The sequence below is a fragment of the Phoca vitulina genome, unplaced genomic scaffold, assembly GCF_004348235.1.
Source record: "Phoca vitulina isolate PV1807 unplaced genomic scaffold, GSC_HSeal_1.0 scaffold2, whole genome shotgun sequence".
NCBI lineage: Eukaryota > Metazoa > Chordata > Mammalia > Carnivora > Phocidae > Phoca > Phoca vitulina.
This window is the reverse complement of record NW_022589705.1, coordinates 78,110,870-78,180,656: the sequence shown is the minus strand read 5'-3', so window position 1 is coordinate 78,180,656 and position 69,787 is coordinate 78,110,870. Positions and strand designations below refer to the sequence as shown.

Here is a 69,787-nt window from a genome sequence, read left to right as displayed (position 1 = left end):
CTTCATCAAGGAAGTAATGACAGCCCTCGGGCTCTGAGTGACACCGTGCGTCCCTCGGGAGATTCTCCTCGTTGACTGCTCATTTCTGGATCATCTCTCCATTCAACAGATGAAGAACTAAGGCCCACAGGGAGAAGGGATGGCTTGTCCAGGCTCACACAGCAAGAAACACACCGAGGCTGGGACGTCAGCCCCGGAGCGCAGGGGCTTGTGCCATTTCTGGGCTCGTTCTACTCCTGGTGTCTGGACGAGGGCCTGGCACGGGTGCTGGACAATCCCTGGCCGCAGGACGAAGTGGTGGAGGTGGCTGGCTGTCCCCGGAAGCTCGCAGGCTCACGCCGCCCTCCGCGCCTCACCTCCCTGAGCCGCGGCGCACCCATGTGCTGGCACCGCTCCAAGCAGAGGCAGGGCTGTCCTTGTCTTTGCCTCCTGGTGGAGCTGGGGGGTCGGTACCAGCCAACGTGACGCAGGTGGGCCAGAGCCACGGTGCACACTCTGGTCTCCCAGCGGGTAACAGGTGCCCCAGGTGGTACAGCCGCTGGAGACCAGGTGGCCGCAGTGTCCCGAGGGACACTGGCCCCGGATGGGAACAAGGGAGGTGCTCAGTCACTGACAGGCTTGGATGTGTCCCTGAGTCTGGGAAACCACCCCCTAGAAGGCAGCAATGATGCCAACCCCACTCTGGGTGTCAAGTGTGGGCGGGCCCGGTGCTGGGTGCCCCCCACCCACCTCATTGACACCCCGCAGTGCCTGAGAGGTGGTGCCAGAATCCTTTGCCTTGGATGTAGGTGGGGGACCCAGAGGGGTGAAGGGCCCCCACCAAGTTACCAGACAGCTGAGGCATGGTGCTGGAACCCAGGATGGCCCCAGAACTGAGGAGCAAGAACGAGGACACCAAGGCCACCACGTGGGTCGGAGACAGAGGTGAAAGATCGGCTGAGTCAGGGCTCTCACACTGCATGGAACAGAAATGGGCTCAGCCACGTACATCTCACTTCGGCGCGAGGGTTTCCTGGGTATCACGAACGGTCAAGGCAGGGAGTGTAGCCAGAATGGGACACGAGAGAGTGACCCCCTGCGGCAGGTGAAAAGTGGCCGCCAATTCTTCGTTGCTCTCTCCCCATGGAGAAGTGGAGTGTACCTCCCCACCCCTTGCGTTTGGGCTGGCCTGAAACTGCTTTCATCAAGAAAATGCAGCAAAAGTCATGCCATGCCAATGTGGGGCCCCAGACCTAAAAAGCTTTCAGAAGCCCTGGGCTGCCAGGTAAGAAGTCTGGCTCCCCCGCCGGAGAGCCCCTGGGGACATACGTGGAGAGAGAAGTAAAGAGAGGCCGGGCCTTGCAGCCCCGTCTCCCCCCGCAACGGTCACATCAGGGGGCTCTGACGCAGGTGAGTGGGCCATGCTGGAGGCTCCAGCCTAGTCGAGACCCACACGAGTGTGACCCCAGCCGACTCCACATGGAGCAGAAGAACCACCCCACAGAGCCCAGCCAACGCACAGAACCATGCCAGTAACAGGTGGTTGTTTTGAGCCACTGAGTTTCGGTGGGTGCAGGGGTTAAACTGCCTCTAAGGAAGACCTCTCAGGATGGTCTGAGTCTCTCGTAAAAGCCTTTTACGGGCTCTCAAGTGTGACTCTAGTAGTAACACTAAAAATGCCCCATAATGCAGGAATGAGTTCAGCAAATCACCCAAGCTCCCACTCTGGGAGACGAGGGATTGAGATTGCAGGGGGCACTGCTCCAGAGGGGCCTGGGTGAGGCCGGCAGACCCCAGGTAGGCCTGAGGGGACATGGGGGTCAGGACACTTTCTCATGTGCCATCCTTGAGGTGGGGGGCTGCTGCCATCTGGGCTGGGATGGAGGCGAAGCTGCTGACGCCCAAGGAGGGAACAGAGAGGACTCCAACATGAGGACTCCAACATGGGTTTGGGGCTGGGGGGGGGGCACCTGGGGCCAGGGCCGGTGCAGCTGGGACCCTCCCAGCATCTCTAACTCACACACATACACTCAGCCCATAGACTCCTGTTACAACTTAAACCCACTCTTTTTCCCCAGCTGGGGTGAGGGTGACAGGGCACTCTACTCGACTGTAAGTCTCTTAAGGGCAGGGACTGTGTCTGTCTCGTAGGCGACCATCTTCCCACTGCCTGCCATGGGCCTGTGCTCTGTGTTTGTCATCTGCATGCATGCATGCTTGAATGAATGAATGCATGAATCGGCTTATCTGCTGTCATGGCTCTTCTTTTTCTTTGATGTCTTGCAGTCCTAGATACAAGTCCTATCTCTCCAGCTGATGCTTTGCTGAGCAAGTCATCTGAACACCCAGACACAGCTTCCCCGTGTGTATAATGAGGGCGACTCCAGTCCACTGTGGGCAGGGCTGCTGGAGAAGGAAGGGAGAGCCTGTAAGGGCGGAATGACCGCACACTGGCTTCAGGGTAGCGGCCTTCACCACTGTTCCCACCACTGTTGCCACCCTGCAGGGGCCCCCTGCACCCGCCGCCCTCACCAGGCCTTCGTCCGGCTCCCCAAATGACCACACTGCCTCTGGCCCCATTCAGGGCTTAAGTTAAATCATATTTAATTGTTTTTCAGAAGGGAATAGAAAAATCAGGAAAGAGATTCACAGCACTCGCAGTCAAGAAAGGGTTAACTAAAAAAAAAATAGGAATATATTAAGCTTTCGATTGAAAAAATGCAAACGCAGTCCCTCTCACACTCACCCCTGTGTTCTCACTCACACACACGCATCCCTGCTCCAGATACACGCCCGCCCTCAGGCATGCACACACGCACACGCATGCTCCCAAACACGGCCACGCTCCTAACACACGTGCACATGCCCATGCACGCGCACGCACACTCGCGCTCCCAGACACTGCCAGGCGCCTAGCACACTCACACACACACCCAGCAGGGCTGGCAGGATGGTGGGGGAGACCTGGTGCCCTCAGGGCCTGCCTCTACCCCCCTCACTGAAATGGCAAAGCTAGACTACACTCGGGGCTCTAGGGGACACACGCAGGACTCGGCGGGCTGTGCTTGTGGTGGGGAGAGAGAGAGGTCGTGGCGGGGACAGGCAGCCTCAGACGACTCTGTTCTCCAGGACGGCCAGCCGCTTACTCACAGCTTCCAGTGGACTCACAGTTAAGGATAGGCGCAGGCTGACCAGAGCAGGGGGGTGATGGCTGTCCCACCTGCACTCGGGACCCCACTTCCTGTGTCCCCCACCTCCCAAGAGCCTCTCTTCCAGTGGGTTCTCTCACCCCATCTACAGCTTGCGTCCTCCCCAGTGTCACTGCCCTCAGAATGGTGCCTTCCCCAAAACGCGCTAGTTACAGTGTGCCCTGAAGGCCCAGCCCTGCCCAGTGGCAGCTTCAGGCCTGCTGGGTCCCCCACCTGGGCCCCCACCCCGTCCTGACAGAGCCAGGGGAGGTGTTCCAGGCCCAGCTTCATCTGAGTAGAGACTGGTATTCTTCGTCTCACTGAGAGCCTGAGAAAAGGGGAGGCCACAGGCTCCATGTTTTCCTGAGCATGGCTAGGACTCTGGATGTGTGTCCAGTCTCTAGATCTTGGCTTCTGCCTCAGTTTCTCTGTTTACCCTCTAGGAGCCTCTGCTTTTGACAGGATCAGTACCAAAGCCGGTGCCAGCCCATCTGTCCGGAGTCCAGCCTGTCTCCAGCAGGAGGCAGAGTCCCCACCTGGGACCCCACACACAAGGGGCGTGGCTCCCTCTCCTGCCCTGCAGTGCCCTGCCCCCCCCCAATCCCCGCCCCTCAATGGCCTCTGGGAAAGGATATGCTTCCTGGTCAGGGCCTGCAGCAGCCCCTCCACTTTGGTCTGGAATTTCACAATGGACTCGCAGGCACACGGGTCTTCCTCTGGAGTGGGCAGGAAGTAGGGAAAGAGAAAGGGAAGGTGAGTGGTGGTGTGGCAGGGGGAGCGAGGAGCGGTCACAACCCAGGGCCAGGACTAGGGAGTCTTGGGGGAGTGCGGGGGGCCTGGGAGAGCTGAGAAGACAGAGACACGTGTAGGGTTCTGAGGCAGAACTCCCAGGAGTGACGGACGGGGAGACTCCGACTGTTCTCCAACCCCACAGAGCCCTGATAAAACCTCCAATACCAGCATCTCCGTGCTGGTCCCCACTGCATGCAGGGCACTGCTGCTAGGGGCCTCGAGGTCATCTTGGCGGCTTCATCCAACACTCTGGGTTGGAAGTCGTTAATCATCCCATTTTACAAATAAAGAACCCGAGCAGTGAAACAACGGGATCCTGGCCCACAGCCAGTTCCTGCCAGAGCAAACGCACAAACTCAGGCATGTCTGACTCTGGAATCCATCCTCTCTACCACCGGGAGGATCGGGGGAGGCAGCAAGGTTCAAATCCTGGCGCCTCCGGTTATTAACGATTGTTCCACCCCTCTGGGCTTGGTTTTCCTGTCTGTAAAATGGGAATAATAATATTTCTACCAATTAGGATTGAATGATTTAATATTTGGAGAGTACTAACAACAGTGCCATTCATGTAATAAGCATTCAGCCTATGTTTGCTGGTTGCAAAAGTGAGACTGGCCAGCCCTCCTCCTGCTTCTGCCAACTCTTGTTGCCACCCCAGCTCCTGCTTCTCCCCACCCACATCCAGTTCCAGAATGGCTCCCCAGTCTCCCCTCGGAGCCCCACCCGCCCCTCCCATCGATGCCATCCCTGGCCTCACTAACCCACGCAGATCTTATTCTGCAACCTCTTGCCAATCTGGTTGATGGTCTTGAAGTCAGCCGTGTAGAAGTAATGCTCTGCCACGGGCTCTGAGGCGATTTCCCTCAGCTCGTCCTCCACGGCATTGCCCACACCCACAGCAAACATCTTAAAGCCTGCCAAGAGGAACAAGATGAGTGACAGTGGCCATGGGGACAGGCAGCCGCAGCTGAGCTTCCTGGGCAATGCCCAGGCGATCAACACCAGACACCTCCTGGTGGCAGCTTCTGGAATTACAGGCACAGTGCCTAGGACAAAGACCTTGAGGAAACCAACATTCACTGAGGTTCTACCCTATGTCAGACCTGTACTGATTCTCTGGACCGGGAGCTTCGTAACCTCATACACCCCATGATCATCCATCTGGTGGCTATTATTATCCTCATTAAATAGGTGTTAAAAACGGAGATTCTGGCTTGTCCCAAAGTGGGGTTGCCTTCCAACAGTTGGTGTGTTCTGGGGAACATTCAACTGGAAAATCTCCAAACCCCACCTACAAAAGGACCATTGAAACAAGCTGCTTACTTTTCTGGGGCCTCCATTTTCTCATCCCCGATAAGAAAGAGTTGGACAAACCCATCCCTCCTCATTCACATTGAACTTGGGTTTAGGGCACTAGTAACAGACAACCTATAGTCGAGCTCTTCCCTAGGTACTCCTGGCCATCAGTGGCGTTCAGGATCCAGGCATCACCTACCAAGTTCCTTGGCTTTCTTGGCGGCATCGTTAATGTAGTCCTGGCTCCGGCCATCAGTGAAGACAATGCCCACCTTCTGGGCCCCAGGCCTAGCCCCGCTGGACACAGTGAAGGAATTGTCAATGAGGTACTTGAGGGCAGCCCCAGTCATGGTGCCCTTCTCCATATATGACATGTTCCGCACAGCTGCCTTAATGTCCTTCTTCGTGTGGAAGCGGCCCAGCGGGAACTCCTGGCGCACAGAGCTCGAGTACTGCACTAGCCCCACCTGCGCCAGTTTGTCGGACACGTCCAGCGTGTCCACGATCTGATTGATGAACTTCTTCACCAGCTCAAAGTTCTCCGGCCGCACGCTTTTGGATCCATCAATGAGGAAGACCAAGTCAGTGGCCGAACTGCCGCTGCTGCCGCTGCAGGCTAGGAAGGGTAGCAAGGAGAGGAGGTGAAGCTTAGGGACCAGTCATTCACCCTGACCACTAGTCAGGAACCCATCACACACCAAGCTCTGTACTGAGGATTATCCCAGCCCGTTTTGTCCTCAGAACTCCCTCTAGAAAGCCAAGGTTCCTGGCCTTGTTCTTTAGCGTTGGAAACTGAAGCTCCAAAAGCCATTAAATCATACAACTCAGAAGGAGTGGCACCAAGAGTTGAACTCAAGACTGTGTAACTCCTTCCACCATACCAAACCCACCACCCACCGTGACAAAGAGGGACAGAAGTCAGAAGGTAACTTTCTGCAGACACCAAGTTCTAGGAGGCATCTATCACCTTTGCAGATTGGTCCAGAAGCAAAGTGCAGAGAGGCTTGAATGGGCTTCCTAGAGAGTGGCCAAGCCGCCCCCCTCCCCACCCTCCCCAGGGCTTGCCTGTGTCCAGCCCACTGACCATTGCAGGTCTTGCCATCACTGTTCAAGGTGAAGCCCTCCCGACAGGCGCAGGTGTAGGAGCCCGGGGAGCTGAGGCACACCTGCTCACAGTCATGGTCTCCCGTGGCACACAGGTCTGACACCACTGTGGGGACAAGAAGACAACTCAGAATCTCACTGTCACAGGGCCTTGGACATCTCAGCCAGGGTGGCCCTTCAAACATTCAGGGAGACTGAGGCCGCCAACTGGGTGAGGTCTGAGCCCCAGACCCTCAGCCTAGGGCCGGAATCACTGGCCCGCCCCATGCTGACTCTCAGCCCTATTCAGCCCCGCCCCGTCGCTAACTCAGCCCCGGACCTGTCCATCCCCGTCCGGCCCCGCCCTGGCCCGCCCCCGATGCAGACTCAGTCCCGCCCCGTCCACCCCCCCCCCCTCCCCCCCCCCCCCCCCACCGCCCCCGCCCCCCCCCTCCCCCCCCCTCCCTGCCCCTGCCCCACCCCGACGCTCAGTCGGCCCTGTCCATCTCCGTCCGGTCCCGCCCTGGCCCGCTCTCCATGCAGACTCAGTCCCGCCCTGTCCAGCCCTCCGGTCCAGCCCCGCCCCGATAGACTCTCTAGCCACGCCCCCATCCCGCCCTGCCCCTGCCCTGGCCCCGCCCCGTGGCCCTATCCATCCCTGTCCGCCCCGCCCCGGTCCCACCCCCGATGCGGACTCAGTCCCGCCCCGATGCTCTCAGTCACGCCACGCCCCGTCCAGCCACGCCCCCCGCTGCGGCCCCGCCCGGACACCAGCACCCCCCACGCTCCCTCGAAGCGCCCCAGCCTTGTCCACCCCCTGCCCCTCCCGGCGCACCGCAGAAGGCCTCCTGGAACTTCTTGGACAGCTTCTCGATGACGCTGTAGCTCTCCACGTAGTCGACGTGCTCTTCCTGCGGCTCACTGGCGATCTGCCGCAGCGTGGCCTTGTCCACGCGGCCCACGCCGATGGCAAACAGCTCGATGCCGCTGGCCCGGGCCCGTGCAGACACGTCCCGCACGCTGTCCTGGGGCCTCCCGTCCGTCACCACGATGGCCACCTAAGACACGCGGGGCGCGTGTGAGGACCAGGTCTCCCTCCCGCGCTGGGCTGGGCCGCTCAGCCCTCCAGTAAGCCCCCGGGGCCACTGGCAGAAGAGGACCCTGAGGCCCGGGAGGCAGAGTGGCTTGCGCAGGTCACACAGCTAGTCCACGGCAGGTGGATCTGATTCCCCGCCAGGGTTTTGCCCCAGGGAGGAGAACCTGACTAGCAGAAGAGGAGACAGGTTTCCTCTGACTGAAAGACATGGCTGAGGTGTTCTCCCATCTGACTAGCGCCTGTGGGTGTCTCCCCCCTCGGGGAGGCAGCTCTGTGATGATCTGAGGGCAGGACCATGTCTCCCTCCTCAGACTGGGGCCTCTGAGGACAGGTCCCAGCGTGCCCGACACCGTGCAGCCCTGCCCTTTGGCCAGCAGAGGGCGGGCGAGGCTAAAGAACGGCGGTTCTGCCTCCAGTCTGGCCATCCTTCCCCTCCAGGCCCTGGACTGGGAGCGGCTTTCCCACTTAGATGGCTCCCTCTTCTCCCTCCGTTCCCCAGGATGCTACATGCCCTTTCCGTAGGGGAGAACACTGTCTGCTCCCCTCCCCACAAGGCTCCCCTGTTTGTGCCCTGGGAAGGGAGACAGAGGGGACCCTGGCACTAGGCCTAGCCCTCACCACCCCGACCTGAGCTGAGCCTGCCCTGAAGCCAGGGTCCTCACAGCGCCTCTCTGCTTCCGACCTGGGTCTGCTTTTGATTCCTGGGTCCCCACCCTCGGACCCCGGTCCCCAAACCCCTGTCTTAGTGACCTGTAGTATGGTGGTTGGAAATGCGGTTCACCCTCCTGAGTCATCTAATGAGATGATTCATGGTCCGAGGCCAGGAAGCGGAAAGATTATTTTTCATATCACTGCCGGGGACCCCCTGGGGAGTGATCTTGCACCATCCCTTCCCCACCAGAGGCCGAGGCTCACCTAGCTGAGACTGTCCACAGCCACAGGCTGCCACATTCCCCCGAGACCCACTGCCTTCTGCAGCCCCGACTGTGCCCCTTTAATCCAGCCTTGGGACTTTGAACTCACCTTGTAGGGGCCTCCCACAGGTGGATTCCAGGCTGGACACCCTAGGTCTGGGGGAGTTGGCACTCTCTGTCCTCACATGCCCACCCCAGGCCACTGGCCTGATGTGGACTGACACAAGTAACTGGGGGTGTGACAGCTACGGACATCACCACCATCCCCTTCACCACCTCTCTCTATTAGGATCACCCCAGGTCACCACAGCCTCTCAAGGACCTCACGTCAGAGCTTGTAAAGGGCCCCCACAAAGGACAACCAACAGGCTGCCTCACAGGCCATTTCTTCGAGGGCTATAGTGGCTGGGATTGTGTGCTATTATCTCTAGACATCCCTACCACTTACTAACTGGGCAAGACACTTAAGCCTCCCATGCCTCAGTTTCCTCATCTGTAAAATGAGGATACCACCTCCAAGCAAGTTTGCATTCCTTCGGCGCTCATGTGTCAGGCATGTCCTGCATGGGGGTAAGAAAATACGTCCCCGGGGCCGAGGCCCTGGGCAGGTAAAGGGTGACTCCTTGGGGCCGTTGAGGGCTATGAAGGGGAGATGTGGGCGTCTGTGGGCAGACCACCGCAGAAGAGAACACCTGACCGGCCTCGCAGGCCCTGGGCTGAGTCCTGGGAAATTCCGCTGTGGGGACCAGGTCTGTGAAGTCCTCGGCACCCGGCCTGGAGCCCGTACTGACGTTGGCTTGCGGCGCATCATCTCATTTTTCTGAACCCCTGCCCTCAGAGGCTGATTAAATAAAATCTGAGCTAACCCTTCCATGGGGCTTGGTAGTGCCCGCGCTGTTCTGAACACTCTATGTTACGGACTCACAGAGTCCTCCCGACAGCCCCTCGAGAAAGTTGAGTTACTGTGGTTTTATGGGTGAAGGGACTGAGACAAGGAGCTGCACGTGCTGCTCAGGGTGACACAGCCAGTCCGGGGAGTGGGGGGCGTCTGGACTGCCTCACTCGGCCTCGGGGAGCCAAGGTCCACCAAACTGAAATAATCGAGCTCTCACCAGACTGAGGTCCTGCGGTCAGAGGGTGGATAAAGATGGGTTCACATCCCAGCTCTGCCACTTGGCTTCATTGGGTCTAAGACACAACTGTGAGCCGGTTTGGAGAATCCTGCAGGCGGTTCACAGCAGGACGCCGGCGGGGAAGGGCGGGACACGTACCTTGCTGATGTCGGGGGACCTGACACGACTCCCCTCGGTGTCGCTGAAGGCTTTGGTGATGGCGAACTGGATGGCCAGGCCGGTCATGGTCCCCGTGGACAGCGGCTGGATGCGGCGCACGGCCCGGAGCAGCGAGGCCTTGGAGCCGTGGGCCCACAGCGGGAACTCCTGCTTCACAGCGCTGGCATAGTTGACCACGCCCACCTGGGTGGCATTGGGCCCCACATCCAGCGACTCAATGACCTGGGACAAGAACACCTTCACCTTCTCGAACTCCACAGGCCGCACGCTGCGCGAGCTGTCCACCACAAACACCAGGTCCGTGGGCCGGGTCCGGCAGAGCTGCCCTGCAAGGGGACGGGAGGGAGAGGGCCAAGAGCAAGGGCAAAGGTCAGGGGCTACTTAGACCGAGACTGGAGGCCTCCGGCAGTGTAGACTGAGCCAGGCCGGGTAGGCCGGGTAGGTCCTTCTGTCAGCATGTGGACACCCGGGCAACCCACTTGCCAAAGGCCCCCACAGCTCAGCCCCGTGGGAAAGACAGAGGCTCAAATCTCAGCCTCGGCTAAAATTAACAAGTCAGGAAACGACAGATGTTGGTGGGGATGCGGAGAAAGGGGAACCCTCCTACACTGTTGGTGGGAATGCAAGCTGGTGCAGCCACTCTGGAAAACAGTATGGAGGTTCCTCAAAAAGTTGAAAATAGAGCTACCATACAACCCAGCAATTGCACTACTGGGTATTTACCCCAAAGATACAAATGTAGGGATCTGAAGGGGTACGTGCACCCCAATGTTTATAGCAGCAATGTCCACAATAGCCAAACTGTGGAAAGAGCCCAGATGTCCATCGACAGATGAATGGATAAAGAAGATGTGGTATATATATACAATGGAATATTATGCAGCCATCAAAAAGAATGAGATCTTGCCATTTGCAATGACGTGGATGGAACTGGAAGGTATTATGCTGAGTGAAATAAGTCAATCAGAGAAAGACATGTATCATATGACCTCACTGATATGAGGAATTCTTAATCTCAGGAAACAAACTGAGGGTTGCTGGAGTGGTGGGGGGTGGGAGGGATGGGGTGGCTGGGTGATGGACATTGGGGAGGGTATGTGCTATGGTGAGCGCTGTGAAGTGCGCAAGACTGTTGAATCACAGATCTGTACCTCTGAAGCAAATAATACATTATATGTTAAAAAAAAAAAAAGAAGAAGAAGAAGAAGATAGCAGGAGGGGAAGAATGAAGGGGGGAAATCGGAGGGGGAGATGAACCATGAGAGACTCTGGACTCTGAAAAACGAACTGAGGGCTCTAGAGGGGAGGGGGTGGGAGGATGGGTTAGCCTGGTGATGGGTATTGGGGAGGGCATGTTCTGCATGGAGCACTGGGTGTTATGCACAAACAATGAATCGTGGAACACTACATCAAAAACTAGTGATGTAATGTATGGTGATTAACATAACATAATAAAAAAAAAATCTCAGCCTCGGGCAACTCACTGCCCCTCTCTGAGCTTAGTTTCAGGGAGCTGACAATCCCCTCTTTACAGGATCCATCGGGGCCGAGCAGCAGTGCATGCAGGGTGCCAGGACAGGGCTGGGCACCAGCTGGTGTCCAGGGGATGGCAAAGGAGACGGCAGCCTTTACAACACATTTCTCAGGCTTTGGCCCAGAGTGGCTGCCATAGGAACGGCAGCATTTCTCCTGGGGGGGCAGAGCGTACAGCCCCGGTCACCGAAGGGGACCCAGTTTCCCTCAGCCACAAGGAGCCTGCTGGTTAGTGTCCATGGGCAGGGGAAAGGGGCAGGGATTCCTCATGGCCACTGGGGCAGCCCGACCCGGTCGGTTCCTAAGACACATCCCTACAGAGGCACGTCTTTCCAGACACCCCGGGCAGGCAGCACCATGTGCTGGAAAGTGCATGGAGCTGGAATGAAGCAGAGTGGTGTTTGAATCCCGGCTCAGCCCCGCTGTGGCCCTGGGCAGCTCACTGCACCTTTAGGAGCCTCAGTTTCTCATCTGTCCTGTGGGGAGAATAAAGCTCACTGCTTGGTACTGTCACTGTCCTGGCCCTGCAGCCAGGCGGGGCTCAGTACAAAGGCCCTTCCCTCTGCGTCCCGGAACTGAGCAGAGCTGCTCCTAAGTGAGGATGCAGGAAGGCTCAGGAAAGGGAAGGGGTCCTGGGCCGTCCCAGCCCCCCAGCCACAGTGCCCTAGGTACCAGAGTTCCTCAAGGGACCTGAGAAATGACCTTGCAGCCGCACTCTGGTCCCTACTAGTTAAGCTACAAATGGGTAAACTGAGGTCCACAGAGGGTGAGGGAATTAGCCACACCATGGAGCAGTGGATCGGGAACCAAGAGAACTCCCTTCTCCAGCCTCAGTTTCCCCATCTGTACAGGATGAGCTGGGCATTCTGGGATTCAGTGCCCAAGACTGAAGCTCTGGGAGTGGTACAGCAGGTAGGAGCCTACACCCAGGTATGCTGGAAGGGCTGGGGAAAGGGGGGTGGAGTCCTGGCCACCCCAGAGCTGCACTCAGCAGAGCGTGGGCTCAGCCCTGGGCTTGGTGCAGCTCCATCTTCTGTCCTCAGCGACCCACAAGACTGGCCCTGGCAGCATGCGTGGTCCCCAAGGGTGGCCTGGGAGCTGGGGAGCCCCAGGGAAGGCTCTGAGACTGCAGAGACAGGCCCACCCCTGCCCCTCAACGGAACAGACTGAGCGTCACCCCTGCTCTGGCCCTTATGCACGTCACCATTGCTGTCGGCCCCCGTGCCAGCCTGCTGCCACCCCTGCCTCCCTTACCCCCCCCCCCGGCCCACCCCAGGATCCCACCTAACCTCTGCTCATCTCGGGGCCCAGCCCCCTGTCCCCCACCTCCCGTGGACCCCCTCACCTCTGGCGTGGGGGGCGAGGCCCAGCGTGCACAGGGCCTGGAGCTGCAGCAGCAGGCCACACGGCACGAGGCTGGCGCCGGAGAGGAGCCTCATGGTTCCGGCAGCGCGGGCAGGAGCCGGCACAGTGCTGGGGGCCAGTGGGGTCCCGGGTTTATCAACCTCGCTGCCCAGCCTCCCAGCCAGGCGGCCCCCACTGACGTGGGGGCGGCTGCCCAGGCCCCTAGCCCCCTTGGGGGGCGTGGCCCGGGCTGAATGGAGGTGTGTGTGCCCAGAGAGGGAGGGAGCCGCCTGGCCTGGGCTCAAGAGGCCCCTCCGACCACAAGGGTTCCTTTGCCTGCAGAAGCAGCCCGGGCTGCAGCCGGAACTCAGGAAATCTCAGGTGGGTGGAGGGTGGCTCCTCCAGGGGTTGGAGCGGGCCCTGACCCAAAGCTGCCACTCCGAGCCCAGGGAAAGCCCTGCCCAGGGGCCTCAAGCCCCAGCCCAGCCCTGCACCCTCACCCCACACCCCGCCGCTTCGCTCACCTGCATCCATTTCCTCATCCAGCCCTGCCCTTGCTCCACCTCGGCTGTCCCCTACCTCTCCACCTTCTCCCTGCCGGGCACCTTCACCTGGGGTCTCCGAGGTGCCCTCCAGACCTTTGTACAGGCCGGGTCACCCACCCCCAACGCCCTTCCCTCCCATTCACTCTCTGGCTAACAGAATCTTTCAAGATCATCGTTGGAAATGACCTGTGTGCTCAGGGCGGTAGAGAGGACAGTCAGGAGCAAAGACTTGAAGCCAGATTACCTGGGTTTGCTAGATGCTACCTGTGTGACCGTGGGCCAGTCGCTTCACCTCTCTGAGCCTACCTTCTAAGGTGGATGAGAGGAGCAGGGTTCTATGAATCTTCTCATTTAATTCCCTTGACAACCCCGTGATGCAGCTACTATTATTATCCCCATTTTCCAGAAGAAGAACTGAAAAACAGAGAGATGAAGTAACTTGTCGGAAGTCACACCGCTAAGAAGTACCATTGCCGGGGCACCTAGGTGGCTCAGTCCATTAAGTGTCCGACACTCGGTTTCGGCTCAGGTCATGATCTCAGGGTCGTGGGATCGAGCCCTGAGATGGGCTCCGTGCTCAGTGGGGAGTCTGCTTGAGATTCTCTCTGTCGCTCTCACCCTGCCCCTCCTCCCCATGCCCCCTCACACGTGTGCACGTATGCTATTTCTCTCTCTAAAATAAATAAATAAATCTTTTTTTAAAAAAAGTATCATTGCCAGAACGGGGCCCCAGGTCAGTGCTGTCAGTCACCCTGCTTGCTTGGGTGGAGCTTGGTGGAGCTGCCTCTCTCCCCTGCTCCTCCAGGATTAGGACCCCCTTCCCATGCTTCCATCCCTGTGTGTCTCACCCAGGAGCTGGTAAGAGTCTGACTGATTCATCCCTGCATCTGGGCCCAGCCCAAGGTCTGCACTGGAAGGCAAAAATAAAGGCTTATAAGTAAAGGAACATCACCAGGAATGGCCCCTGCTGCTGCAAGGAGGTCCAGTAATATGGAAAGAGCATGGGCTTGGCCAACTGAGAGACCCGGGTTCAGATCTCCATCTGTGGCTGAACAGCTGTGTGACCTAGAGCTGCTAACTTAACCTCTCTAAGCCTCGGCTTGTTATCATGCAGTGGGAATGGTAGTTCTTGCCTTGCCTGCCTCACTGGGACCGTGTGAGGAGGCAGTGAGAAGACAGAAGGGGAGATGGGGGTCAAAGGATTATCATCTTTCCAGCAGACAGGATCGTTAACGTTTAAGACCTGTGTGCTTCACCCTGTATGAGTTATGCCTTAAAAAGAAATGTACAGACTTTTTTTTTTAAGTGACCCAACCAATAGTCTCACAATCTCTAGCGACAATGGCAACCACGCTCTATTACTGTGTCTCCTTGTTCTCCAAACAAATCTGTGAGGTCAGCAGCTCCAAGGGCATCAGCCCATTTGTCAGATGAGACAACTGAGGCCCAGAGAAGTCCATGACTTGCCTGAAGCCACCAGCCAGTTAGGGGCGGAGCCCAGCCTGGAACTCAGGCCTCATCCCTCTTTGCCCCCGGTTTAGAGAATGAGGAAGCAAACAGCATTTCCCTCTGACGTCTCCCACGTAGATTTCATTTATTCGTATCATTCATAGCCGTCCCCAGCTCCAAACGCTAGTCAAGGCTGCCGGTCCCTTATCCCTCTACAACTTTTAAGCATAATTCTTTTCTCCAAAGACACTGCAGGGCATAACAACTGCAGTGCCTCTCACTTCCCAAAATTGGGTCATAAATGTGTTAGCTGCCCCCCACTGGCCATCAGCTCCCTCCAAGCGGGGGTGCGGGGGGGGGGGCATCTGGCCCGACTCAGCCGCCACTGACCCTCAGGACCCGGCACGACGTGGGAACAGGGTATCTGGTCAGCAAATGAAGAAATACATTGAAAGAAGCAACAGGTAACAAACGGGTTCCATTTCCTGGGGAACCGACCAGGGTCAGGCTGGGGTCTGCAGTGGTGGCCGCGGCCCACGGGAGCTGCCTGAGGAGAACGTGATCCGCACCCTCCTGGCCCTGCGTCCCCTCCCCGATGCACGGGGCCGCGGCCGGAGCTCAGGGTACATGGCTCTCTTGGCCGGGCCAGCAGCTGGGCCCATGAAACAGCTCTTTCAGCCCCGAGTCTGAATGGCCGTTCTATGGGCTCCTCCAAGGAACACAGGCGCCTTTTCTGTGTCACCCGTCCGCTCATTAGCAGGGCCACAGAAATGGGCCACAGGTAAGTTTTCAGGAGCAGAGATAGGTTCCCCCCCAAAAGGGGGCAGCTTTCACATTCCACAGCGGGAGCAAGGGCTTAGGGGGAGGAAGTTCAGCCTATACATTGAGGAAAGAAAATAAATATTTGTGTTTAAGCATTTTTCCCCCCAGGAATGAAAATCGGGAACAGTGTGTCCGGTATGAACCAGAGAAAAAAAAGGCTCACAAGTCAGACGGGCAGCCGTGAAGGGCTCCCGCTGTTCCCTCTCCTTGTTTTCACACACCTTGGGTTTCCAGAAACTTAAAGCCTTTAGTGTTTTGTCCGAGAGAGCGCCTTGGCGCTAAAGCGAGGGGCCCCGGGCAGGCGGCTCCGTGGCAAGGGGCGCAGGGCTCCCCTCCCGCGCCCCCAGGACTCCACTCCTTTCCTGAAGAGCAAACCTGGTTAACGCGCACTCCTCCTCCCTCCTTCCCCCGCCAACCTCGCAGTTTGGCTGGATCCACACATACCTTTACTCTTATTTATTTACTCTTTCTCTTAAATTAACTCTAAACCAACCGACTCACTTGGTGAAAAACACTCTCCTCCTCCTCCTAAGAAGTAACAGCCGTGAAATCTCTGGGTTGCTGTACCATTTATAAAGGTATTCCAATGTGCCTTCAGATACATTCGAAACTAATTAAATTTGACCTCTGCATCCGCACATCACCAAAAATTACCTCGTGTTTTTCCAGTGGCACGCATGGCAGACTTTGAGGAATCCTGTGAAGGGCAAAGCTCCGGAATCAGACACAGCCCGGGTGGGAGTCCCTGTTGCTTCACCCTCCGGCTGCGCGTGACTTCGGGTGAACCCCCTCACCGTTCTCTCTTCTGCTTCAGGTCTGCAAAGTTGGGACCTCAGCGCCCACGTCACAGGACAGTTGAGAATGACATGGATGAACGCCGCATCCACGTCTCTTGTTTCTGCCTTGCCTTCTTGTATCGGTCAGAAGAGAACAGACTAAGCTGCGGTAACAAGTAAGCCCTCAGATGGCAGTGGCTTAGCACAAGGGCGTGTTTCTCTCTCATGACACAGCCCAGTGCTAGACAGGCACTTCCCAAAGCCCCCCTGCACAGGCACTTCCCAAAGCCACCTCCATCTGACTAGCCCACCATTTCCAAGTCCTCTGTCTCTGGCCGCATGAACGTGACAGAGACAGCAAGCGTCCCTCTTCATGCCCTCTGATAAGGAGTACACATCATCTGGCTCTGCCTAGAAGCCCAGGGGCAGGACATGGGTATTTAGTGTCACCCTTCCCAAGTGAAAAAAAAAAAAATCTTCTGTTGGCCCCACCTCACTTCTAGATGAAAATTCAAACTCAACCGGGCATTCAAGCCTTCTCACAATCTGTTTCTTGCCACCTTTTCCAGGCCATTCCAGTCTCCCTTCCGTCCCCTCTCTGCCTCCCCGGCTCTGTCCCCTCTTTTCTGTGGCACTGAGCAAAGCATACTTTTTCCTTCACTGCAGCAAATTCCACTTCAGGTTTTACTGACTGGTGTTCATGGTTCTTGCCCCGTGAGCCCGTGGGGGCCTCCCAGGTAGAACCTCTGCCTTTTGCACTAGCACATTATCCCAGTCTGTGCTCAATAAATGGCGACTCGTTTTGCTATGGGGGAAACCTAAAACCTTGACTCCCGGGCTCTGAAGGAAACCCAGAGGTCATCTAGAGCAGTAGATCCAGCCTGGCCACTGCCAGACTCACCTGGAGACGCCTGTCAAAAATAGAGTCCCCCCCATATTGGTGCCTTCTTGGGGCCAGAGGGTCCGCCCCCACCCCTAGGGGCAGCTGTGGAGCTTTCCATGGGGAATGGCTCCCACTGTCCAGCACGCCGGCAAGAGGAATGAGCGTTTGGAGGGGAGGCTTAGGTTTAGCGCTGGGAACCACGGCAGAGCCAGTTGGTACCTGTCCCACGCCCCTCAGCCCACCTGCGTGTGCACCTCCAGCTGCTGCAGGCAACCTGGGGAGTGCACGTCCCCGGGGCAGCCCTCAGCCAGTGATGGAGAGGAGCCGGGGACACACAGCTTCCCCGTTCCCCGCTGGACAATTCTAGCATGGACTCCATGCGGTTCCTTGGAGGGTCCCCGGCAGGAGGCAACCCGTTTATCAATGCACTTCTTACTGGCTTGTATCCCCTCCTGGTCTCGCTTCCCCTCTCATTATATTTCCTGGGGCCACCGCCCAAATAAACTACTCGCTCCCAAGTTCTTGTCTCAGGAGCTGCTTTGGGGAGCATTTTAAACGAAGCTAAGGCAAAGCTTTCCCAGGTGTGGGAGACCAAGACAAGGATGTGTTTGGGGCCCTTCTGGGGGTGGGGGAGAATAGGCCTCTGACAGGTAGGGCAGGCGAGGGGAGGGAAGAGAGATGCCCGTTTCGGACCCTGAGGCCAGCCAGGATCTGCGGCCTCTGAGCAGAATCCTCACCTACCTGCATTTATGGGCTTTTCTCTGTTTTATCCTTCCTTTAGTTACCCACAAACTATCAGTAGAGATCGGTTAAGATTTTTCAAAAGAAAAATAGATTCCCAGGGTCCATCCCAGACCCAGTGAATCTGCATTTCGGAGCTCTCTAGGCAGTCCTGATGTAACTAAACCACAGTCTCATAACATAAACCTAAACTCTCTCTGTCTCGGAAAGCTGTTGTCCAGCCGACAGAGGGACACCTGTTGGAAGGGAGCTTGCTATCCCCCAGGGCGTTCCATCCAGCTCCGAGAGCAAGCAGATCTCCTGTGTCCCAAGTTCGCTGACCTGAAAGATCATGGTCGGGGCCCCACTGAGCTGATTCTTCCCCGAGGAAAACATCCTCATTTCCTACCACATCTTTAACAGCACGTGGATTTTGGTTCCTTAACCCGCCTGTTGCCAGCTCCCAGGGCATTTTGATTTGTCTCCCTCCCTCCTAAAGATTTGAGCTCTGAATTTAATATAATCCTCCAGCTCACAGAACAGAATATATTTTCTCCTCCATTTTCCAGGCTACCTCACCTCTCTTCATGCTGCCTGAAGTCCCTGCTGTTTTCCCCTCGACTTGAAAACGGAGCCACTGGAGACCGAAGATGTGCGACCGGTGGTCGACTCACCTATTTCATCCTTCAGCGTCAAAACTCTGGATCTACACTGACCGTGACCTCAGACCTTCAAGACTGTTGGCTCTGTGGCCACTTAGCAGTTTAAGGAAGGAAAAATAAACTTCCTCCAAGTTGGGCAAGAGTGGTACCTTCATTTTCTATCGCTATATAATGAGTTAGCACAAATGTATGACCTCAGAGTTCCTGTAGGTCAGAAATCTGGGCACCACTAAAGTGGATTCTCTGCTTAGTGCCTCACGAGGCTGAAGTCATGACGTTGGCTGGGCCTCGTTTTTCGGGAACTCGGGATCCTCTTTCTAGCTCACACAGCATTTGGCAGAATTCAGTTCCTTGCAGTAGTCAGACTGGACCCCCTCCTCCACCCCCATCCTCTGCTGGCTGTTAACCAGGGGCCACTCTCAGCAGCTTGTCATGTGGTCTCCTCCCAGGCCTACTCCGGCTTCAAATCTCCCCCATGCAGAGCACCGTCTTCAGGAGGAGCCCAGTCCCCTTTAGGGATCACCTGATTAGGCCAGGCTCACCCAAGGTAATCTCCCTTTCTTAAAGTCTACTGTGCCCCGAAACATAACCTAATCACAGGAGTGACTCTCCCATCAATTTCACGGGCTCCACCCAGACTCAGGGAGAAAGAGAGACACGAGGTCATTGGAGGCCATCTTAGAGTTCTGCCTAGCTCAGGTGGTCTAGACCAGTGTAGAATGAGGGAGGGTGGGAAGGAGGGAGGAGGGCAGGACACAGAGAAGGAAATAAGGCACTCTTCAGTTTGGGGAAAGTTGCTTCGGGGTCAGTACAGGAAGCACTAGGTGTTAACTAACTTACTCAAGTGACAGCCTAGTGGTTAGTCTCATAATTTGGTCTCCAGGCCCTTCCCTCCGTGGTGCCTTCGGTGATGAAGGAAGGTGGGAAAAGTGCCCCATGGAGTTTGATGACCGGGGAGCAAGGTCTGGCGCTGTTCTTGCTCGCGCAGTGACTACAGGCACCGAGGAGTATTTTAGTGTTGAAGCTGTTCCCCCTACAGCCTTCCTAAGGATGTCCAATGCCAGAGACATTTAAACCTTTCCTTCCCCACCCCCTCCCCGAGATACCCGATGTCACCTCCCCGGGAAGAGGGGCCGGGAAGGTGAGGAGTAAGATTCCTGGCATGTTCTTTTTTCTTCCTATGGCCCACCCAAAGTGCTTGAGAATACCTTGGCTTTTCCCAAAGCCCTCAGTTAGGAATTCAGTTCCACCGACTATAAAATTTCAGCAAGTTGGTCAAGGTCAAGGCTGACTGTATTCGTGATGTTGTAAGCTCAGAATGGTCATCACAGATGAGACTCCGGGCTGGAGTCACCCCCTGACGTGCAGTCCCATCTCCAGGTCTTCGCCCAGGGTGTCTCTCTGCCTGGGTTGTTCCCCCAGCACGTGGAACAGAGGAAGCTGAAAGCCAGCGTCCTGCCTGACCAGCTGGACCACTGAGGTTGACCAGATGGACTCTGTTTATTTAGGGCCATGGCTCCCCTGTGCCGGCCACTCCCTGCCGAGCCCACTGCCTATCAGGGCGCTCTTGGTGGCTAATTAGGCAGGCTTCCTCCTGGAGCACCAGGAAACTGGAATGTGAGCACGGGCTCCCAGAGAGCCCATCCAGGCAGGTAGTGGACAGAGACCCGCAGCAGATGCTGCTTCTACCCACAAGAGAGGCTCCAGCACCACCCGGAAAAATTCAAGGTGGGCCCAAGGGTGGATCGTCCTCTCCCTTTAACCTGGGAACTGCTTTCCTCAACATTTTTCATTGCAAACTGGGGACATTCTCAGGGTGCCTAAGTGAACATGAATCTGGTCTCCCCAAAAGTCTGAAGGGACCCCACAAAGTGGAGAACTTGCTGTAAGCACAGGGCAAGGGTTCTTCATCAGCAAAGTGGGCATACTCATCCCCACACCCCCGGCTGCTGAGGGGTAGCTGTGTGCCCATCCTGTCCATGGTCCCTTCGGGACACACCACTGCATATGAGGCCCCTCATGTGTCCATCAGGCCTCGAACATGCTGCCTTGGTCCTGGGCCCTACAAGCAGTCAGACCAGGTGGGAAGCCAGAGGCTAGACAGGGCAAGGAGGCAAGGGCCCTCATCCGAGGGTACATCTAGGGTGGCCAGAGGTCATCATTATGTCCCACGATGGGTTAACACCTCCATGAACCTTGGTGACACCCCACCCACATGACATCCCCCCAACACATCCACAGATGACACTCACATCCCAATCTCCCTCCTTCCTCTATCTCCTGACCTCCAGACCTATAGACATAGCTGTCCCTGAGCTCCTGCCCCATGTGTCCCCCAAGGTAGCACAAATGCAAACAAAACTCAAGGCATCCTCTTTTGCTCCCTGTCCTGTGTCCTCAGCTCAAAGCTGGGCACCACCTTCTCATATGTTCTCCAAACATAAGCACCAGCCTTGACCCTCCCTTTTCCTCACTTCTATGTCCAGGCCCTTTGGATCCTGCTTCCCAAATGCCTCTTGAATCTACCCAGCCCCATGGCCACTGCCTGAGTTCATGCCCCCAGCCTCCCTCCCCTGGACCATGCCCCCATCCGCCTTCTGTCTGGGTCCTGCATCCTCGATGCACCCCTGTCCTCCACCACAAGCGGCATCAGGGCTCTTGACCCAGGCCTGTCCTCAGCATCAAGTGCACAACGATGGTTGTACATCAGTCCCTATCTTCAAGGGGCTTTCCAAGCTTCTAAAATCATGCCCTTGTCAGGTGGATGCAGTAGGCTGGAAAGGACCAGGGGGACAAGCTCAGACTCCGGTCAGGCCTGTTGGAGTCAAATTCAGCTTTGCCCTCCAACTGATCATGACTTTGGGCAAGTGATTTGCCAGCTCTGAGCCTCAGGATTAATCATCACACAGCACCTGCCACATGGGGCCCCGGGGGGAGAGTCCCAGAGATGACACTGAAGTCTACTCAGTAACAGGGGAATGTTCCAGCTACCATCACAGTCCTGAGAAACCGACGCTCCTGCTCCAGGACCCGAATTTGATTTTGCTGACCCTCCTGCCCTGGGAGAGACATCCGTGCACGGGCGCCCCTCACCTGCCCAGCCTGTGCGCAGCCCACTCCTTCCTGGGGCTGGCTCCTTTCCGGGCCCTCCAGCTCAGACAGGCCCTCTCAGTGGGTCCCAATTCAGCCCTGTCAAAGGACCCCTGTGTGAGCCTCAAATGGGGCATTGATAGGGCCGTAGTGAGGGCTGCCCAGCCGACAGCGGGCTGGCTTGGCTTGGCCAGGCCACACAACTTCCCCAAACCCAGCTATTTCCTGTTTCTCGGGCCAGCCTCTCCGGGCCGCCTGGCCACAGGGCACAATCCCGCTATACATCTCTGCCTGAGCCTTGGCTTCCGGCCAGGAGGGATGGGGTGGGGGGAGGTGTCACTTCAACTGGTCCTCAGGACACACAGCCAATGCCGTCCATCTCTATCAGAGCCTCACTTGATCAGTTCCTTGGGGATCTGACAAAGAGTGATAAAAGCCATAAAGAAATCTGCTCCCCCGAGAAAAGCTGACAACCCCAGAAGGTTGGTAACTCCTTCCTCAGCCCTCTTGTGGCTCCCTGCCTCTGATCTCATCCTTTCTAGAGCCTGACCCTGTACTCCCCTGCCCAAACCCTTCAGGGACTCCCCCATCCCAAGATAAGTCCCTGCTCCTGGGTGCAACATTCAAGGCCCCGTTAATACTGGGGACCAAGCCCAGCTCACACTTCCCCCGGCTCTTTGCTGACTTCATTCAGGCAGGTCCTTAGCAGCTCAGCCTTGGAGGACAAAGGCCAGAGGTGGAGACCCCAGAGAGAAAGAGATTATTGAAGAATTTGATTCCTAGGTCCAACCATGCCTAAAGCCAGAAATCTCTGGACTTGTCATTTATGGGAGCCAAGAAATACCACAACCACCTTTCTTTTTTTTTTTTTTTTAATTAATTTGGCTCATGAAGATTTCTGTTACTTGCAACCATCCCCTTCCTGCAAATGCCCTTCTTGGCTGAAGTGAGCCAGGGTGGGCTTGCGGCCAAAGGACAGTAATGAATGCAGAGGCCCCACCACCTCGCCAGGCTCCCCATCCCCACGTGCAGCCACACCGACCTACCTACCCCAGCTCCTCTCCCCATCTCTGCAGGGGCCCCCTGCATCCTTCCCCCCTTTGCTTACCGCTGCCCGCTCATCCTTCCAACTCAGCTTGGTGAAAGGTCCTCCAAGAAGCCTTTGCTGACTGTAGGGGTCTCTGGGACTTTCCTTATCGTGGTGTTGGCCACGGGCTATCATAATCACTTATGGATCAGTCTTCCCCCTCTCCAGACTGTGGGTAACTGGAGGCAAGTCTGACCCATTACAGTCACCCCCCATACCCAGCACAGGACCTGACTCCAGGTTGGCACTCTCCAGGTGAGTGGGCTTCACACCTTCTCTGGGGAGACATCTGGGTACTTAAGTGGTCCATGACTTATGATCAGAAACAGTGCTGGGTCACCCCCCGTGAGTTTCTGGACTGAATAAATGCTGTGTGTGGGTGTGGGTGTGTGTGTGTGTGCGGGTGTGTGTTCACGTTTTTCGGGAAATGGATGCAGAGCTCCCAGCCCTGCCTACACATTTTAAGAACCACATCAGCCAAAGTGAAGCGTGGTGCTGCTTTATTGAAACTTCTTCCCCGTCACACACAAAGCAATTAAACAAGGGGGTGCTGGCGGGGAGCCTCTTACACAGCCCTCTGCCTCTGAACCCCCCTCTCAGACCCCAGAGAACCTGCCTCCATAGCCCTATTATCTCCACCTCGGGATCAGCTCCCTCAGGAACCCCAGCCTACAGGGAAACAGGCGAAAGAGGGGGTGTTGGGACCCAAACCTTCCCTTCTGCCACCACCGCCACGAGCGCCCACAAAGAGTTTGCCGGCTTTGTGATTGAACTAACACGTGGATTTAGCCCAGCCAGCGGACCTGCCTGATGTCAGGGCTAAATTGCTGCTTAAGCACAAGCATTGGGCAGGACGCAGGTGCCTCTGCTTGAATTGGCGACAGATGGGGCCACCGCTGCAGGATGGTAGCAGCTCGCTGCCGGACACGACCACGCCGGAGGCCGCCCTTGTCGCGGACCCCACCGCTGTGCGACTACGCTGACCATGTGTGGCCGACCGTTGCTGATGATTGTCTGTCTTCAGCAAAAACAACTGTGTGTTTGTCAGGACAGCTGGATGATGGAGACAACTGTTATTTCCTGGAAGTAGCTGCTGGATGACGTTTGGCAACTGCCCGAATTTTCGTTTGAACTAACAGTCACTCAGCCCCTCGGAAGTACCAGATTGACCAGAGTGGGCAGCCAGGTATTGGATTCAAATGAAGGGAATGGTTTGGGGCTAATTTGATTTTTATTGTTATTATTAAATTTTATCCCTGCTTTGAATCGACTGGTAGTTGGCTGTCCATAATTGTTGAACCCAGTAATTTGAAGAAATCAGACGTATGTATTTGGTGGGGAGGACCCAGGGACGATGACTTGGCCGCATTGCCCTGGGAAGGGACAACTGTCTAAAACCAATGCAACGGACTGTGGCGGTCTGACTGAACTGGTTCTCTGCACTGAGAAGTGTGCTTTTCATTTGTTGGCCACATGGTCACACGGGTCAAGCTGCAAGTTGTTTAACCAAACCCACTGAATTGGGAATGACGAATGGTTTAAACAAATGTTGGGGCTGATCACAATAAGCCGAGGGCTGTTGGACCGAATGTCCAAGGGACTCAAGAAGTCTTTCGGCCTTAAGTTGACCCAGTTGTGAGCATCTCCCAGGCCCCATGGGAAAAGCAGGCCAGCGAGGGGGACACAAGCGGGTTGTCCTGAGGTCAGCCAGGTGCTTCACCCCCGCTGCAGGGGCCACCAAAGCAGAGAAGCGGATTGCGAGACAGCTCCGCCCCTCCCAGCACAGGGCTGGGGCCTGGCGGGCGTCACACCTCTGAGTATGGGGGTGGTGCTGGGCCCCCATCTGGACTCTTGTACGGTAGAGAAAGGGCTTCCTCGTAGGATGGCAGGACCACCTGGGAACAAGAGAGATGGGGACTGAGGACCGGCCGGAAGGAACCAGATTCCAACCTGGAGTCAAGGAGCTCCAGCCCCCACCTCTGGCAAAACGGATGATGGTGATGACCAGCACACCTTGGGTACTTCCTACGCTAGACTGCATGCCCGAGACAGGTGCAGTGTCTATTGCTATAGGGGACAGACTTGCCTCTGCCTGTCCAGTTTCAAGCCCCCTTATGGTGTTAATGATGCACCATTTTCCCTGGGAAAACATTCTCCATCCACATGCTTTCAGAAGAATTGGTCCCACCCCTCAGATCTGGGGTGGGACATGCAATCTGAGTGTGGCCACTGGAAGTAGAACTTCATCCTCCCTGGCTAATATCATTGGTCTGGGGATAAGCTTGTGACCCAAGCTGGTCCCTCAGACATGCTCCTGGGCCTTTCTGCTGGGGTTGCTGAGAGGATGTGATGTCAATCTAGGGGTTTTGGCAGCTATTTTTCCACCATGAGGAAAGGGTGGCCTGAAAATGGAGCCCATACTGAGGAAAGCAGAGTCAAGAGAGGATGAGATCACATCCAGGTGTCACAACTCAGCCAGCCTCCGTGAGCCAGACCTACATTGGACCTTCAGGTTCTGGGAGTTAATAAATTCCCTTTTTTCACATAAGTCAGATTGAGTTGGATTTCTGCCACTTGCAACTGAAAGTGTCTTGACTAATACAATCCCCATTTTACAGATGAGGAAAGTCACACCAGAAATTTAAGCCAGCTGCACTTTTCCCATCATGTGTCCAATGAGCTGCTTCTAAGTGCACCTCATCTCTCTACCTAGAAGGCCCCTTCCCCTTTCCCAGCTAACTTGTATCAACTGGCAGTCTAAGACTTGATCAAGTGTCACCCGTTCCAGGAAGCCTTCCCTGATACCCCAGATGAGGCCAGGTACCTCCTCTATGCTCCCATTTCCCCCATGCTTCATGCTTCATTGCAATCAGATCTCTGTGTCTGGATTCTCTGTGGGCTCTACACTCCCCTAGGAAGGGGTAGCATCTCAGTTTTCTTTGCACCCCCAGGGTTGGATACAAAGCCAACAAAGAGTAAGAGGCAGAAAATGGTGAATGCATGAATGAAGGAATAGAATCCTAGACTATCAGAGCCGAAAGAGATCTTCACATTTCTTCCAGTCCAATCATCTCACAAAGGGGAGAAACCACAACCCAGGGAGGGAGAGAGACCTTCCCCCAATGACCCAGGGAGTGGCAGGGCTGGGACTTGACCCCCCACGGGGCTCACCTTCTGCAGCATCTTGGAGCAGTTCCTCTCCTCGGCTGAGTTCATGTACTTCATGAATTTGTAGCATCTCCACACGCACTTGAACATGTAGACCTGAGAAACAGCCAGATCAGACCATGCTTTGCTGACTGTTCTCACTGCCCCAGCAGGCCTGGGACAGATGCTGGGCACTTCCTGGGCAGCCCCAGCTCAGCCCAGAAGGCAGCATCTGGCTGGTCCTGGTGGAGGGGCACCTCACCTGCCAGTCCCAGGTGTTCTGAAGATTGCTCTTTCCACTAACTTGCGTGGAAGGGGGCTCTGGGGAGCTTCTGCAACCCCCTTCCACCAGCCTCCCTGGCAATGGTCCTGCAAATCGTTCTTCTCCACCCCCTGGGGCTGGAAGCTCACTACCTCCTGAGATGGCCGGTGATGTTTCTCTTAACAGTGGATAAGCACTGGGGGGATTTTCAGGGTGGGGAGTGAAGCCCCCAGGGGCCTGTTCAAGGAATAATAGCCAATAGGTCTCTCTCTGCCCCCAAACTGCCTCCTAAGGAAGGAGAGTGGGTCCTGTCTTCGGGAAGTTCTCTTGTTTTATGGAACCCCCATGATGGGGACGCAGGTGGCAGAAATAAATAAAATGAATTATAAAAGAATGAAGTAGGAGGCAGGTGGAGGAGGGTGGCCAATGATGCAGAGTGAGGAACAGAGAGAGAACTCCCCCCAAGGGGGATAAAGAACTGGAGGGGTGGGGGAGACAGCTATGCAGTGGGCCTTGGGGAGTCGCTGTCCAGGAGGGTGTATGACATCAACCCCTCCCCCCCCCCGCACTGGCTCCCCTAAGCCTTCAGGAAAGTTCTCACTGCACTTCATGGAAGCCCCTGTGCTAGGCCCGTCCTTTGAGGGAAGGCTCAGAGGAGGGAAGTTCCATTTGCAGGCTGACATTAGGTGATGGCATGAAGCTGCCCAGGGCCGCCAGTAAAAGGAGGCAGTGACGTCCGGTTACACCCACACACAGAAAGACTGGGAGGAAATGGGCCCAGGTATCAGGAGCACTGGTCTCTGAGTGGTGGTGGGTGGTGAGCTGATTGCCTTATTTCTGCTCATATGTAGTTTCCAAATTTCTACAATGATTCTATGTTACTTTCACAATCAGAAAAGAACACTCTTGAAAGCCCTTCCTTCTGCTGAGTCGACATCAGCCTCCCCAGGGCTTTGGGACACAGGTTCCAGTGCTGGCCTCTAGAATCCCCATGAGCATCCTTTGGGTATTTGGAGACCCCTTGAGTCACCTCTTTCCAAGCCGAATTGCCCTGGTTTCCTTGACTCCCTCAGATGGCAGAGGGTTAACACTCTCCAGTCTGTCATAGCTCTCTAAGAATGGGGACCTGACATGGGACTCTATCTTCTGGGCCTGACCACCTCAGAGAAGAATAAAACCATTCCCCTCCCTCCTTCACATCACCATACCTCTAGTAATATGACCTCAGGACCCATCTACATTTTGGTGCTTGAATCATATAAAGCTGTGACAGGGGCAAAGCAATATTGAATCTGTCGCTTTCACAGATGAGACCCAAGGCCCAGAGAGAAGTGACTCGAAAGACAACCACACAAAGCTGGCAAGGGGAGAGCTGGGACTCACATCCAAGACTTTCTGAATCTGATTTCAGACAGAACAGCTCCTCCTGCCCTGAATCAGGGTCTCTCTGGGTTGCACATTAAGTCCCTGACACCTGAACGCAAGTGGTCCTCACAGATCCCCTCCCTCTCAATGGGGTGTCCCCAAGGATCCCAAGTGGGGTCTAAGGAGCTGGTGTGGGAGGGCTGGAGGAAGGAGCCAAGAGCAGGGAGGGCAGCAGCAGAAGACAGTGGAAGACTTCCCTGCCTCCTAACAGTCTGATATGGAAGGGCCTGGCGAGCGCGGGCTCCCCACCCTCCCCGGAGCCATGCTAGGGGGACTCTCACCTTCAGGATGAGGACAGCAATGAAGGCGATGGAGAAAATGATCATCATCTTGATGAACTGGCTGTGAGCCACACCCTCCCGGCTGGGGAGGTAATTCTGCAACAGATTTGGAGGCTGCATCAGTGCCTCTGTCCACAAGAAACTCTTCCAGCATCCACACGTGGAAGGATGACACAGCCACTGTCCTGGCTGACCCCTGCCAGGGCCCTAGGAGGCCGGCACTACCTACCATCAGCCCCCTGTGACAGGCGAGCAAACCAAGGGAAGCAGGTGCAGCGGATATCCACCCAGTTGGCTCTTACCTGGCTGGAGCCCCCGGCCCCCAGCCCCCAGCTGCGGTGGGCCCTTCTCTAGAGGCTAGGCTCACTGACAGAAGCGCCAGGTCCTGACACACGTGGGAGGCACGCCCCAGCCGTGCCAGCAAGCCATCTTGGGAGTGGGCCCTCCAGACGTAGTCAAGCCCTTGGTGTCCACAGCCCCATCCCCATCTCTGGGGCGACCTCATGAGAGACGCTGAGTGTGAACGACCCAGCTGAGCCACTCCCAAATTCCTGGTCCTCAGAAACAGTGTGAGATAACAACTGTGTATTGTTCCAAGTCACTACGTTTGGGGGTAACTCTGATTTTCATTGATTCAAGAATCTCATCATGCCTTAAGAGTATATAGAGAATTGAAACATGAACTTCACAGAATCATTTACTATATGGCCACAATAATTTCTAATGTTGAGAATGAGATTGTGGGTTGTGTTTCATTTCTGTTGTGCTTATGCACACTTTGGAGTGAAATACTAAATCCAACATTAAACCAAAACATGGGATTATATAAAAGGCGATGCAAAAGGCTCTTCCTGAACAGTTACATTATTTTGCAAGGTTGATGTGTGGGAACAAGTTATATAGGTAACAAGTGAGCCTGGGAATTACCCATCCTGTCATTTCAGAATATTTTTGTAGTTTCTTATGTGTTGTATGTGTGGTTACTCTGATAAAATTATACCATATTGGGGAAGGAAGGGATAATTATATACTTTAGTGGTGTTAATTTGGAGATTTGCAAAAATCTGAGGACGCATCTTTATAAAGACCAGGCTATTTTATCACTGATCAAGGGATGTAGATAGAGGACCTGGGGAAGTCGGACAGTTTTCTTTAGTTTTATGGTGTAGTCCCCTAAAATTGTACAGAGAAGCCTCGGGGCCATCCTGAGATGTGTTGAGTGCCCCTTTCTCCATGCATAAAAAAATGGAATTATTTCTGCAATGCAATTCACAGACCAGGGCTCCCTCTGGGATCGGGCAAGGCCGTCCCCAAAGTCACACGTCCGCCTGGCTTCTTCCCTTTGCCTCACGTGCTCCTCCCTCTCCTTTTCGAGTGTCTTCCTGAGAGGTCTCCCTCAATCAATCATTTACACAAGAATCCTCCTCCCAGGCTCCACCTCTACGGCACCCAGCCTAAGCACAGAGGCACAGAGAGGGGAAGCAGCTTGCTCAGTGCCACACAGCCCGTGATGGGGGCGGGTGCCTGGCCCATACTCACCATGTGGTTCATGACCTTGAAGTTGAGATAAGTGGGTACTTCCATGTAGGAGCTGCAGAGGGTCAGGATGCTCAGGCAGAAGTCAAGCAGCTGCAGGGTCATCAGTGGGACCTTGGAGGGGCCCTTGGGAGGGCAAAGGCAGGAGGAAGGAGACAAACCAGCAATGAAGCCCTAAACCAGAGATCCCCAGGCTGTTCGAGAGACAGTCAGCCAGAGACACTGGGGACTTTCCAACCCACAGGACCCAGAAAAAAACGGATGCCCAGTTTTTAGACATTCCCGCCGAGGGCTGGTAGCAAGACCTGGCCTCCGACCAGGATCTCCTAATGCCCAGCCCTGGGCCAGCAACTCAGTCTCTTCTAGGACAACAGTTAAGGAAAGTCTGAAAAGTAACTTTCGGGGAGCCGAGTCAGGGATTGGCACCTCCGTCACGGGCATCTGCCCTGTGGATGTTCATCGTTGGCTTTAATCGACTTATCTTCTTCCTTCTTTACTTGGTTACACAGGAGGGATAAAGCAGGGGCTGGGCACGGCAATGGGCACGCGCCCTTCCCTGTAGTGTAAACTCACACGTGGCTGGTATTTGCCGGGTGCCCACAGCGTGCCGACCACCCTGTATACACTGTCCTTACTTCATAACCGTGACACGTGGGATGGCGAGCCCTTGCAGGCACATTTTACAGAGCAAGAAAGTTGGCATGATTTGATGGGGCTCAGGCTCATCAACGAGGGAGGGGCCCAGGGGACAGAGCCCCTGCCACCTCCCCAGGCTGGCCGGCTGTGGGACGTGGGGCAGGGCTGGGTACTCACAACCCGGCTGCTACGGGAGGCGAACTTGAGGTAGGCGGGCAGCTCGATGTAGGAGCCCAGCAGGGTGAGCAGACACAGCAGGAAGTCCATGATTTGCAGGGACAGGAAGGGCAGCAGATACTTCTCCCGGTTCTAGAAGACAGGCCCAGCACTGTCACGGAGTCCCCAGCAGCCTGAGGCCCCCACGCGCCCCCCTCCCCGGCAGCTCCATTCCCTCCCTAGGTAATATGGCCCTTTCCCAAATCATCCCCTCGTGGCTGGGCCAAGGTCGTTCCACATGGACCCACATGCCTTCCCCTGAGGGAGGTTCTGGGATGGGAAGAAGGTAAGACTCAGGCCCCGAGTGCCAGGCGTCTTGGTGTCCCAGGAGACACGGGGAAGTGTCCCCCTCTGCAGAGATAAGTGCTCCCAGGCCTCCAGAAGCAGGGTTTCAAGAACCCAACCAGGAAGGGCTTTGTGTCCATTTTACAGAAGAGAAGGCATCAGAGAGGACTTCCTAGAGGTGGGGACGCTGAGGCCAGATCTGGGAAGAACCACAAGGGAAATGGGCAGGGTACTGGAGACAGAAGGGCCAACATGAGCAAAGGTCCAGTGGGTGGGGGAGAGGGGAAGCCCACACGGCTTCAATGGTGGGACCCTCCTCTGTGTGGGCCACTCTTGGGGTGTTCGGTCATGGTCGGAGGCCCTGGGAGGCCGAGGCTGAAGTCCCTCTCCTTCAACTTCAAGCAAGTGACTACTGTGACCAGTGTGAGTGCACATGAACCCACCATTGGGGACAAAATCACAGAAGAGGTGGTTTTGTGGTTTCTCATGTGGCTGTCTCAAATCACTCAGGAGTCAGCCAGAATAGCCGAGACTCAATCTCAGGGTCTTCTGGGACGCCCTGGTCCACTTTTCCAGCTGGACCATGCCCGTCTCTGCACGAGCACCCAGGACCCGCCCTGCACAAGGTACAATCACTCCCTGGGGCACAGAGCTTCCGAAGGGTGCTGTTAGCTGAGGGGGTGGTGGGGGCAGTGCGGGCAAGGTGGGCACATTCCAAAGCAGCCCCCCATCCTTCCTTGCCCCGCTCTGCTGGCCTGCGAGTGCCAGGCCACTGGCTCCCCGGGGAGGATGCTCTTGCTGAGTCCTGCTCCAGGGGCTGTGTGGTGAGGCCCTGGCTTCCTGCCTCCCGGGGCCAAGGGACAGACCGGTTCCTCTTCACAGACGGCTGAGCCACAACCTGTCTCGCTCTCTCTCTCTCTCTCACCAGCTAGCTGGGTGGAACTGAGCCAGATGCTCCCCTAGCTCTGGTTCCTCTCACTGATTACGAAACCCACTGCTTTCTCCCCTCTCCCCACGCCTCGAAATGACCCTTCCTCTTTTCTCTATCAACATTCCCTGCTTGCATTTGCAGCTTCCAAGCATGTGGGTCACTGGCTAGTACAACAAAGTACCCGTGTGCACACCCCCACACACGGAGGCTATGTGTTAGTAGGGAACCAAGGCCTCCAGCCGGAGAAGCCTGGTGTGGAAACGAGGCTTTCCAAACTGTAAGCAAGCATGAAGATCTCTAGGGTGCAGGGGGCGTGGTCTCCCAAAATACCTACCTCCCACCCTCTTGGCAGCCAGGGCTGCCCACCCAGTGGGTGTGAATAGGAGGGGGGGCAGGAGGGTAGCTGGGGCTCCTGGCCAGCTCCCAGGTCCTGACTCCCATTCCCCTCCCCCGACCAAGCCCTCACCTTGACCACTCCGATCAGCAGGCTCAAGCTGATGACAAAGAGCATGGTGATGAGCAGGAAGCTGGAGATCAGGTTGGCTGAAAGGCAAGGGACAGCAGTGAAGGGCCCGGAGGTGTCCCCAGGACCCCACGCAGGTTCCGAGGACCACATTTTGGGAACCATTGGGGTGGGGGCTATGACAATGAGGAGTAAGCCCAGGCCCTGCCCTCCTGCTGTTCTCAGTCTTGGGGGACTACAAAGACAGCAAACAGAACATTTCGGGTAACATGAGATGCAGGGTGGGAGGATGGCCTGGGTCTGCTTTAGCCGGGGTGAGGCTGGGGAAGGCTTCTGAGGAGGCAGCCTGCGAGCCGAGTGACCAGAAGTCCAGGCAGCTGAGACGGGGCTGAGCTCCGTGTGGTTGGCACAGCAGGAGCAGGGAGCAAGGGGCTGCTTCGAGACGGAGCCAGAGAGGCCAGAGGGGCGGGATCCCACCGTGGGGAGTTTCTGTCTTACTCCAGGGTGATGGGCAGCCTGCTGTCACCTTCCTAAGCTGGTTAGGTTTGCAAAGCACCTTTCTCTCTGCTCTCACACCTGGAAACTTGGATGGGGACAGGTCTCCATTTGCAGAGGAAAGACCTGTGGCTCAGAAGGGAAGAGGCAGGGCATCAAACCCCAGCCAGTCTGCCCAGAGCCAGGGCCCCTCCCCGCACCTGCCCCTCCCACTCCCAAGTCCCCCCAGGACCTACCGAGCCTGAGGTAGCCCGTCTGCCACACCTTGCAGGACGCCTTGCCATGGACCACCTCCACTGAGTGCTCGATGAACAGCAATACACTCATGATCTGGAGGCACACAGAGCATCCGTCAGTGGGGCCTGCACAGCTCCACCCCTGCCCCCTCCCACCCTGGTGACGGGGCAGTCCAGGGTGGGGGGGCTGTGAGGAGGCTCCTGGAGGAGACAGCCGGAAGGCTGGGTCCATGGAGCATCCTGGATAAAGTGTGGCCTGTACAGATAAACGGCTCAAGCTCCTTCTTCCTTTTCCCAGCTGTGTGAGCTTGGGCAAGTTACTCAGCCTCTCTATACCTGTTTTCCCATCTGTAAAATGATAGTGCCTCTAGCTACCTAAGAGGGTTATTATGAGGAGTAAGTGAGGACATCCCAGGAGAGCACTTAGAACCACGCCAGGGTCTCAATAAAACAGTCACTCTGACTACTGAAGGTCAAGGTTGGGGGGGCCTGAGGGCTCCCATCAGTAACTGGATCCCTCTTCTGCACCCCCTTTTACAACAACAGCCTTTGGGCACTATAGGATCTTAGTCACAGCATCTGAGCATCATAGAGCCTCAGGTTCTTGGAATTATCAACATAGGCCTGGCAGCACCTGATCCGTGACTCCCCAGGGAGCCCTGCCAATCCCATCCCCCATGGCCCCTCAATTTCTCCATCTGCAAAATGCAGATAATAATACCTGTAGTGGGGCCAGATGGAATAATTCACTTAAGGTACCTATGCTCACTGTTATGATTGCTATTATTCCCACTGGACTGTAGGTTCCAGGCAGGGAAGGCTTATGTCTCTCTTGTTCACTGCTCTAGCTACTATATTAGATGGATGGATGGATGGGTGGATGGGTGGACAAATGAATGTACCCCATCCAAATCTGATGGGCCTGAGTGTTGTAGCCCTGGTGACAACCGGAGTCCAGCCATAAAACTGCAGTTTGAAAGGACCTTGGAGGTCACCTTGCCTGTGCCCTCCGCCATCCAACACAGGACTCCTGTGCCATGCAGCCTCTATTTAAATACTTCCAGCCAGGGGAACTTACAGTCTTCTGTGTGTCCATGTCCTTGCAGCAAGCCTTCTGCCCTTCCCCTACCACTGCACACTATTCTCCAGGAACCATCTGCCCGCACTGAGAATCACAAGACTATCTCCTTCCTTGTAGTGGATGCCCTACCTCTTTTAATATGGCCGAAGTTTACATTGGCTTTCTGGGTGGTCCTGCACTAGTAACTCATGCTTAGCTGACAGGCAACCAAATACCCACCATCTGTTTTTCCCTTGCTGACTGTGTGGGGTTTTTTTTTAGCTCAGACAAAGGTCTCAATTTGTCTTCCTGCCATGTTACAGTCCGTTCAGGGGGCACAAAGGGACAGCACAGAAGAGTGATGAAGAGCTGAGCTCCAGAGTCAGACAGAGATGGATCTGAATCCAGGTCAATATGTGACCTTGGGCAAGTCATTTCATCTCTCTGAGTTTTGTCATCTGGAAACTGACAATCACTGGATTTAGTAAGGAATAAACTGCACTGTATTTGCAAAGCACTGAGCCCGGGGCCTACAGTGGGTGCTCAGCAAACACAATCTGCTTTTGGCTGCTGTGAGCTTACATGGGGTGATGGAATGTACCAGGAGCAGGTGCTGGGGGGTGGACAGCAAGCTCGCTCAAGCTGCCCCCTCCTGTTGCAGGGTGAACCAAAACAAGCTTTGTTTCACCAAAAAGGTTGAGAGCAGCCCCAAACGGAAGGCAGATGCTGTGGGGGCTGTGGCTGGCACCCACAGGAAAGAGCCCCAACAGAGAAAAGCCACTCAGCCCCTGAAGCCTGAGGCTCCAGCCCCTGCCCTCCCCAATTTCACCTTTAATGAGGGAAGGGAGAAGGGAGGCAGATGACAGGTTCATCCAGGACAGGACAGGGCACCCTGAGAGAGGGTGAGCTCCCCACCTGGGGGGGTATGCAAGCAGAGCACAGATAAGATGCAGCTGTGCTTAGAAGGGCACATGAGTATCTACCAGGTGTGACAAGAGAAGACTTTGGCAGTTCCAAGAATCCAGAATTGTCTGAGATCTGGAACGAAGCTCAGAATCAGACAATCCCAAGCTCCAGTTGCTTAAAAGAGCCTCTGCTTGTTTGATAAGCTCAGACAAGTTAGGTGACTTGCCCAAGGACATACAACAAGTTGAGGACAGAGTGGAGACTGGAGTCCAAATCCTCCAGTGGTCTCCTGGTGCCTTTGCACACACCCCACTCCCCAGAACATCTCAGAGTCCCCGCTAGCCCGTACCCCAGAGGGTGTAGGTATTTTGATCATGCACCTATGTCAGCAAAACCTTTTGAACACATCCTCTATATTTTTTTCTTTCAAAATTATATGCATGTGTTACTGTTCTGGTTATTACAAACATCATAACACACACAAACACAAATCCAGAAGTTAATAAAGAATATAGTTGAAAAATATGGAAATGCTAATATTGTCCTCCTAAGGCCCCAGCAGTCATCTCAGGCATCACCCCTCTTTGGAGACCAGTGCTAACCCACAGCTGTCCCCAACCCCTCAATTCAGGCCCTAAACATCTCTCACATCCGCACCACTGTGCCCATGATCCGGCCATTAGCGTCCCAGCTACCGTCCCCCTACCTCCCCCACCATATCCTACGATCCTGAGAAGGGGAGAGAAAGGGAGAAAGCTTTGTACACCCTGACCAAGGTGCACTCCCCTCACCATCCCAACAATCCTCCCAAACCCAACGGAAGGACTGTTCTGAATACTCCCACCCCCGCTGCACAGACGAGGGAAGCAAGGCTCAGAGAGGTCCAGTAACTTGTCTGTGGCCTCCAGCCGGTAATGGGTAGGGCCAGGATTCAAGCCCAGGCCAATGGGCCCTAGACTGGATGCCCTCCACTGTCCTTCCTGCACCTCCCAAGCTCTGGCCTCTGCCTGAAGCCTGCCCGCCTTCCCCACCCCCATGCCAGGGCCCCAGCAGAGTCAGAGGGGTGCCATCTCTTCCCTCCCCACAGCTTGTTCCCAGAACAGCAGGTTCCAGAAGTAGTCCTCCTTTTGTAAAAACCACCTGGGTTTAAAACTAGGCTCAGCTTTTCCTCCATTTCTACCTTCACAACAGTCCGGGAAGGGGAGGGAGAGAACTCTGTCCCCATTTGCCAGATGAGAACCCTGAGGCCCGTAGAAGGCAGGCACCAGCCCCGAGTCTCAGAGGCAGGCAACCTCAGAATCGGCCTCAGACCCTCTGCTGGCCCCTAACCTTCGGCAGAAGACACAGCCTCAATCCGGGAGAAAGACAGGAGTCTCAGTTCCCTAGAAGATGGAATGGAGAGGAACTGACATTTATTGAGTACCTACTGTGTGCTCAGACCTGCACACACAGGCTTACATCACAGTCTCCCAAAACCCTGCAAGAGAAGCAACACTTCCCCCATTTTACAGATGAGAAAACAGAGGCTCAGAGAGGAGAACTCACGTGGCCTAGCAGGGATCTGAACCGGGGTGCCCATGCTCCGAGGGTCTGGGGCTCCACCCAGGGCTGAGTGGACCCAGACCCTGGTCTTGCTAACCATCTGCCCACCCTCCCCAGGCAGCTCTGGACACGCCCTGCTCAGGAGCCAGCAACTGGGGCACGAGGCCACCCACCCTGCCTCTCGGCTGTGTAACCCTAGCCAGTTCCTGGCTCCACCCTGCCTTCAGTTTACCTCCTCTGGCCAATGAGGAGAGGCACCCCCCTTTGCACCCAGGGCCACTGGGATGATCGAACTCTGCAAACTATGGCATCTCACACCGAGGCCTACCAGGGTGACCCACCCAGAGCTGGGCCCTGCTCATCAGAAGGCCCTCACCGGTCCACCCACATCCCTAACCAAGAGCCTTTGTAGTTCGGGGAAAGTACCTGGCTTACTTGCAATGCATGCTGGGAGAGGCCCGGAGCCCCCAGGTTCCAGATGTCCCAGGTCCCTGGCCCTCACCTGCCCCTCACCTCACCCCCATCCCTGCCGGTACCGACCGGGACAGAAAGCTGCCTTCTCCTGTGACCCACGACCTCCCGGGACAGGACAGGGCTCCTCTCCTCCCACAAGCCCGGGAGACAACAGCCACTACTCCCCCACCCCACCCCCACCCCCCAGCACAGCGTCTCTCACTGCCTTCCCTCTTCAGAGGGCAGAGTAGAGCTAGGGTGTGTGGCTCGGGTAGTCCTGGGCCCAACCCAAGCTCTGTGTCCCTGAGCAAGCCACTGACCTCTCTGAGCCTGTCTCCTCACCTGAGAAATGGGGACAATAACCAGACCTGCCTCGTAGGGCTGCTGTCAGGTCAAATGACACGCTGGCACAGAGCCAGGCATCCAGCAAGGGCTCCATAAATGAATACGGTAGGCAGCGTTCATCAATCTGTGTAGGTACTCAGTCACTCCTGTTTGTTCACCCAGTAAATACCCTCGGAGCACATATTGGCTCCAGGCCCTGTCCAGCGAAGCCACTGACCCTGGCCTGGCCTGCAGGTGTCACGGTCCCCGGGGGAAACCACGGGTGACCGGTGTGTTCAGAGTCACAACAAGGGACACACAGAGGGCTATGGGTCCCTGATGAGGGAGTGAGCACCACCGTCTGGAAGACTCAGGGAGGGTTTCACAAATAGGAAAAGTTTGAACAGGGTTTTGAAGGATAAGCAGGAGTTTCCCAACAGAGAAGAGAAAAAAGCATTCCGGGAAGAAGGAACACCGTATGCGGAGGCCCAGAGGCTGGCAAGGCAGACCCAGGGAAACCCGTGGGCGGGAATGCCTCGCCCTGAGGGAGGGGATGTTCCCAGTGCGCAAGTGAGACCCAGGGAGATGCGGTGACCAGCCCAAGTTCACGCAGGAAGTCTGCTGCGGAACCAGAATCAGCCTCGGTCCTGACACCGAGCCGGGGCTCAGGCGACAAGACCACATCGGTGCTGACCATGCTCAGCCCACCCCGCCGTCACCCCTGCTCTCCATTCCCCTTTTGTACCTCTTCCCTCTCCTTCTTCCTGCTTTCAGTTCCCATTCCCATCCCCAGCCTATCCCTTCTTTCTCAATAACAAACACAACCTCCCAAAGCTCAGCAATGTGGGAAGTGGCCAGGAAGCCGGGAGAATTTCTTTGGGTTGCCTGGTGGTTCTGAGGAGCAACCAACAGCTTGAGCCGACCTAGAGGCAGCAGAATCAGGGACGGCAGGAGGAACGGGGGCGCTAGTGAATACGGCCGGGCCGGAACGGCGGCGGTGCCCCGGCTGAATGTCACGGACAAGATGCTGGCCGGCTGGGGCTGACGGTGGCTGCCGTGCTGGGACATGGGGGCTGGCGGTCATGCGGCTGGGTTTGGCGTGCTGGTGACTAATGATGACAGGGGCAGCAGTAAAGGGGTGACCGTGGCTGAGGCAGGGTGATGGATGGTGATGGACGAAAGCCCAGTGGGCATGCTGGGAAGTGGTAATCGACTGCAGTGGTAAAATGGTCATGACTTTGCTGCCGACGGTGACATCTTGATATGATGGCGGTGACGACAATCGTGGTGATGGTGGTGGAGACACGAACGTCCCGATTCTGGGGCTCAAACACCACTCTCCAGTCCAGGAACGTGGGCCACCCTCTCGGAGCCCCGGGGGCTTGGGACCCACCCTCTCAGAAGCAGGCGGGCAGAGCCCCGCCCTCTGAGATGCCAGGGGGCACCCTTTACTGAGACCCACTCCTCGGTGAGCACCTGCTAGGTGCCAGCCAGTGCAGGGCCCTTTGCTAGCCTTCCACTTCATGTGCTCCTGGCAAATCTATGAGGTCAGACGGTCCCCCCACTTACATCGGAAGAGAACGGGGGCCTGGGTGTGACTTGGCAGAGGTTGCACAAGGAGCCAGGCCCGGGCATGTCCTCAACCCTTTCCCAACAGATAATTCAGTTTGCAAAATGGGAAGTGGGTCCCAAGTGCACACCCCTTCCTGACCCCCGCCCCTTTCCAGGACTGCTCCACCCTGACCCTGTGTCCTCCGGCTCTGATGGCCTAGCGACCCAAGGGCTGCTGCACACTTAAACCATTATCATCATCATCATCTCATCATCAGACCCTCCCTGAAGCTCAGCCGCCCACTCTGTTTTCCCTGGGGGCCCCTGGCTTCTCTGGGAGGAGGATGGGAGAAGAGAACCAGATACATCAGCGTCAAGAGGAAGCTCTCCTCCCCCACCCCCTCCTCTGCCACCCCATACTTCCTGTGGAGGCTTATCAAGGCAGCTGGGTGGGGGCCATTCCCCCACAGCATCATCTCCCCAGCCACCTCCCCAGCCAACCCCGGATATCATCTGCCGGGCCCTCCTGGAGGAGCCCAGGCTCAGCTGCAGCCCCTGCGGGCTGCCCTGCCCCAGAGCCGGGCCCCCCCCACACCCACACGGAGGCTGCTCCTCCCTCCCACCCCTGCCCCCTCCACTATTCACTGAACCCTCCACCTGGCCACTTTACGTCTCTGTGCCTCAGTTCCCTCATCTGCAGAACGGAGAGAGGGATCCACCCCCTCTCGAGGCTGCCTCGAGGAGCCGATGAGGTGACATGTGTCTGCTACCGAAGACGGACCCACTCAGAGAGACCCACTGACCAGCAGAAGTGCTTCTGTGTGGACACCAAACCACAAGCCCCCCACGGCCATGGCCACTCTATTTGTAACAGCCCCAAACTAGAAGCAACCCTCCCGCAGAAGGACAGGCAAATACACGGTGATATATTCGCCCAATGAGATACAATGGTGGGTGGTGGGGGAGATGAGCTGGCCACACGCCGCAACCCGGAGGAAGCTCACAAACACAGTGCTGAGAGAAGGAAACCAGACACAAAGGAGCACCTGCTGTGTAATCTCATTCCTGCCTAGTTCTAGAACATACGTTGGAAGAGGCCAGTGGAGCGAGGGTGGTGATGAGAAGGGGGCACGCAGGGCCTCTGGGTCTGGTCTCGTCCCATTTCTCAATCTGGGTGAAGGTTACATGGGTGTGTTCACTTTGTAAACAGTTCATCAAGATGTACGCTTGTGATATGTAAATTGCGCATCAAGAAAAGGTTTGCAAAAGTAAAATAAGATAGAGATTAGCAGGCACTTACTATGTGTCAGGAGATCACAAAGATAAATCAGGCTTCCAGGCCTCCAGGCCAGAAGACAGGGTCCACGGGGCCCCAGGAGTTGGGAGTGGGGAGCTGCCCTGGGACGGGGGTGAATTTTGAGAGTTCGGGGTCCATGACTAGGGGCTTCAGGAAGTCTTCTGAGAAGCAGTCAGTCTTAAAGTTTTCTCCCAAAGGGCAGTGGGATGGGTGTGTCAGGCAGAGGGAAGGGCAGGAGCAGGAGCAAAAGCAAAAGTGGGCGAGCCCCTTGGGGCGCCTGGGTGGCTCAGTCGTTAAGCATCTGCCTTCGGCTCAGGTCATGATCCCAGGGTCCTGGGAGGGAGCCCCACGTCAGGCTCCCTGATTGGTGGGAAGCCTGCTTCTCCCTCCCCCACCTCCCCTGCTTGTGTTCCCTCTCTCGCTGTCTCTCTCTCTGTCAAGTGAATAAATAAAAATCTTTATTTAAAAAAAAAAAAAGTGGGCGAGCCCCATTCAGGAAACTGCAAGAAGTTGGGGGGGATTGTGACTTGGGGGTCATCCATGTGCCAGGCACCCAGTGGGCCCCCAGGAAATGGTAGCTGCCGCGTGGCTGGGCTGGTGGAAGGACCTAGAAGACATGGGGGAGCCGGTGGTTTCACCGGGGCGTGGCTTTGGGAGCAGCAGAGCCAGGAGAAAGCTCTCCAGGCAGAAAAAACAGCTTGTCCAAAGGCGGCGGGGAGCTCCCAGAGAACACGATTCAGATGGCGCGTGCCTCAGTTTATCGCCCTGTAGCATACCAAGTGCCATGACGTAAATAAAATCTTTAAAAAGGGGTGGACGGCGCCTGGGTGGTTCAGTCACTTAAATGTCTGCCTTCAGCTCGGGTCATGTCCGGGGTTCCTGGGACCCTGCTTCTACCGCTCCTTCTACCCCTGCCCCATAGCTTGTGCTCTCTTTCTCGCGTAATCTCTCTCTCTCTCAAATAAATAAAAAAATCTTTAAAAAAAGAAGAAGAAGAAGAAGTGCCACGGCAGGAGCACCGCATGGGGAGTAGCTCGCTCTGGCCCAGGCTGTCTGGGCAAGCCAGCGTGCCATCCTCAGCGACCCCCCCAACGCACACACACCCCGGCACGTGACAGCCCAGCAAGGCCCGCCCTCTGCCCTCTGCCCTTTCAGACCGGCCCCTAAGAAAGAAGACAGGATGGCAGGCCTTTCCGTGAAATTCCTGGCCCAGTGAATCCCAGGGGCCTCTGCCATTCCATGGTTGGTGGGGGGGTGCCCCTTTGGGGGGGTTCAGTGTCATTCTCCAGGCTTGGCCCAAACCCCCATCATCCTCCACTTCCTGAGCATCTGGGGAAACACCCTGCATCTAAACCTTTCCCATAAACCAGCAATTCCCTCTTTACCTTCGGAGCGAAGCCCCCCCATGAGGGCTACTGCTAAAACCGCTGGGCACTCGGCAGAGGCCAGGGCCTCCTCGGGACGCCCTCAGCCCTTCGTCCTCACCTCAGCCTTGTGAGGCAAGTCCTGCTATTCCCACTTTCTCCCCATTTTGCAAGTGAAACTGAGACTGCGTCTTTGCATGTGGGCTCCACGTTTCGACGAGCCAGGCCCCTTGGATCTTACAGGTGACCCCTACCCCGTCACTGCCAAGAAGCGTGCCCTCCCCACCACGGTCTGGGCCACGAGCAAGACCGCCAGCCTCTCGTTCTTTATCCACCACAGGCTGCCAAGCTGACTGGCCTCTCCAAGCCTCTTTCCTCTTCTGCCGAATGGAGGCTCCAGGGTTCACTGCCATTTGTGGGGTGCTCATGAGGTGCTGGGCGTGCCTCCACCTGGTTTCCTGTGAGTCTCAGAATGACCCCGCACTTCGGCGTCACTGGCCCCCATTTGCCAGGAGAGGAGATTGAGACTGGGGGTAGGGGAAGGATGCCCTGGCTCACAGCAGGGCTGCAGGCTGGAAGCGCAGGGAGCCTACACCCTCCCCTGCGCAGCCTCTTGCTCGGCTTCCGGCCTCGTTAGGGCTTCTGGCTTCTGTGGCCCCTTTCCCCATAAGAAACCAGCACAAGCCCCGCAGGGAGCACAGAGTGAAGTCTGGGTTCTGGGTCCGCTGCCCTGGGCTCAAAATAAAAGCCTCACTTCCTAGGGGGCTCAGGGTCAGAGTGCTGACCAAGAAGCATCAGCTCCCCCAGACTCCACCCTCCAGCGGTGGGGCCCAGTCTGAACGGGAGGACCCCCTCCTCCCAGCCTGTGTCTCCCCTAGCCATGGAGCTCTGACGGCAATGGGTCCTTTCAACCCAGGTGATTCGTGAAGGCTGGGACCACCGCCCACATCCCATTCCCAGAAGCCCCTTCCTTCCCTTCCCTTGGGCCTGAGAACCAAGAAGTGAGGAGAGGATGAGGCCCAGCCTGGGGCCTGGCCTGTCCTCACCCACCTCACAGGGCAAAGACCTCCATCACTCAGCCCTCCAGGCCTGCTGCCACAGAAAATGTTCTACTTTGCCCCCAGGGGACCTTGTGTGCAGGCCCCAATTGGTCCAGTGGGTCCAAGGGCCTCCTCAAGTAGCTGTGTGGGCCTCCAACATTTTATAAGTTAGAAGGTGGGGGCGCCTGGGTGGCTCAGTCGTTAAGCGTCTGCCTTCGGCTCAGGTCATGATCCCAGGGTCCTGGGATTAAGCCCCGTGTCGGGTTCCCTGCTCCGTGGGAAGCCTGCTTCTCCCTCTCCCACTCCCCCTGCTTGTGTTCCCTCTCTCGCTGTGTCTCTCTCTGTCAAATAAATAAAATCTTTTTTAAAAATAAATAAATAAATAAGTTAGAAGGGGTGAGGAGTGTAACTCAGTTCCAACTAAGGCCCCTGGGCCGTGGCACCGGGGAGAGGCCACAATTTCCACCCTACCACCCCCCCACCCCCGCCGGCCTCTTCACACCTTCAGGAAGGGCACAGACCACACGGAGGCATCAGGCATGAAGGCAGAGGCTCTAACAGACTTTCATCTGGGGCTTTCCCCACCTGGCAGTTGGGGCCTATTTTTAGGCCCTAAACAGATGAGCTTTCAAAGGTGTGGTCTGCTCCCCCAGCCCACTGTGGGCCCCAGCCGGCAGGCCCTCACTCCAATGGGGCCACATCAGCTCAATACCTCAAAGCAGTCATCCTTGAGGCAGGGACTCCTGGCCCCAGGTAGCAGATGAAGAAACTGAGGCCCAGACGGCAAAGGTGTCTGCCTGCTCCAGGTTACATCACAAGTTAGTGATGGAGACAGTGCTGATTTTCAATCCCAAAATGCAACAGAAAGGGAAAAGAGTCCGAGAAGGACAAATCAGGAGGGCTTCCTGGAGGAGGAGGCTTCCTGTGAGCTGGACCATAAAGAAGAAATGAAGACTGGGTGAGGGAAGGGCCTCCCAGACAGGCGGGCCACCCCCAGCCCTTGGGCCAGGTAAGGAATTCATTTGTTTGTTCACTGGCTCATTGCCCACACCTGTGTACTGGAAGGGGCGACCCAGGACAAGCCCTACCTCCCGGTGATCTGGAGCAAGCCAGGAACCTTCCTGGCCCCCTGCTTTCTCATCTCTAAAAGGAGAGGATTGGACCAAGGAGAGATCCATCTCGTGGGTTATGAAGCCTGAAAGAAATGAGGAACTCGGTCCAGCCTCCCCCACCACACCTCACAGCCATCCCTCCCTAACCCCCAGCTCTATGAACGTCTCAGTGTTCCTAACATCACAGGGCCTTTCCCTCCCCCAGGCTTTGCTCACCTCCCCAGCAGCCCCAAGCACATGCCCGCTCATCCTTAGCACACAGGCCTCCTCCAAGAAGCCATTCCTGAATCCCCAGTCTCCACTCCAGGACTGGGCTGAGGCCCCTCATCTGTGTGTTGGCATCGTCCAGCAAAGCCACTATCATGGCTCCCCTCGGGCCTGGAGCCCCCGGAGGCACAGGTCATGGACGTGTCAGGCCCGGACCCTGGCCCAGGGCTCAGCACAGAAAAATGAAGGCAGGCTGGAGAATCTATCTGCATTAAGGACAGATGCCTTTAAATAAGAGAGGTTGCTTTACTTTTTTTGTTTTGCCAACTTAAAAAGTAGTATATTAGAGCAACCAAATAAATAAAGTAGCACTGGATTATAACCCAAAGCGTAAAATAAATATCCATGTGTTTCTACTGATGTAAATAAATGAATCATCTAGTTTTAGAACAAATAAGGAGAACAGACCAATCTCCCATGAGAAATTCCAAATATCTCAAATATTAGGTAGCTTGTCTGCCCTCAAGAAATACCTCTCCACTCCTTAAGTGACCTTCTTCCAGAAAGGACAGTATGGAGGGTGGGGAGGGGGGAGGGGGGCAGTGGGGAGAAACCTGACAAACACGATCTTCCCCAGGTTATCAAGGTCACCATCAACACTGATAAGATATGTTGGGAGTCCACACCTTTGATAGGGTGTGCTGAGAATGGCCCTTCACCTCTGCCGTCTCACTCCCAATAACACTTTACCCAAGTCCAACCAAGAGAAAACCATCAGACAAGTCCCATTCGATGAATATTTGACCAAATGTATGATCAGTACTCCTCAAAACTGTCAATGCCACCCAAAACAGGGAAAATCTGAGAAACTGTCCCAGCCAAGAGGAACGTAAGGAAGCATGAGGATTAAATGTGACATGGTATCCTGGATGGGATCCTGAGACAGAAAAAAGCTGGGAGGGAAAAGCTGAGAAGATCTGAATAAAGCATGGGCTTGAGTTAGGGTATTGATGTGGACTCATCCATGTGACAAATGTGCCGTATTAATGTAAGATGCTAACCCCAGGGGAAACCAGGTGAGGATCGTACGGGAACTCTGTACTGTGTTCACAGTAGTTCTGTGAATCCAAAACCGTTCTAAAATTAAGTCTACTTTAAAAAGCAGTACATGCTCAGGGCGCCTGGGTGGCTCAGTCGGTTGAGTGACCGACTCTTGATTTCGGCTCAGGTCATGATCTCAGCGTCCTGGGACCGACGACCCCCAAGTAGGGTTCCCTGCTCAGTGCAGAGCCAGCTTGAGATTCTCTCTCCCTCTCCCTCTGCCCTCCCCGCTGCTCATACTATAAATAAATAAATAAATAAATAAATAAATAAATAAATATCATCTTAAAACAAAAAAAAAGTAGTACATGCTCATTGTACCAAACAGAGAGAATACAGGAGTGTAGAAAGCATTAGAGCTTTCATAATCCTATAACCCAGAGACAGCCAGCATCAACCTCCCTCCCTCCTTGGCCTAAAGCAGGTGTAAGCTTTTCATCTAGGCAATGCATTTCTAATGGAATTCTAGGCAGTAGGGGAGTAGTCAGGGAGGGAGATATTTCTGGGCAAAAGGGTCTTCTGGGGATTCTCCACCCCACAGTTGACTTAGGACGTACTTTGGGTTGCCAGACAAGCCAGGGCCAAAGAGTCCAATTTAAGAAAGTTCTCTGGGGGTGCCTGGGTGGCTCAGTCGGTCAAACGTCTGCCTTCAGCTCAGGTCATGATCCTAGGGTCCTGAGATAAAGCCCCGAGTCAGGCTCCCTGCTCAGCTGGGAGTCTGCTTCTCCCTCCTTCTGCTTCTTCCCCAGCTTATGCTCTCTCTCTCTCTCAAATAAATACATAAAATCTTTAAAAAAAAAAAAAAAAGAGAAAGAAAGAAAGTTCTCTGACTCCCCTACACATGCAAGTTTGAGTCAGAAATCACCCATGACCGAGGAAACCCTCTACACAAACCCAGCAGGACCTTGAGGGAGGCCCTCCAGCCCTTGGACACAGAAGGGTCCTCCCATAAGAAGGTCCCTGATGACCAATAAAGTGTAGCGCTGTCTTAGGACACCAAAGACCCAATTTAACCCTCCCCAGAGAGGCCAAGTCCAGGAATAGCTCTCAGTGTGTAGTTGTCATCCATGACTGGCTCCAGATGACAGCAATCTAGGCCATCGACACATCTGGACAGCAGCTTCTCTTTTTCCATCCAGATGTTAGAGACCCAGCCAGCACACCTGCCCCTCAGCCCCTGCCCCTTCCTGGGAGGGAGCAGAGGCTTCTCCAGACGATGACCCCCCATTGCAACCAACCAAGGACCCCAGAGAGGGGCCTGGGCTGGGCGTACAGCTTCCAGGCTTCTCCTCCATTCCCATGCCTTCTGCTCTAGAACATCCCTTGGCTCCCCATGGTTCACATTACAGACAGTGGTTCTCAACTGGGAGTGACTGTCCCCAGGGGACATTCGGCAACATCTGGAGATATTTCGGGTTATCACAACCCGGGGGTGCTACCGGCATCTTGTGGATAGAGCCCAACGATGCTGCTAACCATCCTACAACGTGAAGTTCAGTCCCCATGACAAAGAAGTCTCCAGCCCCAAATATCGATTGTGTGCTACAACGAAGGTCCACTCTCTTCAGTTTGTCTCTCTGAGCGCCTACCACCTCCCGCACCCCAAGCTGAAGCCTCCAGGTTGGTCTGGGTAGTGTCCCCTACACAAGCCACCATCCCTCAGCCTCTACCCTTCGCACACCTGTTCCTCCCCGTCCATACTCCCCACAAGCAAACTCTACACCTCCACCAATGGTACCACCTCCAAGAAGCCTTCCCTGATCACTTGCCCACACTTTGTCCAGCTCTGTGGGCAGGCACTGATATCACTTCACCACCTACAGGTGAGGACCTCAGATGGTGGGATCAAGAAGAAACCCCGGGGCGCCTGGGTGGCTCAGTCGTTAAGCGTCTGCCTTCGGCTCAGGTCATGATCTCAGGGTCCTGGGATCGAGCCCCCACGTCGGGCTCCCTGCTCCGCGGGAAGCCTGCTTCTCCCTCTCCCACTCCTCCTGCTTATGTTCCCTCTCTCGCTATGTCTCTGTCTGTCAAATAAATAAATAAAATCTTTAAAAAAAAAAAAAGAAACCTCAAGAGTCCCAAAGTCTGGGGTGTGCGGGACAGCGGCCAGGCCCACGCAGCCTGCATATGGACCCGGTCTGGCCAGCACAGGGATTTCTTTTTCACCTTGAATCAGTCACCGATACAGAAATATATCAGAAAATGCGGCATAAAAGCCTATGCTTCCTGCTTCCGTACTTCCCTAGATGTCAGAAGAGCAGCTCCCGGGCCCACATTCCTTGGTGGCAACAATCAGCAGAAGCAGAGACCAGTTTCCAGAACAGACCCAGGACGGGGCCCCCAGGTCAGCGCCGACCGTCTGCCCCACCGCACTCACTTCCGTGACCTGTCTGGCCCGCAAACAGGAGTTTGAACCCTCTGAACCAGTCCCCCTCCCCACCCGTCATCTTTCTAAAGGGAAAACTGAGACCCAAGAGAGAAAATCGTCCCAGGTCACACAGGCAGTTAGCGGCAGAGCTGGGGTCAGGGCCCAGGAGCCCGCTTCCCACAGGAACACCTCTGTGTCCCTCACTGTCCTTCGGAGAACATTCTGCAATCTCAGAGCTTGAAGAGGCCCTAAGGATTTGGTGTGGGGACAGCCAAGGTGCCCTTCACATCTCTCAGGGTCACTCTCACGCTGGCGGGAGCAACGCCCCAAACCAGCATCCTGGGGTCTGACAGCCGCAGGCGCTGCGTCTGATGCACGCTGATAACAACACGTCCTCTGCGGCCTGCGCTGCTGATGCGCCTTGTAGATGGGAACTCCCTTGATCCTCTCAGCAGCCCTATCAGAGAGGTGGTACTGTTTTCGGTGAGGAAACTGGGCTTCAGAGAGGTTAGGTAAGCGGCCCGAGGCTGCACAGCTAGGGAGCGGCGAGGCCAGGATTTGCACAGAGGCGTGGATCCAGAGGCTATGCGCTGACCGCTGAGTTGCACCACCCCTCGGACGGCCGGGCTCTGGCCGCAGCCCTGCCCGCGACAGGAAGCTGATGCAGCCAGGCTTAAGCAGCTTACAGCAGCCCACCACAGAATGCCAGATTTAGGCTAATTTTGAGGAAGCCCTTCTAGGCTCATGAGAGAACTGTTAACCACAGGCCCTCAGTCACCCTAGGAGGAAGGTGCCTGGGTCTGGGGGAGCTGGGTGTGGCTCGGAGTTGGGCAGTGGTGCGGGGGAGTGGTGGGATGATCTGGGCAGGACTGAACAGACACCCCAAGTTTCACCCACTGAGACGGAGCGGGGAGCCTCTGGCCCCAAGGGGCTGTGGCTCACCCAGAGTCACTCTGCATTCAGAGAAGCCAGAGAGGCTCCACACCGGGGCTATGCACACCAGCTCCCAAAGGGGAACCGCGGGGCCTCTCCTCCTCCAGAGTGTGGGCCAGGCAAGCCATCCTACCCATTAGCACAAGACCTCAAGTTTTCTTTGGTGGAGAGAAGGCAGTAGAGTGCCAAGCTATCAACAAGAGGATCCAGCCCCCTCCCTCCCTGCTAGGAGCACAGGGGAGAGATCCCCACCTTCCTCCCCACCAGTGGCCCCGGCCCCCCACAGGAAGAAGCAGGTCCGACTCCATACCCGGGCAACAGTCCCAGCCCACAGTTCTGCACACATTCCTGCCTTCCACAGCCCTTTCCCGGCTGCGTTCCATTTGAACCTTACGACTGCTATGTTGTCCCATTTTACAGAGGCAGAAACTGAGCCTCGGGGAGATGGGGGTTCCATTCGCTTGAAATGAGGCCCCTTCTCCCACCCCTGCTCCCCTCCGGAGGCAGCTGCAGGGCCCCCTGCCGTTTGACAGAAGGGGAGACTGAGGCCCAGGGCAGGGACGGGATCTGTCCAGGGTCCTGCAGAGAGGTGGTGGGCGGTGGTCCTCCCACGGTCGGGGGCGGGGGGGGGCGGGGGCCATCCGTAGGTCAGGGCCCTCTCTCTTACACACGTGCACACACACACACACACACAGGCACACACAGCCTCCCTGCGCCTGCCCGCACACTCACCACATGGTAGATGGCCAGGGCGGTGGTGGCGATGCGGACGTTAAAGCAGCAGCAGGTCTGGCGGGCGGCAGGCGCGCGGGGGGCCATGGTGCCGCCGTCCCCTGCTCCTAGGCACTGAGGTGGGGAGCCCAGCACCCGGAGCAGGGCAGAAAAGGGGAAGCTGCTGGCTGCCCTCCTCACTTCCTTCCTGCCCCTCAGACAGGCAGGGGCCAGCTCATCACCATGGGGGCGGGGCAGCGGGGACGAGCCACAGCCTGCCTTGAGAGCGCCGCAGCTGGCCCTCTGCCACCCCCGGGGGGGCTTCCCTGGGGAGGGCAGGTCCCGGCACCTTGGACGCAGCTGTTTGGTGGGTGAGCAGACACACGCCCTGCTTACGAGCTGCTCCCCATCGCTCCTGGAAGCAGCGTTACCAAGCTCATTTCCAGACAGAGAAACGGAGGTCCAGAGAGGTCAAGGCAATCACCCCAAGTCACACTGCAGTTAGTGCTGGTGGCAGGATTCAAACCCAGGTCTGGCTGGCTGCCCACATAGCTCTCGTGTAGGATTTCCTACATGTTCTTAGCATGATCCTGGATTTAAAACAAAACAAAACAAAACAAAAACATGATCCTGGATTGACTGTTGTAATCCTCACCTCAGTCCTTTGAGGGAGGTACTATGATTAGCCCTGTTTTCCAGATGAACAGAAAAGGGCCCAGAGAGGGGAAGTGATTTGTCCAAGGTCACACAGCTAGCATGTGGAGGAACTGGGATTTGAATGGAGGCTGACTGGTTTGAGAGGCGGCCCCTCAGAGTGGGTGTTCTCTTGACTCTACCCCCAACCTCAGAGAGAAGCATGTTCTTCCTGAGCTCTGTCCGAAGCAGGACAAAAAAAATAATTACTGAGCAAATCCATCCGTCATGTGTCAGGCCCCGGGCTAGGCTCTCCCCACACCTGGCTCCTTAATGCCTCACAGCAATCTGGGAAACCCTCAGTCAAGTGTCTCTTTATGGGGGCCTCCAGGCCCCCTGAGGCTCACAAGCAATCAGGGATTTTTCCCCCCTCACTCTTGGGAAAAGTTGGAATTAATAAAGCATGACTATTATCAAGCTACACTGGGACCTCTGCTCCCTTCTCAGGTGATAAATCATCCATACTGCAGTAAAGGAAGGGAATATGAGGCACTTGGGAAATCCCTACAAGAAGTCGGATCTGTCCAGACGCCGAGCTCACTTCAAGGTACCGCGGGACCTGAAGTCCCACCCCCGCATGATGTCAGGATTGGCCACTATGGCTGCTCGTCATTTCTGCCCCAGAAGAGGTTATAAAAGGTCTCTATGCTCCTCCCCCTGGGCAGGAATTGTGTTATTGGACCCACAACACTCAGCTGGTGGACTTGATCAAACCTTTCTCTGTTTCCCTATGAGACCAAGGGGGGCTCTGCAAGCTTGGGCGCCTGGGCGACCCCGCCCATCCCTTCCCCCACCTCACTTTCCAGCCTGTTTATTTGCATCACAGGCCTTACAGAGATCAGACATCACAGAAAGGTGGTACAGAGTCCTCGTCCCGCGTGTGGGCTCTAAGGCTCACCACCTGGGTTCAAATCCTGGCACCTGCTGGCCAGGGAACCAACACAGTGACAAAAGTCCTGCTTTGCCCAAGAGCAGCAGGACCAGAGTGGTAGGAAATGAGGAATGCAGGAGCCAGAAGGGCCCTGAGGCCATGCTGGAGAGTCCGGATGTAACGGTGCTGGGAAACCACTTGAAGATTTAATACCATAATAAATGAGAGCCATGAATAACATTATGGTTTGGTGAAACTGGAGCAGGTGTAGAGCCAATTCCCAGAGCGAGTGCCGGAACCCACTGCTGGTATGTGAGGCCATTTTACATGGTATATGGATGAACACTTTTCATTTTTATGGTGATAAATTCATTTTAATGTGCATTATAAAAATATACATAACTAGCCCATGAATTTTGTGATTTTTCCATTTATGAGAGTAATATAAAGTCTCTTTTTTAAAACAGATGCATTTAAATAAAAAAGCAAGTTGGTTTAAAGAAAAATATCAAGCCGGCGGCAGGCCAGGAGGCAGGCAGATGGGGCAAACAGCCAGGGAGCAGCGTGGGCGTCACTGGTTGGGGAATTTGGGTCCTTGGGAAAGCTCACAGGAGCTGTGTGATCTCAGACAAGGTGCTTGATCTCTCTGAGCTGTGGTTTCCACAGCTGCAAAACAGAGGCAGATGCTCTACCTTGGTGAGGATGAAATGAGGTCTGTTTGTTTCTTCCCTTCCCAGACCAGCCTGCTCCCCACCCCCACCCCCACCCTCAGGCCATTGGGAAAAGGCACAGTCTAGACTTGAATCCTGATCCATCTGATCCTGGGTCCTGGCCACCATCTCCCTCCCAGAAGCACCGGAGTTCCACGCTGAGTAGCTGGCCTCCAGTACATGAGGGGCCCTGGGTGGGAGGAGGAGGCTCATTCACTCCCTATGGGATGGAAGCCCATTCTTCTTTATTTGTATCCCCTCCAACCTTCCTGAGGAAGGGATGCTTGGTATCCCAAATGTCGGACCCCTTGGCCAAGGCCACTGAGGTCAGCAGAATAAAGAGACCCACATCCCCATCCCTGGAACTTGAGAATCTATGTGACCTGACATGGTAAAGGGACTTTGCAGGTGTGATTAAGTTAAGAATCTTGAGACAGGAAGCTGATCTTGGAATATCCAGGAATATTCAGGGCCCGATATAATCAAAAGGGAATCATCAAAATGTAATCATAATCATCATCAAAAATGTAATCATAAGTGAAAGGGGGAGGCAGGAATATTAGAGTCAGATAGAGATTGGAAGATGCCAACTTGCTGGCTCTGAAGATGGAGATAGCCAAGGAAAGCAGGCAGCTTCTAGAAGCTGAAAAAGGGAGCAGATTTTCCCTGTACGAAAGGATGCACCCTGCGGACACCTGATGTTAGCCCAGTGAGAGCCATTTTGGACTTCTGTACTCCAGAAAAGTCAGGTAATAAAGTTGTGTTGTTCAGGCCACCGAGCTTACGGTCATTTGTTACAGCAGCGACATACTGGAGGAAGGCATACTGGCCCACCCTGGACCCTGGGTCTCCCAGACACCCTGAGGAAGCCACAATCCCCATCCTCACACGTGCAGCCCCCGGCCCCCCTCGCTGCAGACCTTGGGCACGTCATGGACTTCTCTGAGCCTCAGTTTCCCTCCTGACACTTATCAGACCATGATAACACCCATCTCATTGTCTGTGAGGATGACCTGAGGACATGCCCGTGGGGATGGCAACCTTCCCTCTGCCCCTCACTCCTCTTCTGCCCTTTTCCATGACAAACAACTCGTTTTGGGCTTCTCCAGACTTCTTTCTAACCTCTTCCTCAACTGGTGGAAAGCTTGCAAACTGGAGACGTTCCAAAGTCCAGATAAGGAGAAGGGCGCGCTGCGCGTTCCCGCAGTGGCCGCCCAGCAGGGACGCACCTCCCGGCCGAGCCGTCCTCCTGAGTGTCACTTCTGACAAGGTCATCTGCCAGGATTCCCATCTCTTCCAAGGTCACCTTTCGTCCCGAAAGCGTCTGTAGCTTCGGCTGCTTGTCCGGCTTCCCATCTGCTGCCATGCTCTAGGACTGTTTCCACGGACTTCTCACTTTCCTCAAAGGTAGAGCTACTTGTGAGCTTTCTTTGTGAAGCCAGAAGAACATCACTGGGACTTCCCTCTTCCCCCACGTGCCTGGAGGTAAAAATAAAACCTGCCAGGACTCTGCCAGGTTTCATATTCAGACAAAGAGTTGGGGAGTCTTGTCCTTTCCATTAACCTGAAGTGCTTAGGAGGGCCCGGCTCCCAGTAACGACTCAACGGCAGGAGCTATGTGGATGGGATTGTTGCTCGGATTACGCCCATCATTAGCTGAATCCCTTGCCTGGTTTGTAGCTCAGCTGAGCCTCCCCCAGCCCCAGCCTGGAGAGAAAGGTGGCAAAGAGGTGTCAATTGGCCCCTGGCAGGCCCGAGAGGTCGGAGGTCAGGGGCCTGCCCCGGGACACACAGATGGCCAGCAGCAGAACCTGGACATGGGTCCTGCCTGCCTGGGTTTGGCAGCTGGGGAGGCACATGCATGGTGCAGCCACTGGGGGTCGCTCCGGGGCTCTCTTCCCCAGGGGGCTCCCGGGTGCCCTCTGCAGATCACTGCGGCCTAGGGTCAAGCTTCCTGCCCGACCACCAGCCTGTAATTCCCTCCTGGCTGCCCTCACCATCTCACTCCTATTTTTGAGATTTGGAGCTGGGACCTGTAGGGCCAAGGTCAGTGGCCTGGAAAACACGAGAAACCACCCAGTACTCTCTCCCCTCTCCATCCCCCGCAACACTGCCTGCTCCCCAGGGACCATGGGGCCTGCAGATGTAGCCTCAGGGTACCTCCCCTACACCCCTGTCCTGCGGAAGGGAGCCAGGCCTGGACCTCAGAGGGTCATCCTGGCAAGGACAGCCAGCAGGCCTGGGCGCGGGGAGAGCAGGCCCTCCCGTGACAAATCAGTCATCCCATGGGCAGTCAGGGCCCCTGAGGGGGTCTGGCCACCACCCCATCAAGGAGGCTGCTCTCAGCCAAGCAGATGAGAGGTCACAGGCTGCACCCAGGGGCCTAATCACACCCTATACTGCTCTGGGGAGCGGCCACGGGGTGTGCAGGCAGAAGGCCCCTGGCAGGGGGCTCCACGGAGAGGGGGTGGTTGCCACAGTCAGAGATGGCCCTGGCTGTGAGCAGGACGGAGGGCCATGCCAGCACCAGCCCGCCTAATCCCAGCACCTCCCTCCTCCCGGCTGTTAACCATGCCCTTGGAAAGCACCTCATAGATCCAGGTCCCTAAAAAGTTGGTGCTCAAGTCACACACCTGCCGTTAATACCACAGTAATAAATGACCTCATTGGGGCATTTCCCCCAGACCGGGGATTTTTACTTAATCAAATAAAAACAACAACAACCAAACAACAAAAATGACAGGTCCTGCTAAGGGCCGAGGACCTGGAAAAGGTTTAAAGAAAAAGAAAGGCAGAGAGAGAACTACTATTTATGGTTCTGGCCAATGCACTACGTAGGGACTTCCGGGAAATCTGTGGTTATCCTGATTAAGAAGGGACAGATTCCACAAATACCTGCCCTTCTACCCTCTGTCTTAACGCCTTGATTCCTGCCAGGGATGCAGGTATAATGTCTAGAGGGGCAGCAGCTATTCTGGAAGCATGAGGACAAAAGCCATATTCGAAAGATGTGGGGGGAGAGAGACAGAGCCCTGAGCCCTGATAGCATCACAAAGCCTCTGCACCAGCCCTGAACCCTCTTCTTCTGGACGCCTTGCCATATGAGAAAAGGAAACCTTACCTACCCAGGTCTTTTTCATTCAATATCCATGAATATCCATTCACCAAGAGGCTTGTGTTAGGTGCTCGGGACACAGCAGTGGACAAGACAGACAGGGTCCCTGCTCTCAGGGGGTGAAGACTTTGGTGGGGGGACAGTAACAAGGACCCACGGAAATAAGGCCACATCAGCGAGGGATAATCCTCACTTTGCTCTGCGGCTTGCACTGGCCCAGCTTCCGGCCTCACCTGGAGAACAGACTTACTGCGGGGCCTGGGATGGTCCCCTCTCACTCACACTTGTCTCCCTGTCTGTATCATCGAGGAGGGGGCCAGAGCCATACTCTCTGAGGCCTGGCGTCCCTCGGCCAGGCCCCGGGGCCAGGCAGGTCACCTCCTCCCAGCAGCTGCACCCAGCACCTGGATGCCCTCCAGCCTGACCGGGCTGTGGCTGGCCTCAGGTTCCTTGGCACTGAGTAAAGAGCTGGGGGTCCCGGCGGGCCGGCCTAGACCTCCTGACTGCCACCCTTTAAGGGCCACCGATAAATCTCGACCAACTGCTGAAAGCTCGGTCCCTGGCCAACTGCGGGCTGAAGAGGCCGATTGTGGCCAAGGCCTCTGGCTACCGGCACCGGGCCCGGCCCTGGGCAGTTGGGAAGCCAGGCCACGATGCGGCGGCCCCCTGGACTCTGCAGTCAGACCCTGCTCTGGTGACCCCAGCCTCAGGTAGTCGCCGGCCCAGGTCAGCCGCTGGACCTCACCGCCACCAACCCCAACACACCCCTGCGTCTACCTTACACTCCGGAATACCTCGAACACAGCGTGGGTCTCCGCCAGCCTCCCCACTGCCCAGCATCCCTGTCTCCTCGCCCCTGCCTCCCTTCCTCCCAGTCACCAAGCCCTGCGGATCCAGTGTCCTTCCCACCTCCCAGATCCTTCTGCCTTTCCCTGTTCCCACGGCCAGGGCCCAACCACCACCTCCTCCCCAGGCTCCAGCTGTGGAGAGAGGCCAGAGGCCACAGAAGGAGTCCCTGGGCTGAGCAGGCTCTGGGAGCAGGGAACGTGTTTCTTTGGCCCAGGGGCTTGAGGGGCTGGACCTGTTATTAACAATACCACCTCTTAGAACTCTCCCGTCATCCACTCATTCACAAGAACAATGCCCCCCTTAGACGAATACATACATACTCTTCAACAGTTAAAGACACTGGACAAATGAGGAGACCACTTAGGACACGTGCTTGCCGCGAAGGCCGCACCCCCTCCCACAGACCCTGCGCGGGTGCCCGAAGTCCCCCACAGGCTTGTGAGGCTGCTTCTAATAAGATGCCCCTGTTCAGATCCTGTCGCTGCAGCCACACGGGCCTGAAGGTCAAGGGAACCTGGGTCTGCTCGAGTGTCCCCTCCAAGGGACGGTGCGGGTGCACAAATCTGACAGGTGACCCCATCACTCATTTTAACAAGCATGCATTGAGTCTCTACGATCTGCCGAGCACCGAGCTAGGCCTTGGGGATGGAGCAGGGGCCGCCATTTGAACAGGGTGCCAGCTAGATCTCAGCCCCCACTCATAAAAGTCGGAGTGGGAGCCTCCTGCCCCTTCGGGGCTGCCTCAAGCCTGGGCCAGATGAGGCCACAGGTGGCGGCCCCCATGAGTCCGGCCAAAACCCAACTGGGGGAGGCAAAGGCCAGGAATAGTCACAACATTAGTAAGAGCAGCCCAGGGATGGGTAACAATACCATTTCTTAGTAAAAGGCGTAATCGAAATGGCATTTGTGGTCTTAAAATAGCTGTCTCCTCAGTTAGAGGGGTGTCAGGTGTAGGGGAAGTCCACAGACCCTGGAAGGGGGCAAACCCGGTTCACTCCTCACCTTTGCCCCTGGTAAGCTGTGTGGCCTAGGGGGCCAGGCTCATCAGCTCTCTCGGTTTTCTCATCTGTAAAATGGGTACAACAATAGGTTTGCAAAATTATTATAAAGATTAAGATAATGGGGGCGCCTGGGTGGCTTGGTTGGATGAGCGTCCGACTCTTGGTTTTGACTTGGGTCATGATCTCAGGTAGTGGGATCAAGCCCTGCATCGGGCTCCGCACTCAACATGGAGTCTGCTTGTCCTTCTCCCTCCCCCTCGTTCCTCCACACCCCCCCCAGACCCGCAGACCCCCTCTATGAGGCATCTATCCTTCCCGCAACCCATCACCTTTCCCCCTGCCAGACATACTTCCTAAAGGCTGTTTCTGAACAAGCCCTCTCTGGCTCAAGAACTTTCAGTGGCTCCCCAGAGCCTGCAGGACCCATTCTTGGCAGCCACGAATCAGGGGCTGTTACTCTGTCTGCACCCACACCAGTAAAGCCAAGACCTCCTCTAAGGTCTTCCGGATCCTACAGAGTGGGGCAGCTATGAGGCCCAGAGCCCCTGTACACGCAGTCCCCACCCCCGCCGAAGATACCTCGGCCACGAGGGCTCAGGGATACAAGACTGAAGATGTCACTGGTTTCACTGAACTAGGCTCCACCCCATTCCCCTAAAACCCCACCACACTGGAGGGAAACGTGGGGGTGTTTGTGGTTGGACAAGTGTGCTATTTCCCATGGGGCTAATCTGATGTTGACATTTTCCACCCTACCCCTCACCTGCTTTGCTAAGCAGCTCGGCAGTATGCTCCTGCTGGGGAGGGCTGGGGAGGGGGCCGAGCTCTGCCCCCAAGGGGGTTCCCAAGGATGGCAGCGGGCAGCGTGGCAGAGCACCTCGGGAGGGTTGGCCTTCCACATGCCTCGTCCCATCTAAGCCTGTGAACATGCTGTTCTTGTCCCCATTTTACAGACTAAGAAACTGAGGATTCCAGTGGTGAATTGGTTCACTGGGAGTACATTCAGAATTGAGGTTTGGGCTTGAAATGCTTTATACTTTCCACCACACCATGAGACCTCCTGATGCTGCTCGGGACTAAAAAGAAATGTTGAGATACATGCGGGGTACAGATCTTCTTCATCTTCTCCACCTCTTCATTTCCCACTGAACAATGCCCAAGATTGTCCTGTTAGCCCTTCTCCCTGTGGGTAAAGGAATACCCTCACCATTCACTTTTTTTTTTTAAGATTTTATTTATTTACTTGAGAGGGAGAGAACATGAGCAAAGGGAGGGGCAGAGGGACAGAGAAAGGGACAAGCAGACTCCCAGCTGAGCACAGAGCCCAATGCAGGGTTCGATCCCAGGACCCTGAGACACGACCTGAGCCAAAGTCAGACACTTAACTGACTGAGCCACCCGGGCACCCCCACTTTTTTATTTTTATTTATTTTTTTAAAGATTTTATTTATCTATTTGGCAGAGAGAGAGAGAGAGCACACAAGCAGGAGGAGTGGCAGGCAGAGGGAGAAGCAGACTCCCCGCTGAGCAGAGAGCCCAACGCAGAGCTCAATCCCAGGACCCTGGGATCATGACCTGAGCCAACGGCAGACGCTTAACCAACAGCCACCCAAGCACCCCCACTTTTTTTTAAAGATTTAATTTATTTATTTTAGAGAGAGATTGTTTGTGTGAGTCAGGGGAGGGGCAGAGGAAGAGAATCCCCAAGCAGACTCCCCACACTGAGTGTGGCGCCTGACGTGGGTCTCGATCTCACGACCCTGAGATCACGACCTGAGCCGAAACCAAGAGACGGATGCCCAACCAACTGAGCCACCCAGGTGCCCCGCCATCACTTTTTTAATTGATTTTGAATAGATAACAAATGCACTTGATATAAAATTTAAAGAACACAAAAGAATATAAAGTGAAAAATGAGGATTCATCCCACTCCCATCCAACAGCTACCCCATCACCTTCCCCTGGGGCAACACTATTACCTGGTTTTTGGTGTTTCTTTCCAGAGATTACTATGCTTATACAAGCACATCCATATACATACCATTACCAGAAATAGTAACATACCTACTACAACAATAGATATCATTGTATATGCATCGATTTCACACTGTTCGGGGACATGTGTAAGACAAGCCCCTAAAAGTTGAATTACTCAGTTAAAGGGTACGAACGTGCCAGTTTTGATCATTATGGACAAATTGCTCTTCACAGAGGTTGTACCGACATATACTCCCACCAGCAATGTAAGAGTGCCCATTTCCCACATCCTCACCAACACAGTGAGTTATCAAGCTTTTAATCTTTACCAGTATGATAGATGAAAAAATGGCTTGCATTGCAGTCAATTCATTTTATAAGTTAAGAATAGCTTCATGTGTTTAGGAGCCATTTGTGTTTCTTTTTCTATAAACTGTCTGGATCCTTTGCCCATTTTGTTCTGTTGGTTGGTGATCTGTTTCTTATTGATTTGAAGGTACTCTTTACATATTAAGGAAGTTAGTCTTTTGTCAGTAATGTAAGTTGCAAGTATTTTCACACAGTTTATCTTTTGGCTTACCAATGAGTTTTTTCACCATTTTTAAAGGATCCTTGAATGTATTGATATTTTAAGTTATAATATCTATTAAAATGTCGGATTATAAAACTATTCCTACTTGTTTTTTTCTAGTACTTTCATGCTGTTGTTTCTGTGTCATTTCCTTTTCTTAATTACTTGTGTGTCCCGGTTTGTACCATTTTTCAGGCCCTGATTATGCTGTCTCTTCTTCCTGTTTGTGTGTTGGTCTGCAGTGGAGTCTGAGCCAGGCAAGGGAGAGGCCAGGCACAGAGTGGGTATCCATAATGTGTGTCCACAGGCTGCCTGGGTTCCTGGAAGGGAAAGAGTACAGATCACAGGAGGCCACATGTTGTGTGGGGAAGAGCACTGTACCGGAAGCCACTTTTGTTTTCCTCACCTTGTGTCCTGACTTACTCTTCCGTGCCTCATTCTATGAAATCAGACATTCTTCCCTCATGGATACTCAGTGGCTACATGTGGAAGGACATTAAGCAGAGAGATTGCACGAGGCGGAACAGTCAGGAACCCTCCAGAACCAGCTCTGCTCCTGGTCACGGTGCAACCTCTTCCTCTCTGAGCGTCAGGATGAGAAGCCTTTCCGAGATGCTCACCAAGCTCCCTTCCTGCCCCTCATCTCTGTCCCGCTGCCGAGCTATTTATTCTTTGAGTCTGGAGGCTGGAGTTCAGCCTGGGCTGTGGCAATCAGGGAAGACCTCCAGGAGGAGGCAGGCCTCCAGCCAGGCTCTGATGTGCTGAGACCTGAGTCTTGGATGCAGCCTGGGAGTCAAGCTTGAGAGGGAGGGTGTGTACTGAGCCCCTGCTTTGTAGCACACAGGCTTACTTTACTTGGCCAATCCTCACAACCACCCAGTGATACAGCAAGACTGGTTTCCCATTTGACAGATGAGAAAACCGAGGCTTTGAGAGGTTGAATAGTTTGTCCAGGATCCTACAGCCAGTACGTGGGCAAGCTGGGGCTCAAATGCTGGCTTAGGATGAGGAGAAGCTTGTTTTTGGCTTCTTTGAGGGCTTGGGGGGGATCAGCGAGCCTGGGCCAAGGTGTGGACAGTGGTTGGCAGTCCATGGCTCTCCTTCGGGGCAGGAGGGGGTGGGTGGGGGAAGTGGCCAGACCTGGGACACAGGAGGCCGAGGGCCCACAGCTGAGGCAGGAGGTGGGCGGGCCGTGTGCACAGCCCCACCGCTGGTCCCTCACAAATGCTAGAACAGGGACCACGTCACTCCCAGGCCCAGCCCACTCCCTGCTTCTCGGCCCATGTGTCAGCCGAGGCTTGCAGAGCCCATGGTGGGGTTTCCCTGGGCCGGGATGCCGCAGCCCCGGCCAGGCCTCCGTCTCCACTGGGATCATGTGACAGGGAGAGAAAGCAGGAGTCCGTCCTTCTGCCTCAAGCCAGCTACTCAGGAAAACAATCGGGGGCCAGCAAACCCGGCGCTTCCTGCTGTCGCTCGCTGTGGGTGCTTTGGCGCAGGGCACAGCCCTGCCAAGCTCACGGCCTCGCCCAGCACCTTGCAGAGGCAGAACCACGCTCTCCCCTGCACCTGGCCCCTGGCTACCTGAGCTGGAGGACCTGACTTCGTGAGCTGGAGGCACTGAAGCTGAGTGGACAGTGTGCTGGGGGGCAGGGGGTGTGTCGGGGAACAGGGAAGGAGTCCCAGAGAGCGGCCGTGACACCCCGGAGTGGACCAGAACTCAGGATTCCTAACTCCCACTCCCGTGCTCGCTAACCTACCTTCTGCCACCTCCCGGAAGCCCCAGGAGGAGAAGCAGAAACCCCCAAAGGAGAAGCAGGGAGAAATGAATGTTCTTCTGATGGCTGGTCCTGCAGCTCACACTGTGACCCAAGGCAAGTCCCAGCCCCCTCGGGGCCTCGGCTGCCCCAGCCGCATAGGAGTTTGGCCCAATGACATCAAGGGCTCCTGGGAGCACCTGAGTCCACCTCTTTTCCTCCCGCCCGGGGACCACAGGGGACAAACGGCACATTCCCCGGGCCTGTTCCGCACGAGCTAATATTGACCCAGGGCTGTTTCCTTTGGCCGCGTGCGGGGATTGTGTTTGCTCTGGCGGGACCCCCGGCCTTGCCCGCGCCCCTCTGGGCTTCAGCTGTGCTGGCCAGGGTAGGGGGGGCCGGGTGGAGGACGAGGGCCCCATAGGCTGGGAGGCGAAGCAGAGACCACAAGAGGCCCAGGGCACAGTCCCATGACCCCCACCCACCCAGCTTTGAAAGCTTCTAGTGTGTTTTTTAAAAAATAAGAACTGCCCAAACACAGTTATAAAACATCTGGGATTTTTTTTAATGTTGTGTTTCATAAATAAACTCTCTAAGCACACATCTAATATGGGAGCCTACGCACACTGTATGTTCTACCTCGTGTGGGAATCACATGGCAAACTTAAAATTGAGACCGTTCCTTGAAGAAATGGCTGATTCCAGAGTTGGGCCAGGGACAGAACGAGATAGCAGGACGTCTTTTGGTGCCAGGAAGTTAGGAAGTATTCAAGAATGACAGGGACACAGGGGGGCGGCATGAAGGGCCTCTCCAGCCCCCTCGGAGCAGCAAAATAAAAATGTTAGTAACACACTGTCGTGCCCTGAACACAACCGGAAACCGTTAAGTCCGCACTGACGTGAATAAATGAGCAAATGAATTAAAAGTTTGAAGAGGAATGGGCAATTTACATCATCTCAAAGTCCCTCCCCGCGAAAATGCTTTCTCCTTACAAAGGGGGGACAGAGGAACGTGACCATGCAGGGGGGTACAGCCGACCCCGGTCAGCGGATCCAGGGGACTTCATCAGCGTTGTTTGTGGGGACAATGTCCCTGCGGGCAGGAGAGAGACACTACACTATTCAAGGGGCTAGGTCGCCACAGGAACAACTTACCCTCCCATGGTCAAGGGGACATAGCTTTCGTGCTGTACTTGCAAGTTTCCTATATATGTTTGAGATGGTTAGAAAAGAAGAGGGTGGGGCAGGGGTGGAGGGAGCGGGACATGACTCTGTTTCCAGCCAAGACACCCAGAAGAGGCCAGGAAGAGAAACAAGCTGCCTCGAAAGAGGCCGCCGCCTCCTGCCCCCTCATTTCCTTCTGCATTCCAACCACGTCCAGCAAACGCCCAGAGAGGGCACAGCCCTGCCTGAGACCACACAGCTGGTGGGGCAACCAGGCACCAGCAGCTGCCTTCTCTGTGTGCTTCTCTCTCCCCACTCGGGCCTTCTGAGGCCTCCCCAGGGACTGTGGGCAGCAGCAGGTCCCATGGGGCCGACAGCAGACAGAGACCAAGCCCGCCCTTCAATCTGCCTTGACTTGCACACCCTGTTAGGCAAGTCTGTTCCTCTCTCTAGGCCTCCATCCCCCATCTGGTCCAAGGTACAAGCTCAGTCTCTCTGATGCTCTCGCTAGTGGATTTCTATGCAGCTGGGAGTCGGGGACTTGGGTTCGGCCGCTCTGGCCTCTGACCTGCTGGACGACCTGGGCCAGGTCACCTAACCTCTCTGTGTTTACTTCCTTGTCAGCACGTGGTAGGATAACATGTCCAAATACCCACCAGTGCCTCTCTCCCCGGAATTTCCTGGGTCCCCACCCCACCCCACCCCCCGGCATGCCCTGCCCGCCCCCCCAAGTCCCCACGACGACGGGGCAGCTGGGCATGCTGCTGACCAAGGAATAACACAGAAGAATGCAGACAACACCGGAGTCCGATTCCCTGGCTTCTGAGTTTCCGAAATCTAGACCCTGCTGTAGTACAGAAAATGTGGAAGCCCGTGCAACGAGCCAGAGAAGTCCCCCAGCCTTGAGCCCGGGTGGACTTCCAAGCAGGCCAGGAGCCGTGGAGGGAGCTGGGAGGCTGAGAGTCCCTGAGCCCCCGCAGCAATCAGAGTTCTCCACGTGGCTCTGGAGACCCAAGACAGAGGGAGGGACCCAGGGTGGGGCGAGAGCAGAGGTGCCACTTGGCACCAGAGCCAGGGACATGGCCCTGCGTGGGAGCATACGCAGCAGGCAGGGCCCTGCCCCATGGCAGGTGCCCAGAGAGCTCTCCCCTCGGAGGGGCAGGTGCAAGGCCATGCCTCCCCTGAGCCCTTGGCGGCACAGGAATAGCCCTGACGTGGCCCCAGGGAGCCAGTGGCTCAGAGAGGGACATTGTGATCAGGAACGAGGGAGGACCCAGCAGCACCCTGCAAGGAAGAGACAAGAACAGGGACAACACACAGGGGAAGCCGAGAGATGACAATGTCGGGGTCTAATGGGTCCCTCCCCACCAGTGTCCCAGCGCCACCTAAACCCCCAGACCTTAGGCAACCCTCGGGCAGGGGCCAGGGGACCAAGAGTGACTAGATGATGATGTTCTCATGACTTCTGGGGGTGAAGACATCAAATAGGAATTAGGGTCAGTTCAGAAAATAGAAAGCTGCCTTCCTCACACATCTGTGTTTGCAAAACACGACTGCTCCCGGGACAGCACAGTTGGGCGGGAGAGCCAACAGCCCTGCGAAGAGCGCAGCGGCGCGCTTGGAGCAGCCCCCACGGCTGGGGAGGCCCTCACTGCGCCCCGCAGCCTCCTCGGCCGGCCCTGGGGATGGGCAAGTGTCAGCACCAGCGGTAACTGCGGCAATCGGCTTTGCTTCTCAGAGATCCTGTTTACCAGCAAATGTTTGGACAGAACCTCCCCCGCAGGCCGGTCAGGGCACCGACTAAGGTTCTGCAGAGCGTTCCACACGCAGCCTGGCACGGGGCAGGGGTTCAGTTAGCGGCGGCTGCCAGGCTGTTTTCCTAACAGAGAGACAAGCGGGTCTGGCCCCAGCTCCGAGCCTTGTCCCTTCCCTGTCTCACTGCCGGGCTCGGGTTTGGGGGGGATCCTCAAAGCCATCCTGCGTGATGAACCCCCTGAGACAGCCTTTCCTTGAGGTGCTGCCCGAGAAGATTTGCAAGGACGGAGGCCTGCTCGGAGGAGGCTGGCTGGACCTTCTCGGGCCCTCCCAGGCGATCTGGGAACACGTCCATCTCTGGGCAGGACTCAGAGAGAGCTAGCAGCAGGGTAACGAGCCCCTGACCGGGGCGGCCAGGCCGAGAGGGAGAGGCACCCCCAGACACCTGGACACTCAGCTGTAGCCAACTTTGGAAGGGCTCACGCACTCCCAGCAGGAAAATTCCAGCATCGTTTGGTCCCGTCCCAAGGGCTGTGTCTGCGTTTGTCATCAGCCGGCAGAAAAATGGCGTTCGTCCTGGTCTCGAGCTACAGCGAATGCCCTGTCACACACGGTGGAGGCCTCACAGCCAGGTGACACTGGGATTGTTTGTGTTATTTTGTTTTTATTTTTAATTTACTTCGGTTCAGGATGCTGCTGCCTGGCCCAGAGACCACATTGCCATTCATAGAGCAGGACACCTCAGGATCCTGGGCCCACTCCCCCCAGCCCCAGCTCACAGAATCCAAGGCCTCTGCCGGATTCCAGCCACTGACCGGCCACGGAGCCGAGCAGAGTGGTAAACCAGGGCGGGCGGGGGATTTCCAGGCCTCACTGGGAGGGGGAGGGGGGCAATTTATTTGGATGAGGGCAGAGAGCATCGGCCAGGTGTCCCAAAATAACTCACGTGGCCAGGGCTGGGAGCCAGTCCCTCCGTGGAAAATTTAAATTAATTCTTCTTGGCTGCAGGTCCAGACCTCCTGACGGGCCACCCGGAATCACCTGATTTCTGTGGCTCTGATGGTTCCAGAAGCCCAAGAACGCCAGCCCCGGTCTCTGGGCTCCCTTATGGAGCCAGAAGTCATGTCCAGATGGCCCACTCCCAGCATTGTACAGAAGGGGAGACTGAGGCCAGAGAAGGCAAACTAAAAGCCTACAGAAGTGAGGTTTGCCCAGTCCTTGCAGGTGCCAGGCACCTCGCTAAGCGCAAGTCAACACTGAAGAGAGCAACCGGGTCAGTGGGGGTTGAGTGATGAATCAGTGAGCAGAATGAGGGAGCAGCAGAAGTTCAAAGACAAGGAATCTCAGCCTGAGTTAGAGATGGGCCTTGAGGGGGCAGGTGCAGGTGCACCCACGAAAGACGAGAGAATGAGAAAGACCCACCCAGAAGAAGGGCAGGCAAAGGCTGAGGTGGGGACCCACGCCCCCCATGCCACTTGGCAGACCACAGAGCGCTCAAGGCGCAGATCTCGTTTCACAGCAAAAGGCCACCCCCAGGTCACATGGTGGGACAGGGGCAGAGCCCGGCTTGAGCCCCGTCCCTGATCCTGAGCAGCGTGCCTTTTCCAAGACCTGAGACTGCCCACCAGGGGGCTGGAGGAGCCAAGAACGGGCCCCAGGGACCCCACCACCACCCTCCAACACCCTGCACTTGGACCTCGGATGGAAAGGGTCTGGCTTTGGGAATTTTCTTGTTCCCCAGACTCCTCAGGGAGGAAAGAGCCTGGGGCCTCGGAATCAGACAGATGGAGCCGCTCCCAGCTCCACTCATGGTTTGCTGATGGTCATGGCCAACACCGCTGAGTTCCCGACTGCCAGGTGCAGCATCTCAATCCCCCAACACTCAGAAGGAAGCACTGGTATCATCCCTACTTTACAGTGGGGTTCTGGGGCACAGAAGATAAGCACCTTGCTCAAGGTCGCACAGTATTAAGGGGCCAGTCCAGGAGGTCAGCCCCAGGTTCCCTGACCCCAACATCGTCACCAACTGCTTCCATCTTCAGGCAAGCCACCAACCCCCTCCCCCAGGCCCCAGCCTCCAGATCCTTACAGCCACAGTGACTCCTGGGGCGGGGGGGTGGGGGGGGTTGTCAGGAGAGAAGTCAATGAAATACTGCTTATCGGGGACCTTTCTCAGCCAGAGAGCCTACGTGCCCTGAAGCCCCCATCCCCATGACCTTCCCCAGGGTCCCTGGAACCAAAGACCAGGCCTGGCCCCTCTGGCCCAGGAGGGATTCATGTGAACTGGGGCGGCTCCAGGGGCCCTGGCGAGGGCAGGGACTGGGCAGCCAGTGGAACACAGGCCCACTTCATCCCCTGCGCAGCCAGCTGGACCCTCCCTGTCCCCCTGGACCCCCTGGGGACTCGGGGTTTGCATACATCTGATTAGCATAAATTAGCAGCTGCCAGCAGGAGGGAGGAATGCTGCATTCCAGGGGGGCCCAATCTTGTTTTTGGAAACCTTATGGAGTTCTGCTGAGGGCTCCCTTGTTCAGAGGCCACTGGATGGCCGACTGGTGTTTGTGTACCCAGCAGAGGCCCACCCCAGCCCCTGGTGAGCCCATGGCGCACGGCCCACAGGCTCCAAGGATAACACAGAGGGCAAGAGCGTGATGCCCAGGAGGGGGCACGATGCCTCAAGGAACGTGGTGTCTGCAGACTCCAGACCCTCACCCAGAGCTCCCAACACACTGAGAGCGACCTCTGTCCCAGGTAGTGGGGTCTGCAGGGAGAGCCACCCAATGGCCTCTTCCAGTTGGCCCAGCCGGGGAGCAGGCCAGGGCTACACCCACAGAGCCCTTTCAGCTGGGTGCACTGCCCCGGCTCCTTGATGATGAAGCTGGTCCGCCATGATCTTCCAAGAAAAAGGAGGCGGATCTTCCATCCCAAAAGGCCCACTGTGTGCCAAGACCAGGGCTGGATGCCTTTTGTGTCATGCAAGGTGACAGAAGGGCACGAATAGCTTTTGTCTGCCCAACAGCCCTTCCCTCTACCTCTGATAACTCGGCGAACTTTAGAGTTGTTCTTTTGGTGAACTGATAGCATAAGCCCTGGAACCAGACGAGGTTCAAAGCCCTGCCGCACCGCTCACCAGCTGTGTGCCTCTCTGCCTCAGTGCCCATCCCTGTAAAATGGGGTCATTGTAGTGAGCGTTCAGTGAAGTCCAAGGTCAAGGCCCCCGCAGGTTCAGTGTCTGGTGAGGACCTGCTTCCTGGTTCATAGACGGCTGTCTTCTTGAAGGTCCTCACATGCCAGAGGACAAGGGAGTTCTCGGGGTCCCCTTTATAAGGGCACTGATCTCATTCTTGAGGGCTCTGCACTCCTGACCTAATCATCTTCAGAAGGCCCCACCTCCTAACACCATCACCTTGGGGGTTAGGTTTCAACATATAAATGAGGGGGTTGGGGGGAGCAGGAAGTGCCCTGGGGGGCAGAGCTGCTAGGTGATGGAAACAAGAGGCACAGCCTAGTGCCGGGGTCCAAGGAGGGAAGGAGGGAGGGAAGGAACTTTGCCTCCTCGTCTCCCCTGTCCCTCCTGGGACAATACGTTGGCCCTCTGGTGGATGGCTGTGGAAGAAGAGAGAGCGCCTGAGTTTGAGTTCCAGCTCTGCCATTTTCTGAACAGCCCACTTCTCTGAACCTGGTTTCCTCACATGAAACCGGGGATAAAATCCTTACTTCACTATGTTGGCATGAAATAGACTGTCACATTGAGAGCACCCGCGCCCATTTAGCACCCTGCAAATGTCCACTTTTCCATCTCTGCCCCCTGCCGCCGCCCAGAGCACCGATCGCCTCAACCCTCCAGGAAACCAAACCAAACCATGCCTCAGACATGAAGGAACTTTCATGTTCTCAAGGGATCCCCAGGGAAAGGATGGTACCCCCATTTTAGAGATGGGGAAACTGAGGCCCAGAATGGTTCAGCAACATACCAAGGTCACACAGCTTGTTAGTGGAACCTCTCAAACTTTGACCCAGTTGCCCCAAGTCCCTGCCTCAGGGTTCTTTACAGTCAGGGCTGAAAGTCCACATGGGAGAGATGAGGGTCGGGCAGGTGGTGTGGGTCTATTGGAAGGGGAGCCCTGAGGGTTCTGCCCAGCTTCCAGAGGCTTCCAAGCTCTGCCCTCCCCACTCCCTCCAAGCCTAGACTCTGGGTCCTGGGTCGAGGGCTCCCCATGCTGGCCATCAAGGGAAGGTGTCCCCAGCTCCTGGAAAGCCCAGGGAAGGCAACCGGTGGGCAGGCTAGGAGTTTGACCTCAGAAGCTGCATGACTTCTGTAAGGTACTCCACCTCTCCGAGCCCTGGTTTCTGCTCTGCCAAGTGGGAATAATAAGGTGTAATAAATGAAATAATTCTGCAAAGTGCCTGGCACCATGCCCAGATCAGGAGTTCTCAAACCTGAGTGTGCCTCAGAATTACCCAGAATGTTTGTTAAAACCCAGAGAGCTGGGAGTTTCCCTTTCAGTAGATCCTTGATGGGGACTGAGAATTTGCACTTCTCACAAGTTTTCAGAAGATGCTCAAGCTGCAGGTCTGGGGGAAATAGTGTTCATTTTAAAAACAGAAGACTGAAGTGCCTGGGTGGCTCAGTCGGTTAAGCGTCGGACCCTTGGTTTCAGCTCAGGTCCTGATCACAGGGTCGTGAGATCGAGCCCCGTGTCCAGCTCTGTGCTCAGCAGGGAGTCTGCTTGAATTTCTCTCTCCCTCTGCCCCTCCCCCTGGCTCAAGTGCTCTCTCTCTCTCTCTTTCTAAAATAAATAAATAAGACTTAAAAAAAAAAAAGACCGATAAGCACATAAAAAGATGCTCAACAGCATTAATCATTAGAGAACTGCAAATCAAAACTACAAAATACCACTTCATACCCAGGAGGATGGTTACTATAGAAAACAAAACAGGAAATAAGAAGCTTTGATGAGGATAAGAAGAACGCTTGGCACAGCCGATGGGAATGTAACATGGGGCGGCCACTGCAGAAAAGGATTGGCAATTCCTAAAAAGAAATCAAGCCTAGAATTACCATGTAATCCAGCCATTTCACCTCGGGGCATACACCCAAAAGAACTGAAGGCGGGTCTCAAACAGATGTCCGCACACCCATGTTCAGAGCAGCATCATTCACGACGGCGAAGGGGAGAAGTAGCCCGAGGGTCCGTCCATGGATGAAGGGATAGACTACATGTGGTTCACACGTACCATGGAATATCATGCAGCCATAAAAAGGAAGGGAATTCGGACACCTGCTAGAACGTGGATAAACCTTGGGGACATTATGCAAAGTGAAGTAAGTCAGGGACAAATGGACAAGTATGATAGGATTCTGCTTGATATGAGGCACCTCGAGTAGGCAAAGTCATAGAGGCAGAAAGTAGAATCAGAGTTGCTGGGGGTTGGGGGAGAGGGAAACGGGGAGTTAATGTTGGCTGGGTGTGAGTTTGAGTTTGGGAAGATGAAAAAGTTCTGGAGATGGATGGTGGAGACGATCGCACAACAGGACAAGTGCTTAATGCCACCGAACTGCACATTTACAAATGCTTAAAATGGTAAATTGGGTTATGTATATTTGACCATAAATAATAAATAAATAAAAGAGCACTTGAGCAGAGACCCAAAGGATGGGCAGGCATTCCTTCCTCCAAAGAAGGGGAGAGCCTCCAAGCGGAGGGAACAGGGAGTCCAGCCTGAGAGCCAGAGTTCCCAGGGCATCCCAGCGCCGGAGAGACCAGCAGCAAACTTGATCACTGAGTCCTGATTTCCTGAGTCCTGATCTCCCTGTCCAAAATATGGGCATGATCCGCCCTCCTCACAGAGACAAGGTACCCCTGTGGGCCCCCCAGAAATAAGAGGAAAAAAAGCCCAACCAGGACTTTGGTTTCTCTGAAGTAAGGATGTGGGTGGCAGGGTTACATTTTGGGGCCAAAAGCTTCCCAAGAACTAGAGCAACCCCACTTCCACTCATCCCCCCAAAAGGAAAGAAAGCTGTTTCCCCTAGAGCTGGGCCCCCGACCCCTGCCCAGCAGAGGACTTTGAGACTGGGGCCTGGACCAGCAGAGTTCTGAGAAGCCACCAGGGGGCGCACTGCACCAGCAAACCCAGCACATCTCCAGCTCCGGACCAAGACAGGGAAGATGACTGTCCTGGGGCACCTTCCCCGGGCAGGGGGCTCCAAGGTCTGTTGAAAGCTGCCCCTGGGTGGGGGGCACCCTGAGTCATGGACTCACAGCCACAGAGTTGGAAGGGGCTTAGAATGGGGACATATTTACAGAGGTGAGGAGCCTTGGTCACTGGCAGGTCAGGACAGAATAGGACTGGAACCCCAACCACTGGCATCCCCCGGTACACTCACACCTGCTCCTCTCCAGGCCCCTGGAGAGCTCGACCCAGAAAGACGAGGGACCGAGACAAAATGGAATTGTGGGCAGGGGGCTATAGCATTCCCACCATCCCCAGGATGCTGAATCACAGGGAAACTGAGGCACAGAGAGGCAGAGATTATCTGCATCTCTCCCAAGCAAGTCAGGGCCCCAAGGCGGGTCCCAGTGAGCCTTCTCTGCTCCTCCAAGGGGCGTATTAGGAGGTAGTGCTATGACCAGCCAGGCAGACCAGGCTCAAAGCCCAGCAGAGAGTCATTGATTGGAGCTGCAGTGGGGAAGGCACGGGTGTCCGCCCACTTCGGGCCCATGGAGGACAGACCATCTGATGGGTCCCTGGAGCCCTCTCTGGAGGTAGCAGGACCTGGCAGGGAGATGTCGGGAGTCCCACTGGCCTCTGCAGGGCCTCCCTCCCCTCGGCCAGCTCCCGGTCCCCCCTCCCTCCTCAAATGTCTGCTGAAAACAGCCTCCTCCCATGGAA

General features: G+C 55.7%; 2 protein-coding genes across 2 annotated transcripts; both read right to left on the bottom strand.

The window, feature by feature from the left end:
• Positions 1-2,734: 2,734 nt before the first annotated feature.
• MATN1 (matrilin 1) lies at positions 2,735-12,612 on the bottom strand. Its single transcript, XM_032417695.1, has 8 exons — positions 12,519-12,612; positions 9,620-9,966; positions 7,174-7,396; positions 6,340-6,465; positions 5,455-5,871; positions 4,721-4,873; positions 3,803-3,883; positions 2,735-3,137 (listed from the first exon to the last, which is right to left on the bottom strand). The coding sequence occupies exons 1-8, from the start codon at positions 12,610-12,612 to the stop codon at positions 3,088-3,090; spliced, it is 1,491 nt and encodes a 496-aa protein (XP_032273586.1). The 3' UTR covers positions 2,735-3,087.
• Positions 12,613-23,044: 10,432 nt separating this feature from the next.
• On the bottom strand, positions 23,045-48,621 carry LAPTM5 (lysosomal protein transmembrane 5). Its single transcript, XM_032389509.1, has 8 exons — positions 48,455-48,621; positions 32,465-32,558; positions 31,737-31,813; positions 30,016-30,147; positions 29,206-29,328; positions 27,667-27,762; positions 25,723-25,815; positions 23,045-24,446 (listed from the first exon to the last, which is right to left on the bottom strand). Exons 1-8 carry the CDS (start codon positions 48,539-48,541, stop codon positions 24,357-24,359), a joined length of 792 nt encoding a protein of 263 aa, XP_032245400.1. The 5' UTR covers positions 48,542-48,621; the 3' UTR covers positions 23,045-24,356.
• Between the last annotated feature and the right edge of the window lie 21,166 nt (positions 48,622-69,787).

Coding starts and splice junctions, on each gene's coding strand:
- MATN1 (XM_032417695.1), bottom strand. CDS start 12,612: ATGAGGCTCCTCTCCGGCGCCAGCCTCGTGCCGTGTGGCCTGCTGCTG. Junction 5,872..6,339: donor TGATGGCAAGACCTGCAATG/GTCAGTGGGCTG, acceptor TACCCTTCCTAG/CCTGCAGCGGCAGCAGCGGC. Junction 3,138..3,802: donor GCAGGCCCTGACCAGGAAGC/ATATCCTTTCCC, acceptor CTGTGAGTCCAC/TGGAAGCTGTGAGTAAGCGG.
- LAPTM5 (XM_032389509.1), bottom strand. CDS start 48,541: ATGGCCCCCCGCGCGCCTGCCGCCCGCCAGACCTGCTGCTGCTTTAAC. Junction 31,814..32,464: donor GACGGGCTACCTCAGGCTCG/GTAGGTCCTGGG, acceptor CTTGCCTTTCAG/CCAACCTGATCTCCAGCTTC. Junction 30,148..31,736: donor TGCTGATCGGAGTGGTCAAG/GTGAGGGCTTGG, acceptor CCTGTCTTCTAG/AACCGGGAGAAGTATCTGCT.